Below are 72,089 nucleotides of genomic sequence, written 5' to 3' on the forward strand. Positions count from 1 at the left end.
CTTTTAGAGCCTCTTTAATGAGAATTGTTGATGAGATTTAGCTGGATGCGTTCTAAGACTGACATCTTTTGTTTGTGTGCGAAAACGTGCGCCATTGCCGTCTTACTAATCGCGCGTTTTCTAAACTACGTAAGTGCCATTCCCTTCACCATGCGGTACCATGAGTGCGAGCACAGGTATACCGAGGAGATAAGTAGATGCTGGAAATATAATCGTTGAGGTGAAAGTACTGTCAGAGGCTAAAAAAGTAAAGAGGCAGGTGAAGGGATATGCAGTGACATAGCACCAACCTAAAAAGGCGTAAAGGCTGAGAGGAAGGGGTCAGCAGCATTGCCGCAGAACGTCACGTGGGAGACTTTAGAGCTCACAGGCGTCGAATGCTTCACTTTTTCCTCTCTTTCCTTACTTTGAGATTTCTTTCATGTCGTCATTAGGCCTCTTCTTGCCCTATTCTTTTTCTTTTTCCTCCTCTGTATTTGTCACCAAGTGCGATACTGCCAAACCAACAGGCCTGCCGAAAGACGCCCAGTCGTTTGCGCATGAAGGCCTTTGGCCTAGCATTAGTTGTGACGAGCAAAAATATAAAAATGGCGAAGACGGCAGGGTGATGAAAGTAGAGAAAAAGGAGAGAAATATAAGAGAAATATGAAAAGAATGGTAGATGACAAAAAAAAATCAGTGTTGCGTTCCATATATACCTGGGCCGCTTTAATTGACGGAGGCCCATGCAGGATTTCCTAATTCATTCTCTGTACGCGCTGGTAGTCATTGTAGCCAACTCCCAAGCGCTATTTCACTAGTCCAGACTTGTTTTTCGTTGTCTTGTTTCGTGCTTTGAAATGTTTAAGGTTTAACGTACCGAACGGATAGCGTTAGGACCCGTTTTAGGGGAGCTGATTATTATAAATAGTGTGTGTGCGTGTGTATTGTTGCATGAAAAAAGGAAGCAGGGCGCCGGTATTTGTAATTCTCAACAGATTACACTGTTCAGCACCAAAAAGGTCTGGAACATGTGCGGTCACAAAATTTTACGAAGTACGAAAAACCTGTGCGAGAAAAACGATGTGCAAAAAACTGGGCTAAGGAAGCCACGATTTTGTGGCTTGATACGCCCCACTTCCGATAAAACACAAATATCTACAGTGGCCTCAAGAAAGGAGAAATATCACAACTAAATATTGTCACCAGAAACAATACCACCAAGAGAATCTTATGTAGGTGAGAAAACACAAAAGAAAATGAAAAACAAACAAACATTTTCAGACGGTTAGAAAAATGACACACTCCGAAACATCAATAAAAGTTGCATGTCGCGATCATTCTAATGACGTGTTTTGTTTGTAATGCGCGGAAACGTGCGGCAGTGAGCAGTAATTTATTTACTGCTTGTGGGAGACCGAAATCCCTGCCTTTCGTCGGAAACAAGATTAGGACACCCTTGAGGTCATCCTTCGCAAAATTGTTAAACGTGCCCTTAACCTCCCCATCACTACATCAAACAGCCGGCTTAAGGCTCTTGGGGTGGTAAAGGATAAAAAAAATGATTTATTGATATTTTCTTACTATGTTTGCCTATTACGTTCCCGTGTTCGCCTTAATCACGTTATATTACTCATTGTTACATTGTTCCGCCAGTACATTATCCTTTATTGTTGTGCTTAATTTGTGTCGCGTGTTTTTTTTTGCTGTTGTTGTTTCCGCCTTGTTTTTACTTCTCTGATTTTTTGACATATTGTTTATCATGACTGTATGTTTACCTTTTGTTTCATTGTTATTAAGCAATCGTATTGTTGATTTATTTGGTCATGATCCTATGTTTCCCCTTTTGTTTCCTATGGCTATTAATGTACGGTATAGAATATTTCGACCCCCCCCCCCCCCTTGCACAATGCCCAATGGGCCTGTAAGATATTTCAAATAAATAAATAAATGCTTTCCGGGAGCTCCGGGAGGCGCACCTTAAAAACCAGTACACGCGCTTGTCGCTAACGGAGTCGGGTCGCCGCCTTGCTCGACTCCGTATCCAACACACCCCTCCAGTGGAAGACAGATTTCGCATCCCTGAACTGTGGAGACGTGACGTGCGGCCTCTTGCAGCAAACATGTCACATGAAGACCATAATGGTCGGCGGCCATTCCCCCCATCCCTAACCCAACCCGGGAGGACTGGGAGGCGACCCTGCTCGGCTGCCGCGACTTAAAGGCCCAACAAGCCAAAGTAGGGCGCGCCCGGGAGGCGGCCACCGCCACTGGGGTCCCATACTAGGGACCTCCACCTAGTGTTTGTAATGATCAGTTCCTTAAGGGCTGATCCAAACATACCTCCTGTCCCTTTTTAATGAATGTTTTCACCACGACCACCACCTGCGATTTGTCTCTGTCTCTCTAGGAGACCGAAAGAAGTCATCGGCATGCCGTAATTTGTGCGTGGTCTCAGTAGGAACCAAATTTCTAGATAGCCAGCGGGGAGAGACGATTTCTGCTCTCTTGGTTTTGCTAATTCTGCTGCTGTTTTGTGCTTTTTATGCATTTCGATTGTGTTTCTGAGAGAAGATTGTACGCATAGAACGTATTGACTTGAATCTTGATATTTTGTTAAAAGCGAATGAATGTAGCGTGAATAGGTTGACTTGCAATTGCGCGTACGAGATTTTTCTGCACAATCACCAGCTTTTGGCAACTGCTCTTTCTGTGCTGTTGCGACAGACCAGTGTGATCACACTTCATGCTGTTACCTCATGGGCGTTGTATAGTGTGCTCATGAGATGTGGTGCCAGCATATGTTGACATTTTGTCTGCATAACTAAAACCCGAGTTTAATCAGTATGGTGGTCCCATTCTATGAACTTATGAAAGAAAAGCCCAATTGAGAAAGTTATCAGCAGAATAAAATTTGATTACCGAGTCCTTTGCACGCAGAACAGCGAATATATTGCACGACATTAAATTTGGACGGAAAACGCAGCGTTGGTTTAGTATAATTGCATGTTCAACATTCTTGAGTAAAGATTTTGAATATCGGAAAATTGTGAGGCACTGTTGCAGAAATATTCAAGGTAATAATTCATGCTTTATATTTATTGCAAAAATTTTCTTTTAAAGTTTTTGGTTTGGTTTGCTTTTGGTTTATGGGGTTTAACGTCCCAAAGTGACTCCGGTTATGGGAGACACCGTAGTGAAGGGCTCCGGAAATATCGACCACCTGGGGTGCATTAACGTGCACCCACATCGCACGGCGCACGGGCCTCTAGAATTTCGCCTCCATAGAAATTCAACCACCGCGGCCGGGATCAAGCCCGCGTCTTTCAGGTCAGAAGCCGAGCACCATAACCACTGAGCCACCACGGCGGCTCTTTAAAGTTTTTCGGTCACTTGCATCGAGCAGTTAAGGCTGCTATGGAAAAGTATTGGGGAGCGCTTTTGCCTATAGCAAAAACGTTAATTGGGAAAAAAAGGAAGCCTACCGACGGCGGTTATTCTGATATATTGATTGTTATAATGAAATCATCAAAAAAATAAAAAAATTTCGTTCACGAACTCTTCCCAGTTCAAAAATAATTTTGTCCAGAATTGCGGAGTATGGACTAGTAACATCGAGTTCCAAGGCGAATGCTTTTAGCACACGCGCGATGGCTTGCAGACTCCCAGTCATCTGCAAGGAGCAAGCACCACGCTGCGGCTGGAGAAGACTCACGAGGTTACGCATGAAGAATAGCAGAAGCGCAAGTGGATGTGGCGCGCGGACAGCGTGCTGTGGTGACTAAGAGGAATGTGGTCGGTTACGGACGTCTATCATATCAGGCTGGCCACCCGGGGCTCGAGGCTTTGGCCTCAGCCGTAGACCTCCGGGCTACCAGAAGTGGACGCCTGCCGTCGACAGCCTAAGCCACCAGACCCGGGCGCCGCTGTTCCCTTCCTACCTTTCCAGTGGCCGGCAGCCTCTGAGCATAGGCCGCGAAATGTCCACTGCTGCTTCCCCGGGCTACTTGACCTGGGGGCCATGCCCGGGTTTCGCAGGTGTGACGGGTCTATGCGGAAGTGTTGATGCCTGCCGTGGACAGCACCATAAACTTACGCCAACGCTGTGGCACTGACGCCTGCCGTGGACAAAGCCATCCACCCTACGTCTCCGTCAGAGCACCGATCGGAGCCTACAGACTGCACCCAAGCTCCGCCACACCACCTCGCCCGACACAGCTCCTACCAGACTAAGTGCTGCAACACTAAATCTTGACTCGAATTTCTTTTTCCTTTCTAAGCTCTCTCCTTAGAATTTCACGAATGCTCTTTTCTTCTGTTCTTGTGTCCTCATAGATAATTTTTTCTCGATTTAAATTGGAGTCCTTTTTTAAACATGGCGCCTCCTTTAATTCTTGTAGCGTCAAACGTGAGGCAATCCCACCGCAGTCGTGGCCTAGTGGTTTGAGCGCCCGTCTCGGCTGCGGGAGGTGGGTGGTTCGAAACCAGCCCACCGCCGGGCACCCACCGGTCAAAAGGGTACAAGCGTCCCCCGGCCTGGCGCTCGGCTTCCTTTAGGGGTGTACGTTTGGGAGAAGTGAAAAAAAAGGGCCACAAATTGGGCTTATGCCGCACGAGGCGGACTTATGGTTGCTTGGCGGGTGAACTTATCACTCATCCGTCAAGGCAACTGTTTGGTCTAAGACCCTTTTCCCAAGCATTTCACCCTAGAAGAGCCGAGCACCAGGCCAGGGGAAATCTTGTACCCATTAAAGAAACCGGTGGGTACCCGGCGGCACTGGGGATCGAACCCAGCACCTCCCGAATGCGAGGCGGATGCTCTACCACAAGGCCACGCTTCGGTGCCGCAGTCGTTTGGCACCGAAGTCGTTTGGTCGTGGCCTAGTGGTCTGGGCGTCCGCTTCGGCTGCGGGAGGTGGTTGGTTCGAAACCCACCGCCGGACACCCACCGGTAAAAAATGGGTACAAAGCCAGCCCCGGCCCGGCGCCCGGCTTCTTCAGGGGTGTGCATTGGAGGAGGCTCCGCTAACCCCGCTGCGCCCTTTCGGGGGCAAAACAAGTTTCGAACACACAGTGGAGAGTTGACAGGTTCAACGGAGTGTCGAGAGCTCGACGAAGTGAGTTCGCTCTAACGTGAGTTCAGTGGCACAGCTCCACAGCAAAAGCCGCGCCTGTACATGAAAAAAAAAGGGCCACAAATTGGGCTTATGCCGCACGAGGCGGACTTATGGTTGCTTGGCGGGGGAACTTATTACTCATCCGTCAAGGCAACTGTTTGATCTAAGACCCATTTCCCAAGCATTTAAACCTAGAAGAGCCGAGCACAAGGCCAGGGGAAATCTTGTACCCATTAAAGAAACCGGTGGGTACCCGGCGGCACTGGGGATCGAACCCAGCACTTCCCGAATGCGAGGCGGATGCTCTACCACAAGGCCACGCTTCGGTATTGGCACCGAAGCGTGGCCTTGTGGTAGAGCATCCGCCTCGCATTCGGGAGGTGCTGGGTTCGATCCCCAGTGCCGCCGGGTACCCACCGGTTTCTTTAATGGGTACAAGATTTCCCCTGGCCTTGTGCTCGGCTCTTCTAGGTTTAAATGCTTGGGAAATGGGTCTTAGATCAAACAGTTGCCTTGACGGATGAGTAATAAGTTCCCCCGCCAAGCAACCATAAGTCCGCCTCGTGCGGCATAAGCCCAATTTGTGGCCCTTTTTTTTTCATGTACAGGCGCGGCTTTTGCTGTGGAGCTGTGCCACTGAACTCACGTTAGAGGGAACTCACTTCGTCGAGCTCTCGACACTCCGTTGAACCTGTCAACTCTCCACTGTGTGTTCGAAACTTGTTTTGCCCCCGAAAGGGCGCAGCGGGGTTAGCGGAGCCTCCTCCAATGCACACCCCTGAAGAAGCCGGGCGCCGGGCCGGGGCTGGCTTTGTACCCATTTTTTACCGGTGGGTGTCCGGCGATTGGCACCGAAGCGTGGCCTTGTGGTAGAGCATCCGCCTGGCATTCGGGAGGTGCTGGGTTCGATCCCCAGTGCCGCCGGGTACCCACCGGTTTCTTTAATGGGTACAAGATTTCCCCTGGCCTGGTGCTCGGCTCTTCTAGGGTGAAATGCTTGGGAAAAGGGTCTTAGACCAAACAGTTGCCTTGGCGGATGAGTGATAAGTTCCCCTGCCAAGCAACCATAAGTCCGCCTCGTGCGGACTTATGGTAGAGCAAAAAAAAGGGCCACAACCACAAGGCTCTACCACAAGGCCACGCTTCGGCCTGCAGTCTGTCCCCTCTCAAACTCTTGGCGTCCACTACGACACGGCGATGCCGACTGTTATCGCTTTGATACCAGTCCTTTTAGACAGAATGAGCGCGTCCGAGCTTGTGGCGGAAAAAGAGCGCATGAGGCTTCAAGGTGAAGAGTTACGCGCTTTGGTAGAGGAAGAACTTAAGAGATCGAGGGGTGAGGGGGTCGCTTAGCTGCAAGCAACCAGAGAACGTTTGGAGTAGGAGGCGCTGCATTTGGAGCCATCCAGACAATGTTTGGAGAAAGAAGCACAGAATGTACAACTACGAGAAATGCACCAAGCACCAAGGACACATTCCCCATCAACCGGACGATGCCACCTAGGCATCTAACTGTGACGAATGGAATGGCAGAGACTAAAGGCTCTCCCATGATGCAGACATGATGGAGAGATGGCGTGCAGGGAAGCGTCTGTCAACAAGTTGGAGGTGTCTAGACCCACGTTCTGAAGGAAACAAGACTGAGACGCAACATTGGTTGGGTGCCGTAACAAAGTCGGCGAGACTTATCCTGGGAAGAACAACACCGCCTATACATTTCACTCGGAAAACGATTTCGTTCGAACCGTAACAGTCGTGTCGAGGACAAACGATACAGTAGGCTGCAGCACCGAAAAGTCTGCGCGATCAAGTGCTTACACTTGCTCATGAAAGTGCCCTATGTGGTCATCATGGCATCCACAAAACCACTGAAAGGGTGCTCAGTGTGTTTTATTGGGCAGGCTTTTAGGCGGATATCAACAGACTCGTGAAGTGTTGTGTCGTATTCCAGCCGTCTTTACCCAAAGGGAAGGTTGCAAGAGTCGCACTGGGCCGTCTCCGCTCATTGATACACCATTTGTGCGAATGGCTGTAGATCGTATCCGACAGCTGCACTTCGTGAAAGGGAAAGCGCTGTATTCTCAGGTTGGTAGACTTTGCAACGCGATATCCCGACGCCATACCTTTACCTGCGATCGACCAAACCACGGTCGCTGAAGGGATTCTTCAAATGCTTTCATGGGTTTGATTTCCAAGGGAGTTAGTGAGTGATCCAGCCTTAAGCGTTTCATCGGCGTTAATGAGGGAAGTTAATGAAATGCTCCAATATCTGTCTTCTGCACCATACCATCATACGTGCAATGACCTAATGGAGTTATGTAACTTGACGTTGAAGGTTGACTCATGAACAGCCCAAAGTTTGGGACCGACACCTCGCGCCTGTGCTATTCGCCTACTGGGGGGCACCGCAGGCTAACTTTGGCATATCTCCGTTCGAACTAATATACGGTCGACAGCTTGGGCTTTTCTCCGTATGAACTAATCTACGGTACACAAGCTGAAAGAGCGTTGACGATCCTCAAAGAGCTGTGGACCTCAGGTCAACTCAGTGAATCCGCTAGAACCACCTAAGGCTATGGGTCACCTATGTTGCGACTCGCGCGTGACAGCTTCCAAAGGCACAAAAGTCGCAAAAGTATACTATGACAGGTGTACCACTAGCAGGCAGTTGCGCTGGTCCTGTTGCCTAAGTGGCATAACAAATTGTTATGCATTGGAAATGCCCCTATATCGTAACGAGCATGAACAATGATGTCGATCATTAGCTGGAGGTCGGCCATGCGAAGAAGCTGTTTCATATCAATATGCTAAAAAGGCATCAATAGCGCCAGCCTGTAACTGCTCTCGAAGCGTCATCATTTGTCGTCATGGACGCGGGTGTCAGAACAACGTATACCTGTCTTCGCGCGAAGCCAAGTATCGGCGTTAAAGCCGCCGAGAGGTTCAGTGCATCAGATAGTTCCCAGGCGGCCCAACCTGACAGGCTGTTGGTTTCGTACAACGACATATTCTGGCAAGCTTCAGTTCGCGCCGGTATTCTTCAATGTCGCTTGGACCTGACGAAAAAGAAAGCCATCAACACCCTTCAGTACCCATTAGAGTTTGTGATGAGAGGTAGTTGATAAGCAATTTACTGAAATGTTGGCGCTAGGGGTTATTGAACACTCCCACTCTAGATACAACTCGCATTTGGTCCTCGCTAAAAAGCCGGATAACACATACCTCATGTGCCAATTTCTGGCGTATCAACAGTGTGCTAGTAGCCAGCACCGGATCCATCCCGAGGAGGGACATGTTCCTGGAGGTCGGCACTAAGACCTGCTTCTAGAAGCTAGACCTTAAAAAAGGCTGCTGGCAGGTTCTTCTCTACGAACCATTGCGACCTCTCACTGCTTTTTCGGCTCACTCAGGACACTACCAATTCCTGCATATGTTTTTTGGGATCAAGACCGCACCTTCCATTTTTACCCGCCTTATGAGATAGCTCCTAGCAGGTCTCTCCAATGTAGTTCAATACATAGATAGCCTCTTTTTCGCAACCTCCACTTGGGAGCAACACTTGCTCACCTTGATGGAGTTGCATTGCCGCCATTGTGCGGCTGATCTTATTGCCAAGCACCAGAAATGCGAGATCGTCGTGATCCGCGTCATTTCCCTTTAGGTCATGCCTTGGGTGATGGTGCGATCTGACCAGAGATCGGGCCCAACTGCAGCATGCCGCGAGATTCGAAACTAAGAAGCAAGCTTGGACTGGCCGGCTACTGTCACAGCCTCATTCCCCGTTATGCTGAATTGTCTTAGCCTTTAGTTCAAATAAGGCGAAAGACGGAAGGCAACCGTGTACGATGGACACCAGATCGCAATCCGGCTTTTGACAACCTTAAACGGGCTTTGACATTCAAACTCATTACCAGGGTGCCTGACCTCGCGAAGGATTTCATTCTCGGCATGAATACTTCTGGCACTAGTCTCGGGGCAGGCCTTCTGCAGGAATACGTCGGCACCCATCACCCCTTATCATATGATAGTCGAGAGCTCCTTCCCTGTGAGACGCGCTATTCAGCTATAGAGCGGGATTGTCTTTAACTTGTGTAGACGGTGGAAAAGTTTGACATCTTCCTTCATGGTCGCTCGTTTATCCTTCAAACTGACCGTCAGCCCTTCGCATACTCGTCACAGGCCAAGCACCTCAACAGCTGCGTGTTGCAATAAAGCCTTGTACACCAAGAGTATACATTCCAAATTGAACATATGAAAAGGTGCTTGAACGACGTTGCCGATTATTTGAGCCGGGCCTGAAGTTCTGAAGTGTACCCATGCTGTAAACATTGCACATAGTTGCCAAAGCACTTATGCTTTCTAAGTGCGTTCTTGTGTTTTTCCCTGCTGCGTGGTTCATTCTAGTGTGTTCAATGCTTTACGGGTTCGAACTGGGCCTGTGAGAACCGGTCCTACCGTTCATTGTGCGTGTGTGTCGTGATATGCTGCGTGCACAACGGCGTCCAGCGAGTCGTCTAGATGTCTTCAGCTTCTGTCTTATGTGCCGCTGACCCACTCAGAATTTTTTATGGTGGAAAAAACTTTTTGAAAGCGGGCATAGGTAAGGAGCCCGCACCAAACTGCGGCTGGAGAAGACTCACGAGGTAACGAATGAAGAGAAGTGTAACTGGAGCTCGGCTTGTGGAGAGCGTGCCGGGGAGATGTGTCATTAAGCCTGAGGACATCATCATCATCACTCCGCTATGCATCCTGGCCAATCCCCCGGCGTGGGCATGTGCGATTAAGCCTGAAGACATTATCGTCATCATTAACAGGAAGAACGCAGTCGGCGACGGACGTCTGCTATATCTGCTGGCCCCACATGTTCCCAGGCTTCGGCCTCAGCCGTAGACGTACAGGCTGCCAGACCTGGACGGCCCACGGTCGACCGCCTGAGCCACCAGACCCAGGCGCCGCTGTTCCCTTCCTGCATTTCTCGTGGCCGGCAGCCTCTGAACACTGGCCGCCTCCATCTACACCACCGCTTTGCTAGACTACCTGACCTGGGGGCCACACCCGGGTCCCACTTGTGTGACAAGTCCATGCGGCAGCATTGATACCTGCCGTAGACACCACCGTCCACCCTATGTCTCTGTGAGACTTCGCCGATGGCCCGGCACACCTTCTCGCCCTTCGAAGCACCTACCAGGCTGAACACTGGAACACTACCTTGAGTACAGCCTTTTATTGCGAAAGCAATACTGCTCGCAGTTTGAGCCCGTCACCGTCGTCCCGGCGGTGTAACCACGTTTGACCTTTAGCATGACCTGCACTGTGACGTCACGCCAGACGGGGAGAGACAGAGCCCCAACTCGTCTCGTCGCGGTCGTCCCAGCGTAACCATGGTGCGCCGAGGAGCAGCTGCGCGCCGCTGCCGCGAGGAGGCGCTCGCTGTGATGACGTCACGCCAGACGGAGATATATCGGGCTCCCACGCGGCTCGTCGCAGCGTGGTTAATGCCGTCGTCCATGTCGTCCGACATGCACAAGGCAAGGCTGCAACGATTCGCTGAAGCTAGGAAATGACGGCTGTCTGAAGAAACGGATGAAGTTACTTTCGCAATTTTCCGGCTTAACCAAGCTGAGCATCTGGCAATTTTTTCCCCATTTTAAGCACTATGCTTCGACTGTCGCAAGTGTTTTTTTTCCTGTTCCTGTGGCTTAGATTTTTTTTTCTCAACACTTAAATTGGAATTTTTCCCCCCAGATGGCCTCTAGTATATTTCTTTAACCGTTTAATGTAAGGTAATAAATAGCCTGAAGTCTTTGCCCTTACACCATCCTGGGGACGAAGGGAAAGGTCGATCCAAAAGCAAGCTGACAGGAGCTGTGGGGAAATAATTTGAAACTTGGTTTTTCTTCTGGATTGCATCAGTGTGCAGCCGTCATTTAACTCAGCAGGTAGCATCGATTACAAAACTGCATTGAAATAATATCTAGAAAAGGAAGCCAAGGAGGCTTTTCAAACTCTCAATCCATGACGAGATTCAAAAGTAAGCAATGTGGCGTGGGTGTGTTTGTGCGTGTCATTAAATAAATTTTATTTGACTGTATATAACTGCTGTGTATTCAAACTGTGTATTCTAAGATCATCCCATTACCCGGAGAGTAACGCTGTTCACTTCGGGTGATGTGATGTGCTTAGAATACACATCCATTCTTGTTTTTGTTTTGGTGCGCCAAGAGAGCGTGTTCTTCTAGCTCCTGCATGATTATGTCGGAACTTTTCAGCTTACAACGAGTTTTGAAATTTTAAGTGGAGGGTACACGGTATACTTGGGCTAGATGGCGGCAAAGCGGCTGTAGTTATGAAGTCATTTTCTTTTTGGTTACCTTGTTATGCAACTGCTTGATAAGTGCCTTGAAAAGAGATTGCCAGCACTATATACAGACCGGACAGAAAGGCGGGGGGGGGGGGGGGGGGGGGCGGTTATGCCTCTCGGAAAGGGGTAGGAGAAGGGGGGAGGTGGGGATTTTGATTACATGCCCACACCATGTGGAAGATATCACAGGTCTCCCCACAGTGCAGGCATCGCCCATTCGTGTTAAGATCATAGTGTTTGATGATTGCAGGACAGAGTAGAGTACCTCTCTGCAGGCGCCTTAATGTTCGCTGCTCAGTCTTACTCAGCCCCTTTGCAGGGGCCGGGAAAATGGGTGGTTGTCGCTATAATGCATTATTATTTCTCTGAACCGCAGCAGCGGCTTGTTAGTCTCCGAGCCAGAACAGCTGGGATGAGGAGCCCGGTGAGTAAGCGCTCGGGCAGCCGCGTCAGCGGCCTCATTACCTCGTAAGCCGTGGTGGCCAGGAGCCCAAATGATTCTTTTCGGTGTTGAAGCAGTGACAGTCCGTCCTAGAATACAAGCAGCTAAGGGGGAGATCTCCCCTGCCAAGTAATGATCGCATGCTTTTCGGGAGTCCGTGATAATCATTCTCAAATTGGCGTGGGCGGCAGCAAGCGCTATATCTCTACTTCCTCGCCTCGCACTGAATTCGAGGCTCAAAGGAGAGTCCATGAACGTGCATTTCCTGGTGAACGAGAACGACAGCGGCCGTATAAAATCCTGTGGGCGATGGCCCTGCTGCGTCTACATAGTATACACCAGGTCGGGGGCCGTGTTGTCGCTCAAGAGTAAGCCCGCGCTTGTCGTATGTCTTCGTGCATGCCGATGTCTATGTTACGGGGGAGCGGGGAGACCCAGAGCGTATAGCGCCACAGTTCTGGGATACGTTCCCTCCTCTGGAGTGCAGTCGTGTTGGTTGTGTAAGTGGTTTAGCAGGCGGCGCCCGGCGGCCGTCTGTATGAGCCGCGTGTATTGGTTCACGAGGTGGGCCTCCCGCAGCTCCTGGCAGGAGTTTAGCACCCTCAGTGCCGTGAGTTTGGCATTAGAGGTAGACACCGGGAGATCCAGGGCTCGCTTAGTTGCCTTGCGGATGATGGCGTCTATTCGCGCCTTGTCTTGCTTAGTAGTGCGTAGATATGACACGGCGTATACGATTCGGCTAGTCACGAAGGCATAGACGAGCCGAAGAGCGTCCCTGCCCTGCAGACCACCCAGCTTGTAGGAAACACGGCGGATCTTGCGGATTGTACGTCTGCGGGAGAGCCCACACGATCGATCGTGCTGCAGTAAACAGCAGCAACTGTTCTACAGAGAAGGAAGTGTTTCCTTCAGACATTCAAATTCCTTCAGTCATCACAGCAATGGTATACGAAGCAGTACATTTCGCCTGGTTGCCAGGGTATTCCTCGGTAGGCCTCTTTAAAGCTGACACGTGCGACTTCGTTCAAGGAGGATCATGCACTTTATTGCTCAAATATTGCCCAGCAGGCATCTATAGCTTAAAAAGATATATTTCAGAGTTCGAAGCCTGTGACTCTGGATACCGCACTTGACTCGTGCATTAATTTACTGTTTTTAAGTTTAAAGGTGGTGCATTTCGCCCAGGTGGTCTGGCATAGATTATTAACTGTCTGCAGAGGGTAGCAGAATCTCTCTTTTGAGGGCGTCCCGACAAGAAAGAGGCATGGTTGCCAACATAGCTCGCGCACTTGGGTTGCAGAAATGATATTGTGACGAAGGGAATGGGTTTATTTACAGTATGAACGGGGATATGGGGGCAAACATTGAAACGGTGAACGGCCAGCGTCGAGCCAGTCCCAGTCTCGAGTACGCGCCCCTTCGTCGTCCTCTTCTCTTCCGCTGCGCCCTTCGTCTTCTTCACTTGCTCCGCAGCGCGGCCCGGCGTAAGTTGCATAGCAACCCGGCATAAGTTCCGTAACACTTCTCGCCGGGCAGACGAAGCTCGGCCCCGAGCGAGTTAGGACCTAGGATGGCAGCGCTTCAGTCGAGCCACGTGAGCGACCTCTGTCTTTCGTGAGCGGCGATTCCCCGAGGTCACTTTCGCGATAACATAGGTGACTTCACTCAGCCGGCTTACTTCCAAAGGAATTTCTGGTACAGGCCCCGACGGCGTAATGGTGTCCAAAGCCAAACAAGATCTCCGGGTGCGTAGGTCACTGCCATGTGATGGTTCGCAGACGAGCAAGTCGACGGGCTTCCTCAGCGCGGCAGAGGTGTTGCGAGAGGGTGATGTCCTCATGTCCGGAGAATGGCAGAATAGTGTCCAAGAAGGTCCGCGGGAGGCGTGCGTAGAGCAGGAAGGAAGGGGAGAATCTCTTGACCTCGTGTTTCGCTGTGTTATAGGCGTACGTAACAAATCGCAGCACGGCATCCCAATTCTGGTGGTATGATGCTACGTACATGGACATCATGTTGACCAGAGTCCGGTTGACGCGCTCTGTCAACCCATTCGTCTGGGGATGGTAGGGCGTAGAATGGCGGTATTCGGAGCCCCACAGCCGGAGTAGTGCTTCTACAACGTCGGCAGTGAACTGCCGGCCGCGGTCATTGATGACTACACGAGGCGCACCGTGGCGAAGAACGACGTGGGAAAGCAAAAATTCCGACACGTCTGCTGCTTTGGCGGAAACAAGTGCAGCTGTTTCCACATAGTGGGTCAAGTAATCCACAGCTACGATAATCCAGCGGTGGCCTGCAGATGACTTCGGAAACGGGCCGACCAAGTCAATTCCGATTTTCTCAAAAGGTAAGCTCGGTGGCCTTACCGGTTGCAGAAGACCGGCCGATGGTGTGTTGCACCGCTTCAGCCGTTGGCAGGGAGTACAGCTTGCTATGCAGTGCTGTGTCGTTGTGTACATTTTGGCCAGTAAAAACGTTGTCGGGTTCGAGCAAGGGTGCGAGCAAACCCCAGGTGACCGGAGATGATGTCATCATGCATTGCATGTAAGACGGCACCACGAAGAGAAGCCGGGACAACAAGCAGCAGACGGACGCCGTCAGATGAGTAGCTCTTTTTATAAAGTAGGCCGTCCCGGATAACGAAGGGTGTAGTAGTTACAGTCATGTGAGCCTTGGCAAAGAGCGCACTCAAAGCTGGATCTTGGCGGTGTTCTTGTTGGAACGTGACATGGTCCGGAAATGTCTCGGTCAAAGAGGCTAGGCAGTCATCCAGGTCGTCCTCACCGACTGCCGTTGAAGGAAGAGGGAAACGCGATAGTCAGCGTCAGCGTGGCGACGGCCGCTTTTATAGGACACCGAAAAGTCATATTCTTGAAGACGTAAGGCCCAGCGAGCTAACCGACCTGAAGGGTCGCGTAGGCCAACGAGCCAACATAGGGAGTGATGGTCGGTGATCACGTTGAAGTGGCGTCCATAGAGGTAGGGTCGAAACTTGGCGACAGCGAAAACGACGGCGAGACATTCCATTTCTGTGACGGTATAATTGCGTTCGACTTTCGTTGAAGTGCGGCTGGCGTAGGCAACAACGTGTTGGGCGTCATTCTGAAGCTGGACGAGTACCGCGCCGACGCCAACGCCGCTAGCGTCGGTGTGGACTTCCGTAGGAGCCGCGGGATCGAAAGGACGCAAAACAGTGCCAGAAGTTAGCACCAACTTCAGTTGTTGGAATGATGACGCACATTCTGGAGACCACACAAACTGAGCGTCTTTGTGCAGGAGGCAAGTCAACGGATGGGCAATTTGGGCAAATCCTTCGATAAATCGACGAAAATACGAGCACAGGCCCAAAAAGCTCCTCAAATGCTTTACATTTTGAGGTTCCGGAAAGTCGCGCACAGCAGCAATCTTTTGCGGGTCCGGCCGAATCCCGTTCTGGTCGACGAAAAATCCCAGCACTAGGGTTTGTCGATCGCCGAAGTGACACTTTTTAGAATTTAAAATTAGTCCAGCTGGTTGAATGCAGTCTAGCACGAGTCCAAGACGTTCGTTATGCTCACGAAATGTCGTCCCATAAATGATGACGTCGTCCAGGTAACACATGCATACCTCCCAATTTAGGCCCCGCAAGATTGTGTCCATAAATATTTCGAGTTTCGCTGGGGCATTGCACAATCCAAAGGGCATCACATTGAATTCGTAGAGTCCGCCAGGAGTCACAAATGCTGTCTTTTCCCGGCCCGCCGGATGCATCGGTATCTGCCAATAGCCAGATCGCAAATCCACCGACGAGAAATAGGATGCGGATTGTAGGCAGTCCACGGCGTCATCGATGCGCGGCAGAGGGTAGACGTCCTTCTTTGTGATGGCATTTAGACGCCGATAATCAACACAAAACCTCCATGAGTTGTCTTTTTTTCGTACCAAGATGACAGGGGCAGCCCAAGGGCTTGCTGACTCCTGGATAACACCTTTCTCCAGCATGTCTCGGACTTGCTCGTTGATTACCCGCCGCTCCGCTGGGGGCACACGATATGGCTTCTGCCTGATAGGGGCTGCGTCACCGGTGTTTATCTGATGGTGCATACGTGATGCCGGCGGAGCAGGCAAATCAGCTTTGTGAGCAAAATCGAACACGGATGCGTAGTGAGTCAGGACTTCATGTAAGGCACGCTGCTCGGACGTAGGGAGAGATTTGTTGATCATGCGGTTAATATCGGCGTGATAGTCGGGTTGTCCTGCCCTCTGGTGCGGGAGAGGAGACACCGACCGAATATCCAGGGTTTCATAGTCGCCAAATGTCGCCAACTTGAGGCCGGAAGCTATACAAAGGGGCTCCGAAGAAATATTCACCGTCCACACGTTGGCGCAACAATCGACGGCCTCAACAATCGCACGGGGCACAAGGAGATGTTTCTTGACGGCGTTGTTATGGTTGGGTTCAACGAGCAAACGACGGATGCCTGATCGGTCGGCGGAGCAGCGTACAGGCACAAACATTGCCGCCTGAGCTGGTAACAGTACATCTTTGGCGACACACAATACGCCGTTAACAGGGGCGGCTGAATCTTCAACTAAAGCAGACAGAATATTCCGCCGAAGGATAATTTCGCCAGCGGCACAGTCGAGCGTCGCTCCACACTCACGCAGAAAGTCAATACCGAGAATAACGTCATGCGTGGCTCGTTCCAAAACCCTGAACTCGACCCTAAACGTTTCCCCAACGATCTCGACCGGCACACAGCAGAGTCCCACAGGTCGCAAATGTTCGCCCCCAACTCCGCGAAAACTGGCGCTGCGCTCCAAAGCAAACATAACCGTTGGCCCCAACCGATTTTTAAAACACAAACTCATTACAGACAGTGCGGCACCGGTGTCCACCAAAGCGAGTGTATTTACACCACTTACACTAACTGGCACTTTGTTTTTCGACATCACAGCAGGCGGAGGAATTGGCGAAGCTGAACGTTCTGCGACCTCACCTCCATCGGCCGCTCCCGCTAGTTTCCCGGCGGGGGCGAAGAAGAGCGCTGGCGTGGAGATGGAGACCGGCCCCGTAGCTGCGGTGGTGGAGTGAAGCTACGGTCAGAAGAGGGAGAGTCACACTGGAAGGCGCCAGAGCGAAGTGGCGGGGGAGGAGATTGAACCCATGGAGCATTTCCCCGGACACCGGCCGACTGATTCCACACAGTGTTCTCCCGGAAACTAGCTGGTTGATTCCACACAGTGTTGTCCCGGAAACTGGTCGAAGATCGGGTCCAGGAGCGTGAAGTCTGTGGTCGCCGGCGTTGGCAAAACCTCGCGATGTGTCCGCAGCGGCCTCAATGATAGCAAGTCGGCGACTCACGAAAACCGTAGGTATCGACGGGAGCGGGCGGTGCTCGGGAGTCGGAAGCAGCTGCAGGACGCACGTTGGGTGCACGGGGTACGGGTGTACCCCGGGTGTACGGGGGCTCGGAGACACGATCGTAACTGTGGGAGTACCGCTGATGGTCAGGAGGCCAGGTCCACGAGGCTTGTGGATCGGAAGGCGGTGGTTGGACTGCGCATTCGTGATAGACAGGCGGTGGTGGTACGCCGACGCCTTGCAACTGCTTGCTGAACTCGTCGGCGACAACCCTGCGGACGAGCATGGCAAGATCGTCATGGGCAGAATAGTAGACGCTAGCAACAGTGGTAACAATAGCAAGGCGTCCAAACTTCGGTGCAATTCGCCGCATTTTCAACGCCTCGAACGTGCGGCAATGCTGAGTAACGTCAGGCGTGCTGGTGAGGGTGTCCTTGGTGATCAGAAAATTATACACGTCTTCAGCAATTCCTTTCAAAATGTGGCCAACCTTGTCCTCCTCGGTCATGCTTCTGTTCACAATTCAACAGAGCCGCAAGACTTCATCGATGTATGTCGTACAGGTTTCTCCAGGCAACTGTGCTCGTTGAGATAGGGTGTTCTCTGCCTTGCGTTTCTTTGTAAGGGAGTCGCCGAAGCACTTTGCAATCTCCTCCACGAACTTAGTCCAGGTGGAGAAGGATTCTTCGTGGTTCTCGAACCACAGTAGTGCGGTACCGGTGAGATAAAAAACCACGTTGACGAGCTGCATGGTTGGGTCCCAGCAGTTGTATTCGCTGACCCGTTGGTAGTGTTTGAGCCAACCTTCAACGTCCTCGTCCACGCCGCCGGAAAACGTTCTACGCTCACGCTGAGGAGGCCAGGAATTGGTCGATGCTTGGTGTTCACGGCCTGCGTTCGAAACAGTACCAGCCGTAGCCGAAGAAGGACCGCTTCCGTCTTGGCTCGCCATGTCGGGTAGGTCAGGGGGTAGCCCAGCCAAGCGTTTGCTCCGTCGAGGTTCTGCAGGGTCCAGAACGACTTACCCGGTCCCTCCACCAAGTTGTGACGAAGGGAATGGTTTTATTTACAGAATGAACGGGGATATGGGAGCAAACAGTGAAACGGTGAACGGCCAGCGTCGAGCCAGTCCCAGTCTCCAGTACGCGCCCCTTCGTCGTCCTCTTCTCTTCTTCTTCTTCTTCTTCACCATAAGAAAATGGCACATACCCACGCGGGGGGATTGGCCAAGGTGCGGTGGTGAATGCCAAGGAGGTATGAGTGCGGGAAAAAAGCTAAGTAAAATAGTAGAATATTTGAAATCAGAAAATATGTATGAATTGTTGGAAATGTTAATAATAAGCAAATTAGATACATCAGGAAACAAACTCCGCTGCGCCCTTCGTCTTCTTCAGTTGCTCCGCAGCGCGGCCCGGCGTAAGTTGCGTAGCAACCCGGCATAAGTTCCGTAGCAATATATACTTAGGTGCTTTAGGCATGTGGGTTTGTTGTTTACGAAGAGAGCGTCCTGCATCACCTTTTACTCCGGTACTCTATGACCGTTCGTACCATATGAGACCTGTGCGAGGGCGCAGTATCGCCAGAACTGAGGAATGGCGAAGGTAAACCACGAATTTAAGGCGACGTCAAGGAAAGATGGCTAAGTGTGTCTAGAGTGAAGGTATACTCCTGAGCTCTGTCAATATTGGACGAGATATATGGAGATGTGGGGCGCATGAATCATGTATTAAGGATAGTACCTAGGCCTAAGGACGGTGCCTCCATCTATTTTCTTATTTACGTGAGCTTTTTTAGCTATCTTAGCTGTCAGTACGCATTGTCCTCTCGATCTCTTGTCGAACTCCCCGTTACACCATCATGCGCTTTGTTTCTCAATCATCGATATTGCTTGCCAGCCTGGTCACAACTGCACGTCAGTGTGACGTGACCTAAAAACTGCTTCGCTCCATAATGCAGCATTTGCTGAAATATCGCGGCCTTTCAGACGGCCGTCTGTCGTCCGCCATGGGTGCTTCGTGATATAGTATGTGTGATGCAAGAAATCGTTAATGAGACGTCTTATGTGCAGCCTGCCGGGTTTCTGGATTTCATAATTTATGGCGAAAGTAGAGGCGACAGCGACGCGAGAGGCTCTAGTTTTGGGCCTGCCATCTCGCCCCACTGCCCCGTTTCATCCAATCTTCTCGCATTCTTCACCTACCAAAAAGACAGCGCAAGCGCAGCTACCCAGTTGTATGCTAGGTGAGGAAACGTTTCTATGATGGTGCATTCTCAAAGAATACAGACAACAGTTCCGTGCTTTTTGAAGTGCGGCGTCTTTGAGCAATGGCCGAATTCTCGGAAGAGCCGTTTCAAGGACAGAGAATGTGGCAGTTTAGAAAGCACTTAACGAATCGGACTGCTGGCTACCCTTTGTTGCCCGCGCGTAGTCCAAAGGCGAGAAACATCTCCACTGCAGACGCAGCGACTGCGCACACTATAAACTAATACACCCTTCGCACCGGGAGCTCTGGATATGCTATACTTCTTTGTGGGCTGGCGCGTTATATGCAGTCAAACTCAAAATAAAGATTGTTCATGAAAGAGAAACATTGAATGTATGGATGCTATAAAATGACGCATGTAACGAAAAGCAAAGTAGGATAACATAGGACAACGCATCTCAAGTTGGGTCCAAGGAAACTGAAGTTCTTGAAGGCGTTCTCAGGAAATCCGAATCTCCAGGTTCCTAATATATTTTCTGGATTTCTAGGCTACATGACAAGACAAGACGAACGAGCACTACTTTTTCCGAGATTTTACTGAATTGAGGTACAAAACCTGAATTAAACAGCAAAATATGCGATACGAGAGGTTTCCATATAGAAACTCTTGCCTGACACTGAGCCTAAAAATTTTGGTTCTGGTCAAGGAACAGGTTGTGTAATTCATTACTGTGGGCTTTTTGCACGCAATTTTTGCACGGTATTAGGAATTAATCGAACTTGATTTTATGCCATCACTCGGCTTTTTCTGCGTCTGTAGCCTGCGTTTTTTACCTCCAGATCCTTTTTTATATGAGGCGGTGTGCAGACATAGGTAAGCCACAAAGTTCGCGTACACGCAGCATGATATATAAATTATGAATGGATATTTCATGAGAGCCTCAAAAATTTCTTGCGGATTATGTCATTTGTAGTCTTAAGGCGAAGAAGTCAGTAACTTTTGATCACGCATCAAAAACATTTCTGTGTTGACTTTGCCTTAATATCGCTCTATTTGTCTCTTGCTGCGAACACTCCATTGCTTGCTTGTTTTGAATTACCGGTTCATAAAATTCTGCTGACATGCGTGCGAGGTGGCTGGACTGGTAAAACGATCGCTATTTAAACTGACAATGTCTGCCGCTCGTAAAGTTCAGGGGGCACTTTGGCTCTCTAAAGTGCTGTAAGGCGAAAGCCTTTCCTTGCGTACTGGTTTGCACTGATTTGTTGTTTATTTTCTTGTTTGTTTATAATTTTTTTATTTACGAATAGCTTTTCTTTTATTTCTTTGTTTTTATTCATTTTTATTTCCATTTTTTTAGTTTTTTGTCAGGCAAGGGAGGAAGATGAGAGTGAGCGAAGACACCATATTCACTAGACGCGCCTTTGTTCATTCCAAATCATAGAGCGTCACGTGGCTGCCAAGCGAATTTCTGAGCTCTATTGTGGTGGTGCCCTGGTCACAAGTACAGATGTCATAGTTACCGAGTTTGAAAACCACTATAGCTCTCTGCTTGCTGCCACGTCTAGCACTGCTGATGATGATCATATAGCGCGATTGGTGTCCATGATTAACCCACTCAATGAGGATGAGTGCAAGGCAATAAGTGGTTCTTTAAGCTTGGGTGAATTGCAAGATGCAATTGATCCATTGCCGCTTTCGAAAACCCCGGGGCCTGACGGCCTCTCAGGAGAGTTTTATAAGGCATTTAAATCTGTTCTAGCCCCGGTCCTGCTCCAAATTTTTGAGACATGTATTGATGTTGAATTTCTGCCTCAGTCATTTACTAAAAGTCATATTGTCTTTATACCAAAGACCGAGGATAAGGAAAAACTACGATTTGTAGATGGCTACAGACAAATCACGCTTTCTAATGTAGATTATAAGATTTTTGCTAAAGTACTGTCAAATCGGCTGCAGCTTGCAATGTCTACTTTAATTGGGCCTCATCAAACATGTGGCTTGCGGGGACGATCAAATACAATCTAACCTACATGTAGCGCGTACGGTGTTGCAGTATTGCAGTGACGCTCAAGAACAAGTAGCAATGCTGCAAATTGACCTGGCAAAGGCATTTTATCGAGTGTGCCAATCATTTCTTTTTGCACTTTTAAATCACGTCAATCTAGGTTCAATACTTTCTACTGGCATACGCCTTTGTTACAAATCCTGTACCACGCGCTTGATTGTTAATGGCTTGTCTCTCGCAACCAGTCCCAATTCAGTCTTCGGTGAAACAAGGGTGCCCACTGTCTCCGCTCCTGTTCGCATTATACTTGGAGCCACTTCGCATAAGTGTTATAAACAGTAGAGCTGTCAATGGTTTCCGAATAATGGGCCACGAACTGAAGGTATTGGCTTATGCAGATGACCTTGCGTTTTTTTGTACTGATAAGCCAAGCATCGCGATGAGGTTATTCGTTTAACGGAGGACTTTGGTTCGGTGTCAGGAAGTCGGATTAATCGCTCTCAGAGGATTAACCGTCTTTGGTTTGGTAGCTGGGGGTCGAGACCTGGTGAATATGCTGGTATAACATGGACATGCAGGCCACCAAAGTACCTAGGCGTCCCTTTGAGTGCCTATAAGCATAGCGCACATTATTGGAAAGACCGCGTGTCAACTCTTCAGCGTGTTACGTTTCGCCTTCATCGCGAGAAGAAAATCGGCGCGGTTGCAGCGGAATGCCGATGAGTCACGAAAGGCATGCGGGGTCAACGCCTGAATTAGCCACGGAAGCGGCGTCAGTCATCCACCCCGCATTTGGCCAGCCAGCTCTGCAGTACAGAAAGAAGTTAGCTGCCACGGTTCGCATTACTAGACATTCCAAGGGGCACATCAAGTTGACAGCAGCAGCCGTCTTCCAGGGAGAAGTGGTCATCGACCGTTTCCCCTACCCCGAGCACGTGCGACCACATGAAAGGCGCAGGAATGCTGTTCGAGAGCATTCCAGAATCTGCGCGACGCAGAGTGCATCCTTCTCTCCCAACACGTGACGGGGACGTGTTCCCTATTGAGTGTGTGTGTGTGTGGGTGCCACAGTGAACTTTCAGGACCCTCCTTTCCCGACAAGCCCGCCCCCATCTAGGGAGCCCAGGGACAAGGAAGGATATAAAACTCGGCGCCTTGGACGGCCGAGTAGCTCCTGACCATCTGAGCTCATCGTCTTGTAGCTTTGCTCCTTGTTTTGAGACTCTCTTACTGACACGTTCTCTCAGTTGCTGTTTGTATATATGTAAATTCCCATGTATAAAGTTCTTCTTCTTGTTTTTCCCTTAAACCTCGTCTCCGACCTTCCTCAACCCCTCTCCGGCACGACCATGCTACCTGATCTTTAATAACTGGTTGCCAGCGGTGGAATCGAGTCAACGGACGCCAGCGGAGAGACGTGGTCAACGGTTTGCTGAGCAGCAGTTCGGCGAGTCGGGAGCAGTGCAACAGCCCTGTGTGATGACTGGTTGCCTGCAGCGGAACGACTGCGCTGGGTTCTTGGCTGCGAGGTTTGGTGAGTGCGGGACTTTCCTCTACTAAGTTTTGCCAGGCTTTTGTTAAGTGTCAGAAACAGAGCTGGTAATTGGGATTGTCGTTGCTGCCGGGTTAGCGCGGCAAGACAATAGGGGCAGTAGAGAAAGCAGCACTCTGAGCGGCCATGGATCTGAAATCGTTACGCAAACCGAAGTTACTGGAACTTGCAAGAGAGTTGGGTCTGGATGTCTCAGACAAACTCAGAAAACCAGAGCTGCTGAAGGCTATTCTTGCGTTGGAGGCTGAAGATGATGAGCTCGCGGAATGCCTTGAGACCATTGAGGAAAAGGAACGTAAAGAACAAAGAGAACAGGAGGAACTTGAACGTAAACAGAAACAAGAGAAAGGAACTTGAACGTAAACAAAAACAAGAGAAAGAGGAACGGGAGCGTCAACACGCTTTGGAAATGAAGCGTCTCGAAATAGAGATGGAACGCGCTCGTAGTGGAGGTCAGGCACACAGTGCAGGAGAGCGGGTATTGTACAAAATGACTGACTTGATGCGGTCGTTTAAGACTGGAGAGGACATTGGTTTGTTCCTTGTTCACTTCGAGCGAACGTGCGAGCAGCAGGGGTTTTCTCGGGAAACATGGCCACGGCGCTTGCTCACTTTGTTGCCCGCTGAGGCGGCCGACGTAATCGCTCGCCTGAAGAAAGAGGAGGCAGAGGATTTTGATCATGTGAAGTCGAGTCTGCTAAAAAAGTACAGGCTGTCAGCGGAAGCGTTCCGCGGAACTTTCGCGAAACTGAGAAAGACAAAAATGAGTCGTATCCGGATTTCGCCTACAAACTTATGTCAAACATGCAGGAATGGCTCAAAGAGGAGAAGGCCTTTGGTAATCACGAGAAGGTTCTGCAGTGTTTCGGGCTGGAACAGTTTTATAGACGGTTACCGGAGAACGTTCGGTACTGGGTCTTGGACAGGCCAGACGTCAGTACGGTGACGAGAGCCGCCGAGCTAGCAGAGGAGTTTGTGACTCGTCGGGCTCGCGGAGCTAAGGACGGTCAAAAGAGTGAATTCGGCTCGAAGTTCGAGAGGCCGAAGTTCACGCCCATTAGAATAAAGGAGGGCAAACGTGGTGCGGACCAGAGTGAAAACAGTCCGTCCGAGCGCAAAGAGACGGCGGAAGCCGAACGCAGAAAGAGGTTCGAGGCAAGGCGGCCGCGCGCGTGTTATACTTGCCAGAAGCCGGGACACTTTTCGGCGCAGTGTCCCGAAGCGAAAACAAAGCTCGTGCTTTTGTCAGTATGCAGTGGCGACGAAAACATGAAGCTTCTCGAGCCGTACATACGAGACCTCGTTGTGAACGGGAAAGAGTGCCGAGTTCTTCGGGATTCTGCGGCGACGATGGATGTGGTTCACCCCTCGTACGTAGAACCCGATATGTTCACGGGCGAGTGCGCGTGGATCAAACAAGCCGTAGAAGCACACAGCGTGTGTTTGCCCGTAGCAAAAGTGCGTATTGAAGGACCTTTCGGCGCACTTGAGACAGAGGCCGCGGTGTCATCTATGCTCCCCCCTCAGTACCCGTACCTATTCTCAAACAGGTCCGATCAACTCTTGCGCGAAAAGGGACTTTTGTTTGGTGAGGCTAGTGTTCAGGCCTTAACTAGATCGAGAGCTCTGGAGCTAGCTGCAAAGGCGGTAGTTGCGGAGGCGACGCTGCCGAACAGTGAAAAAGGGTCGGAGATACAGCACACTGAGATTGAGAGCATATCTGCACTGTGTAGAAAGGAGCCTGAAACGTTGAAGGCATCGGATGTGCCAGAGAGAATGCCGGACACCGAAAAATTAGAGGAACTACCTGCAGACCTGCTCATCGCGCCTACGTCAGAGGGACTTAATAGGTTACTAGAAGTCCGCAGTTGTGATCTGATAGCAGAGCAAAAAAAGGACCGCAGCCTAGAGAATATCCGCTGCAATGTGAGAGAAGAGATCGCCCAGAAAAATGTCCGTTTTGTACAAAGAAGGGGGATCCTGTACCGCAAGTATCTCGACCGCAGGGGAGTTGAGTTCGATCAGCTCGTCGTGCCTCAGCGCTATCGTCAGGATTTGTTGCGCATGTCTCATGGAGGTTCGTGGTCCGGGCACCTAGGAGTTAAAAAGACTAAGGACCGCCTTTTGCAAGAATATTATTGGCCGGGGTGTTTCCGTGACGCAGAACTGTTCGTAAGGACATGTGACACCTGTCAGCGTGTGGGCAAACCTGGGGACAAAGCGCGAGCGCCGTTGAAGTTGGTGCCTATCATTACGGAGCCCTTTAGACGACTCGTTATTGACACGGTAGGACCACTGCCGGTAACGACCTCTGGCTACAAACACATTTTGACTGTGATCTGCCCAGCAACAAAGTTCCCCGAGGCCGTACCGCTTAAAGAGCTCAGCTCGGTTGAGATTGTTAATGCACTACTGTCCATATTCGCTCGGGTTGGTTTTCCTGCGGAAATCCAGTCAGACCAGGGCACGGTGTTTACAAGCGCTTTGACCACGGCCTTTCTAAAAAGGTGTGGAATAAAGCTTTTACATAGCTCCGTGTACCATCCCCAATCGAACTCCGTTGAGAAGCTCCACTCCGTCATGAAGCGGGTATTGAGAGCGTTGTGTTTTGAAAAGAAAACAGACTGGGAGCTATGCTTGCCTGCAGCGATGTTTGCATTGAGAACCGCGCCCCATGAGGCTACGGGGTTTTCGCCAGCTGAGCTTGTGTATGGTCGCACGCTGCGGTCTCCGCTACGCATGCTTCGAGAATCGTGGGAAGGCCGGGGCGACGACCCAGTCGTGGTGGAGTACGTACTGGGGCTGCTCGAACATTTAAAAAGGGCACAGGAGTTGTCAGGTGAAGCACTGAGAAAAGCCCAGCAGAGGGCCAAAGTTTATTATGATCGGACAGCAAGGGCCCGTCGTTTTGAGGTGGGCGACGACGTAATGATTTTACGGACATCGCTGAAAAACAGGCTCGATGTGCAGTGGGAGGGTCCGGCACGGATTGTGCAAAAACTGTCGGACGTTAACTACGTAGTGAACCTACCAGGAAAACGTAAAGTACAGCAGGTTTACCACTGTAATCTGCTCAAACCATATAGACAACGGGAAGCAGTGGTGTGTATGATGGTAAACGCTCCCGAAGAGCTTCCGGTCGAGCTTCCGGGATTGGGTTCAGTGACGAACAGGGAAGGCACTGAACAAGTAATTAGTGACTTGGTATTGAAAGCACCGCTATCGCCTGAGCAGAAAACCGAGCTGCACGAGCTCTTGCAAGAGTTTCGAGGTCAGTTCTCTGATAGGCCAGGTAGGACTTCCGTGCTTACTCATGACATAGAACTTAACTCGGCAGAGCCGGTACGGTCCAAGGCGTACCGGGTGCCGCCGCGCCAGCGCGATATTATGGAAGCTGAGGTAAAGAAAATGCTTGAGCTGGATGTTATTGAGGCTTGTGAGAGTGATTATACCTCCCCTTTGATTTTAGTGGAGGTACCGGGCAAGGACCCTCGTCCTTGCGTCGATTACCGCAAGCTTAATTCCATCACTAAGGATCAAATTTATCCGATTCCGAACATCGAGGAGCGCATCGAGAAAGTTAGTAACGCTCAGTTTATCTCCACACTAGACCTAGTCAGGGGTTACTGGCAGGTTCCCCTTACAGAGCAGGCTAGTAGATATGCGGCGTTCATTTCACCAATGGGAACATTCCGTCCTAAAGTTTTGAGTTTTGGTTTAAAGAATGCGCCGTACTGCTTTTCTAGCCTCATGGACAAAGTGTTGCGGGGACAGGAAGAGTTCGCTTTGCCGTATTTAGACGATGTAGCAATATTTTCCGCATCGTGGCCTGAGCATAAGGCACACTTGCGGGCAGTTTTAACCCGCCTGCGCGACGCGGGCTTGACGGTCAAGGCTCCTAAGTGCCAGTTGGCACAGGCCGAGGTTGTCTACCTCGGTCACGTGATTGGCCAGGGCCGTCGCCGCCCTTCGGAACTAAAGGTAACCGCGATACGAGACTTCCCGCAGCCGCGCACAAAGACTGATATCCGGTCTTTCTTGGGTGTCGCCGGCTACTATCAGAGGTACATCTCCAGGTATTCTGATATCGCGAGTCCCTTGACGGATGCTCTCAGGAAAACAGAGCCACAAACAGTCGCCTGGGACGAAAAAATGGAAACAGCCTTTAGCACCCTAAAGAGCGCTCTAACGAGTCAGCCTGTGCTACGATCGCCTGACTACTCTAAAGGTTTCGTGGTTCAGTGCGATGCTAGTGAGCGGGGCATGGGCGTTGTGTTGTGCCAGAAGGAAAATGGAGAAGAGGAGCACCCTGTCCTGTATGCTATTCGTAAGCTGACCAGCCGTGAGCAGGCGTACAGCGCCACCGAGAAAGAATGCGCGTGTCTCGTATGGGCCGTTCAGAAATTGTCGTGCTACCTTGCCGGCTCGAGGTTTATCATAGAGACGGATCATTGCCCTCTCCAATGGCTGCAGATAATCTCTTCCAAAAATGGCCGCCTCCTCCGCTGGAGCCTCGTATTGCAACAATATTCTTTTGAGGTGCGTTACAAAAAGGGGAGTCTCAACGGTAACGCCGATGGCTTGAGTCGAAGTCCCTAGCGCAAGAATCAGCCTCGAAGTTGCTGCTTACTGGTGTTTTTTTTCCTGATATAGGCTTTTGAACATATTGTTTTGCTTTTTTGTTTCAAAGTGAGACGGGTTTTGCAGTGTAATGTTCGGATTTGTGGACAATGAGTGCTGCTGGACTACTCCCAGGGATTAAAGGATTAAATGACTGAATAAGAGGGAAAGAGCCTGGCATTGCTTAGTGTGGATTGTGTCGTGCTTGCTGACTGACCGGTTGGGTTTTCGGCGTAGTTCTAACGCTAGCAGGGAACCGCTCATTTTGAAGTCACGTTGCAGTGCCCTTTGTGAACCTGAACGTGCGAAGGAAGACTTCGAGGTGCGCTGGGCTCAAGAAGCAACGAGAGATGACCGACTCCAGTTAAAAGCAGCCTCGAGCGACATCCCTCCAGACAGCGGATGCAGTCCCCTGTCCATCGGGATCTCCTTCTCCCGGCGGGGCAGTCTGTTACGTTTCGCCTTCATCGCGAGAAGAAAATCGGCGCGGTTGCAGCGGAATGCCGATGAGTCACGAAAGGCATGCGGGGTCAACGCCTGAATTAGCCACGGAAGCGGCGTCAGTCATCCACCCCGCATTTGGCCAGCCAGCTCTGCAGTACAGAAAGAAGTTAGCTGCCACGGTTCGCATTACTAGACATTCCAAGGGGCACATCAAGTTGACAGCAGCAGCCGTCTTCCAGGGAGAAGTGGTCATCGACCGTTTCCCCTACCCCGAGCACGTGCGACCACATGAAAGGCGCAGGAATGCTGTTCGAGAGCATTCCAGAATCTGCGCGACGCAGAGTGCATCCTTCTCTCCCAACACGTGACGGGGACGTGTTCCCTATTGAGTGTGTGTGTGTGTGGGTGCCACAGTGAACTTTCAGGACCCTCCTTTCCCGACAAGCCCGCCCCCATCTAGGGAGCCCAGGGACAAGGAAGGATATAAAACTCGGCGCCTTGGACGGCCGAGTAGCTCCTGACCATCTGAGCTCATCGTCTTGTAGCTTTGCTCCTTGTTTTGAGACTCTCTTACTGACACGTTCTCTCAGTTGCTGTTTGTATATATGTAAATTCCCATGTATAAAGTTCTTCTTCTTGTTTTTCCCTTAAACCTCGTCTCCGACCTTCCTCAACCCCTCTCCGGCACGACCATGCTACCTGATCTTTAATAAGCGCTATGCTCAAACGTTTGGCCCCCATGGCCTCTCAATTTTTGGCAGGGCGACCGCCTGTAATCTGTTTCTCGCCACTAAAATATAGTATGTACTGCAAATTATTCATTGCGCAAGACTTCCTTTCCAGCGTTTTCACAGGGTTTTTGCTACTTTTTTGTGGGATTCGTCTTTTGAATCCATGAGGCGTGATAACCTTTTTCGGCCTGTAAGCGCTGGCGGCCTTGTTCTAGTTCACCTGTACGTCCGACAGATAGTGTCACGTTTCATGTTTTTCCGTGACACTACACAGCCAATAGTACGTTCATTCCTGCAAACAAATTTAGTTCATGTTTTACCCAACCTCATTGTGTCTTCCAATGTTTGTGACCGTCAGTGTTTGTGGGGCATAATGCAAGAGGTGTATTTGGCTGTCCGTTTCTTACTTGTTCGTTTTTCTCCTGAGTTCCTCTTTTTAGTGTCGAGGAAAAAAGTTGTATAAGGATTTGATTAGTATGCTCTTCCCTCAGCCCGTGTACCGCTCTCTGTATTTTGGTTTACCGGGGCATGACGTCCTCAAAAGAGTTCGTAAGATGCCAGTCTCGCCGTGTACAAAGACCTCTTTCTTTAAGTTACACACCGGTACCTTGCCCGTTAGAACATGGTTAGAGAAAAAGGGCATTTTTGGGTCTACCGTTAATTTCCGCCTTTGTGATGAACCAGAAACAATTGAGCATTGTTTCATCAGTTGAAAAGATGCAGTACTCTTCTGGGATATCCTGCAACGCACATTTAAAAAAAGAATTCATCTGACTCCACATTCTGTTCGCTATCTCACTGCGCTGCCATTTGTTGATGAACCCCTGGACATGTACTTTCTGATTGAAGTGCACAGCCTCTGGAAAACCAGCATGATGGACAGACACTGTGAACCTGTTGTGTCTACAAAGGATCAATTCAGTCGAATGGTTGTTCATCTAAGAGACGTGCATGCCCAGACTGAGTACGAACTGGAGTGGCACTCACTATTAGTGATGTGCTCTGCATGGCCCCTTTTCTAGTGCATGGTCTTTTCAATATGTATTGTTTACCACTGTTTTCGTAATGGCTTGTATATAGTTCATGTACATAGAACATTACATCACTGTAATAAATACCATGTTGAAGAAAAAAAAAAAGATGGCATGGCGGAGTGGTTAGCGTACCGTATTTTCCGGTGTATAAGACGCACCCCCCCATATATGCAGGCTGTCATTGAAAAAGTTAGTATATAAGACGCACCCGTGTATAAGACGCATCCCAACTTACCCAGTTAGGCTCGTGAGGCTTAATTAAACATGCTTGTGCGACCATTCCAAAATGCACCTTACCTGTGAGAAGTTCTTAAGCACCGCTGAGTGATCGAAAAAGGCAACACTCACGCCATACCCGCGCACGTTTTAGCAAAAAAAGAAAAAAAGAACGAAGGAGCTCTCTTTATGTTCATAAGAACATTTTATATTAACTTAAAACCTTCGAAGTCTTGATCTTAAGATGTGCTATCAAAAAGCACGCCCATTTCTGGAGGCGACCCAGCTGAAACATTTTCTTCGCACTACGTACGCACTGCGTACGTGGAGCAAACAAAGTTGCAAAGGGTGGCTGAAAGAAACGCCGGCTTGTCTTGACAATGGCGAGAAACGCGATTGTCGCCATCTTTTGGCATTTCGCATTACTTTTGCTTGGGGCCTGCGAAACGGTCGCGGGTTTATGATTCCGGAAGTCGTCATCCCCACCGTTTAATAATAAAGTTGCTCTCGGTGGTCCCCGTATTGAAGTATTAACCGTGTTAAAACCGCGTCAATGGTAGTGATGTTTTTTCGGTGAAAAAAGCTTGAACATGGACCTCAGTAATTTCTGAACTCGCAAAAAAAAGCAGAAAAAGTCGCATATAAGACGCACCCTTGTATAGGACGCACCAGCAAGATTTTTGAAAAAAAAAAGCCGCGTCTTATATACCGGAAAATACGGTACTCTTCTCGCACTGCGGAGACCCCGGTTCGATTCCCCAACTCAACTAATTTCCCTCTCAGTTTTGTTTATTTAATTACGTCTTTTACTTGGAACATCACTATGCCAACCCTTTAATTGGCTGCATGGTTACTAGCAAAAGTACAATTGGCTTGGATTTAAATTCACGCACTCTGACGTCACGACCATTTCGACCAATTGAAGAGCGTGACATTTCTGTCGACAACTCCTGCTTACAACGATGAGGCATTAAAGGCTTCCGCCTTAATATATAAACCACACTTACGATCATTCGAAACTGGCGTTTGAAATGACAGCACAAGTCGAATTTTTGTCGGGCTTGGAGAATGCTCAAATAGGTCATGAAAGATTGAATGTAGCGTGTAGAACATTTTAAGATAACTTCCACACCGATGCAATGAAGTAAGGGCACACCTTCTAGCTCGACTACACTTTAGAAGCGGTAATAGCGTGACGCGCTGCGCCTTACGCATCTTTTTCGCATGTGTAAATTGTGGTTCCGCCTACAAAGCATGATTTGCTCGTGCTTGCATTTTCACGCGTGCCTCATACGGTAATCGTCATCGAAGATGCATTCAGAATCAACCAGGTGGCGCCTTTTGATCAAGCGCCACTATGGAAGGAAAGCATTCATTGATCCTCTGAACAGTTCGCCAGCGGGCACAGCGGAATGGGCAGCGCCTTATATATCTCTTTCGCCTGTTGAAATTGTGGTCTGGCATCCTCAAGCATCATCTGCGCGGGCTTGAATATTCGCCTGATTTTTACAAGAACTCCGCATCAGTAGCAACAAAAATTGAGAACTGCAGTAAACCATTGCAGATATTACGGAAAACAAATTATTCATTTCTCTTCGTTTTTTTTCTCAGAATACGCTATCACCGGCCTTAAAATTCGAAGGCTTAAATCAGGGCTCAAACATTTCATGATGTCAATGTGTAACATGAAGTAATTTTTCTTGAGCCTTTGTTCTGCTCCTTTTGTGTGTCTTAATGTCTTGCGTCTTTTTGCGTTTTCGCCCGTTTTTTTGATGAATTGTGACTTAGTCCGGTGCAATATTGTTTTCTTTCAGTGTTTGGTTTCTGTGTGTTTGTGTCGTTTCTCCGCTAAGCTCATGTCGTTCAACGGAGCCAAGGCGTAGGCAAGGTGCACTAACGATAAGTGGTGTGTTTGCGTAGCGGTCGAGTGTGCTAGCGAGGGAAAGGCTCTACTACACACGACAGGGCATACGCCCAGAACAGAACCTGGTTTGGGGGGCCTTCCTTAGAGAAGAAAAAAAATGACGAGGGAGCGCGCACGCAGATGGCTCTCTTATGGGGGGCTGGGGACCGATTCTCTCCGCTTTACGGTTCTTTACTTTTTATGACTACGGTTGAAGACTTTCACCGGACGCGCACTCCTCAGGTTTTTTTTTTTTTCATGCGGGCTTGTAGGCATGTGCCAAAACTGAAGGCGCTGCGGAAAGCGTGCGCCCAACAAGCAGACGACGCGACGCCCCGGCTACGCCCACCCTTCGTCCGTTAGTCAGAACGATGCACCAATGGAATGCCTTTAGCGAAAATTTTCCGCATGACGCCAAACCAAAGACTTGGGAGCCAGAGTAGAGGACGAGCATATTTGCTTGTGGAAGGAAAGAACGAGCGGGCATTGATTTGAATTTTATGCAGCTTTTCGGGGCCCGCATGGCTCCACTATTTTGCAGAGGTTATCTTCCATGCCTCATTGGGCTTGTTTTTTAAAAAACTCTGTTGCCCTTTAACACATAATTCTAGTTGATCCATAGACGCAGCAAAGCCTTCGGTTCCGACCGAGCGAATGGCATACTAGAGGGGCCAGACAAAGCCGTTATTAAGATGACGCGACACCCAAGAGAACGAAAAAAGTCGAAACCACAGAGGCGGCATGACAAGGGAAGCGGAGGGCTGGTCAGGGGATATACTCTAATTAAAATGCAAATTTTTAACGACATGCGATCTCTCGAGTCGACGAAGAAGAGCCCGAGCGCATCCTTGAACTCAGCGTCGGGGTTAGGGTGGGCCGTAATTTCCCTTACTCTCTCCGTCTGTCAATCCTATCCCAGTGTCTTCATCGTCCGACCAGTCTCTGGGGCGCTAATAGACTCGCCGAGCGATAATTTAGGCCGCAGGAAGGCGATGAAGATTGAGAGAAGGTGAGTGCATAGGAGAGCCGTCGTAGAGTGTCCGCAGCTATACAAGCTGCGGGAAACCATCTCTGCGCTACTGCGGCGGTCTCTTGTCGAAGCGGAACCCACAGAGTTGCCGCTTCTTCGCCGACGATGCGCGCTTCGTAATTCAATTAGGTGTGCTTCTAATGAGTCCCGAGTGGCAACGCCTGTTACGACCACCCTTTCATCCCCTCTCCTCTCCTTCATGACTGCTCAGGTTAGGCGATCGAAGAACCTCTTTTAAGGCGAGTTCTGCAGTGGAGGAAGGGTTGTTCCTTAAAAGCACCAACGACGGCTGCTCTCTGGGGTGCCAGTATATGCGGGGTGCGTACGCGTCGTTCATGGTGCCCCACTATGTATACACGCAAGCTTCGTTTCTCGCTCACCTTCCACAAAGAAAAGGCGCCAGCACGGAACCTCTCTTTGTTATTGAGCATCAGTGGCGTTGCTAGAGAAACGTATCGCAGATTGGGCCGGCGTTTATTGAGTCGAACGGATCAAATTCACTCCCTCTCATCGTGCGTATGGTGGGAGAGCTCAGATTGAGCTGGAATGCTTCTCGCTAACTGTCGGTGTGATGGTGGTTGGAGCGCTGTCGTCGCATTGTCGACGGCTCTTCATGGTTTACCGTAGTGACATCGTCGGCGGCACGCTCTCTTGATGTGGAACTATTTGGCTCTAGGGGAATGCCATTTAGTTAGCCACGTCACATCTTTCCGAGTTAGATGAGGTGACTTTATTTACAGCTCCTCAAAGAAGGCCTGGTCGATGCGTGTGCAATTCCCGCTGTAAAATCCCCCCCGCCACCAGATACGGGCCGGTGTAGTTTCGGCTACTAGGCTTTGTTCCGGTGCAACGCCAGCAGTGGGATGGGACGGCCGGGACTCATCCTCTGGGGATGCAAAACCCCATGGGAGTGGCAGCGACTCCCATGCGACTGTGAGGGGCAGTCACGCGCGTGAGGTTCGATGCCTGAGCGGAGGCAGGTCTGGTTTTATGCTCAGGTTGGACCCACGGAATCCGGCACGGAAGGCATGTCAAAACATCTTAAGATTTTCAGATACATGCTATCTCCCTCCGCACGCGGGGGCGTGCAAGTCTGGCTACCGACTGGTCGGTTTCTGGTTACGGAGAAACCAGGTCCGCGCGGGGATTCATAGTAGCCAGGTTCTGAAACTGCGCCTCGGGGAAGCGGCCTCACGGCCGGCCGCAGGGCTGTAATGGCCTTTGCGGGAAGCCGGGCGATGGGGGCGTATTACGACTTCGATTGCGTCTGGCAAAAACCGACGATGTTGTGGAGTACCGGTGGAGCAGGCCCGGGCCATCTCACCCTCAGCCACGTTCTTGATTTGTGGCCCGGTCACACAGCCTTGAACACTCCCTCCTCAGGAAGAGAAGAGCAAGGTAGGGGAGGAAATAAGTGCATGATTGGTTGGTTGGTAGCACTGATGGGTCTCCCGGAGGTGTTAGGTCATGATGCCGAGAGCCGGAGGGTCGTTAGGCTGACGATCTAAGCCTCTACTGGCTGGATCACATCACACATACTTCAGGTGTCTGAAAAACCGTGAAAAGCACTCGATGGTGAGTAGTCGGCTGGTTGGAAAAGCCCCCTAGGGTCTTGGAGGGGCCCCAGGTAGCTGCTGACCCGGTGTTAGGCTTTCCTGTCTCCGGCGGTCGGAGCCCGCTGCATATGGTGGGTGGTCGGGCATCCCGTGAGTGGGGCCGCACCATTGGGCAATCTCCATGCTCTCCTTGCCTTGGCCAGGCAGGCCAGAAATGGAGTCGAGATAATGAAGGATCTGAGCAAAAGCCTCGCTGTCCCCATTCCCATTCACAATTCCATAACCCACTCCTGATAACCATTTATCCCATCCCTTTTATCCATCCTTCCCGCTACTTCCCAGGGCAGATCAGGGGAGTCTTCCTGGGCCCGCTTCCCCGGCGGTGGGTCGCTATAGTAGCTTTTCCCTTTTCTTTTTACTTTTCCACCTACGGCTGGTAAAATTACCATTTGCCTAAGGGCCTATTCTTTTATTTTCGAATTGGGTTATGCCTTTTGTATGTATGTGGTGCAGGCAGGGGCGCATTATTTTTATTTCATTTTCGGTTGCCCCAACCTATTCTTTGTAAGTAATAATGTCGTAACAAAGGAAAAATCACAGGCTTTGAACTACCTCTGCTAGGGTGTCGTTATCTGCTTCCCGTTGACGCACGGGATTTGCGGTGATACACCAACGTTTTCAGTCATTACGTCGTACCTTTGAGTCGAAGTTTTGGCGATCAAAAGAATTCCCCGAGCTCGAGCCTTCCAGTCCAGCAATGAACTGAGAAAAGCCTATTGATGCACTCTAATGCTCCTCGCATAAAAAGCCCAAATTGAAATCCTACGCACGGAATGCCCACATGAGTCACGTGACCACAGCGGGCGCCTGCCGACGTGACCCGCTCACTGGTCTTGAAAATACTGGAATCGGTAATTTGACATGCAAGTGGACGAAAAAGATTTCGAATTTTGCGAAATTGCATATAATTGCAGCCGTTTTAATAGCATAATTGTGGACGGGACCAAAGCCTCAGTTTGAAAAAAAGTGAAAGTTAGATTGAGGTAAATTCGCTTTATTGAGAGCCATGAACTGCTTCGTTTAAATCGGACTCATCGCGTAAGAAACGGGCCTTAGCGTAGCAAGCGTTGTTTTTCGTGGGGTCGTAGTACCGGCCCCAAAACAGCCTGTTGTCCAGTACGTGAACGCAGTAATTTTCTCTGAAACACCGTGCGAAACATACCCTTATGGAGATGTAGTTCACTCATAGAAGAGAACTCTGCTAAACTGTTGAAGCAAGTCTGATAAAAGGAAGTATAAATTTACTCAGTCAGTTACCGGTAACTCGGTCAATTACTGCAGCGAAATTTGCCTAACGAGAAGAATTACTTTCATTTCCTTCTGCGAATGCGGCTTGTTGGAAAAAATTACCCTATTAAGTTTTTGCTGAAAAAGTTCTATGAGTGGAAGCATGAACTTCAGTTCCTTATGCTAATGCTGTTGGCTCGTAATATTGCCGTATTGCTACAGCTTCAGGCTTTGCAAAAGAGGCACTAATATTTTCACTCCTTTATGCCAATGGTTCTTGCCTGTTCTTAGGCGTATGGTTTCAAAACGATATGTCCTGGAACACGCATGTGAATAAATTAGCTGCAGAGTTAGGAAAAACCGTGGGCTGTATGTATAAAATTGGTAAGCTCATTCCTTTGTGGTTGAAGAAAACATTGTATTCCTCTCTTTTCCTCTCCAAGTTATCATATTGTAGTCTAGTGTGGGGTACTACTACAGCTCATAATTATAACAAACTAACGATCCTCCAAAAAAAGGTGTTGCGAATATTTGAAAATTATCAAGGAATACCATCTGATCTTCCAACAGACAAGCTATTTATTAAACATGAAATGCTTCCAGCTGCGCAAATATATTATTTCAAGTTATTACAATACATAAAAAACAATAAATTGTACCTCTCTGAAGCAAACCTCCAAGAACCAAAATACACCTTACGTAAACACACAAGAAGAATACCGCTGACTAGGACCAATTATGGCAGACAGATCTTCCATTTCCAAGTTCCTTATTTGCTGAATTACATAGGAGAAGAAATTAAATTCGAAAAACCGGAGTTTAAGAAATATGTCAAATCGTATTGGTTAAAAAAAAACATTTCTTTTCTTCAATAAGACATTGTTGCATTCATTAATTTTCGGTGTAATAAAGGTGTATATATATTATCAGAGTACGGTATGCTATGTGTCTGTAATCTGTGTGTGTGTGTGTTTGCAATTACATGAGTTTTGCAGAGTGCCGAGATGTGCATTTAGCGCTTTCTTCCCTTAAATTCTACTAAGTGTTGTCTAATCCCGTATATATATGTTCACTTTTATATGTTGAAATATTTATATGTTCAAATGTGTTTTTTGTAATTGAGAGCTGTTTCCCTGTCTATCTTTTCTTTTTATTAAGTGTGCACTGAAATGCCGAATTGTGCTACCTGGGGCAGGAGCCTCTGTCAGGCTATGAGCCTTTAGCTCCTGCTCCTTTTTTCTCTGTTGTGAGAAATGAAATGAAATAAAGAAAAAATTATCGAGACAGTCTATAGACTTCTACAGACTCTGTCCTTTACGTCGTTTACCGGCTTGTCTCATACCAAGAATGTTTTTTATTTTGAAAGCACTTATAGCCGCAATTCGCAGGTTTCATGGGTGTCCATCTGTGTGATGTCCGGCCAAGTGAAACCGAGGGAGAACGCCCGAACAGGTAGCAAGTAAACCGAGAACGGCAGCGTGTGAGACACGCTGAAGAAACGGACGAAGAATGCCTGCAGCAGGTGACCCACCGCGGTGGATCTGTGGTTAAGGCACTCGTCCACTGAATCGGAGTACCGTGGTTTGAATCCGACTGCGGCGGCCGCGTTTCGATTGAGGCGAAATCCAAAAGCGTCCTTGTGCTGAGCGATGTTAGTGCACGTTAAAGATCCCCAGGTGGTCGAAATTATTTCTCGGAGACCTCAACTACGGCACCTCTACCTTCCTTTCTTCTTCCACTTCCTCTTTTATCCGTTTCTCTAGAGCGCGGTTAGAGCGTCCACCGCGACATGTGAGGCAGTTAGTGCGTCATTTCCTTTCCTGAAAACCAATTTTCAACGCAAGCACTTCACACTTTAATCGCGCTGCGAGCAGGCGGTGGCGTCCACCTGCAAATTTAGGCAATTATGCGTCTTTCTTTTTCTGCAACCAGCTGGGAAGTTTAGACTCCGTTGCTTATGGGAAAAGGAAGGGCGCATAACTGGCTCCCTCTGTCAGTGGACGCCTGTCAGTGGAAAGCCGAATTGAGTTCCACTGAAATAAACAACGACAACAACAGGCTGTCCTTGTAGCACCTTGAACGAACGTTAGCAAGCAGAATCAACAAGCCTGGCCGCATGCTACAACATCCCGACCGCACGCTACAGTATGTCTTCTAGAACGCTCTGACATAAAACACGGAGTGATGAAATAAACAGAAGCAAAGCGAGGTGCTGCTTGAAGCTATTCATCAAATGAAAACAGAATTTGAAGAGCTAGCTGTAAGATTGTCTGGGAAACCAAAACGTCGCAAAGAAGGAGCATTTGACTCCTGTAACTAGCTTCTTTTATGAACTCCTAGCTGGAAAGATGTATGGGGCTACGTTCTACAGGTGCTCTTTGTCCGCTTGAGAAAACAAAAAGGAGAGACAATTCTGCATGTGAACAAACAAACAATCGCCAAGATAACTGAAAAATCATGCAGAAACATTGCCGTGTCTACTCCCCTAGCAGTGGCGAAACTTCAGTGTTCCGACGCTTTAGATCACTGACCTTGGCGAGTGCTTCTTTCTTAATATGCACAATGAAATCACCTCGCCAGAAGGGTTTCCATTAAAGCTTGATGCAAGAAAAAGAAGTGTATTGAGCTCTTTTTTCTATATGCCTTCGGGCTAACAGATAAGGTTAGACTGCGTATGCTGGCAATAGGAGCATTTGCACGAAAATGCTCTGACAGAAAAACCATGCAGAAACGTAGCAATGTTTGCTGACGTGGATCGAGATCCTAGTGGCTGTTTGGAGTAAGGTACCGACGGTGCGTAAAGTGGAGAGGTATCGGAGCGAGGGGAAAAAATTAAAACTTGCTGAAGCAGCAGATGTGTTCTGCTTCTAATTCACTTTCAGAAAACATGGCAGAATGTAGTGATAGTACACAGTGCTGGTAGCACGGTGTCATGCCATCAGATTCTTAGATTTTATATTTGATGTTGAAAAAAAGTCTTCCCCTCACTCCTTACACTGAATTTATTTGGCTTTTCGGCTTTCTCTGCCTGCCAGCTTCAGTTGCTCAGTGTCTACGACGTCCTGAATCTCTTTCTATTTATCTCGCCTCTCTGCAACATTTCGCCTTAACAAGCCAGCCCTCCTGCCGCAGGTTAATTTGAGAGGATCTGTATGCCGATAACCTACTCCTAGTTTCTACACGCTTCCTTTGGCACTAGCTACTTCGGAGGATGGCCTAAAACGCTGCCTGTGGCAAGTATCGGCGCTATTTGACACATCCAATGCTATTGTTACGTGGCGGCCAGCCGAAAAATGAGACGTGGTGAACCATGGCTATGAGATGATTTAATGGCCGCTGGCCTAGCGCGGGCGCTCCGTCCCGCGCCACTGCCAGCTTCGTCTTCGTCACACTACCCGGGGCCTCCGAGCGATCGTCCCGATCGGTGACGAACAGACGGCGAAATGGCGATGGTCTTGAGCGAAGGATCGAACAATATGTAGAAGATGGTGCAGTGCTGGCCGCCACGATGAGCTGGGGTGGGTTGGGGTGAGCGTCGAGGTCGGTTCAGGTCGGGAGGGCTGGGGCACGGCCGTGCGGCGCTGACCAGGTACTCACGGCCGACGTCCACGGCAGGCCCAGGACGCCGAAGCTCCGTGACCAGGATGGCGATGAAGGGATCCCAGCACCTCCACCAAATGTTACGTGGCGGCCAGCCGAAGAATGAGACGTGGTGAACCATGGCTATAAGATGATTTAATGGCCGCTGGCCTAGCGCGGGCGCTCCGTCCCGCGCCACTGCCAGCTTCGTCTTCGTCACACTATTATGCATATTTACAAACAAAAATGCCTACTTAAGAGAAATTAGTGGCAAACAGCCTTCTAGCTTTGCCGATCAAGGTCAATTTGATGAGAAGGAATGTTGTTTTTGCCAAAAAACAGTGGAAATGCATCTAATATGAAAATAATAATGAAAATAATATTTATAATCTGTGTTTTCTATGACCAGCGCTGCACGTGCGTTGTGGAACTACAACTGGACAAAACTACAGATGATTTGCTCCAGAACATAAATTTCTCACAAGAAAGCCATAATTTTTTTGTCGCAAACTGAGGCCTGCTAGCGCTGGCGCCGACGCTGGGCGAATTAGTTTTGGCCTTAGCGCGCCGGCTAAGGCCAACCATTTTTGAGAACTTCGGGAACCATTTTCAAAAACAATCTTCGAGGATCATCTTCAAGAACCATCTTCGGGATACTGCTGAAAACAAGGTTTTGATCGTTACCACAATGCATTAGAAATGACTATTCAAGTCCTCCGGGTCCCTTCACACAAGCAGCTGTCAATAAGTGTAAATAAATACGCATGCTTCCGCGCAACAAACCCACGACGTTCAACGCGGCAGCACCATACGATTGTCCTTCATCTTCTCCTCGTCGTAGTTCTTATCGTTATCCACTTGTCAAGAGCAAGAACGCGGACGGGGGGGGGGGGGGGGGGGCTGGTCGCCGGCCGCTGCATAACAAAGCAGAAAAATCAGCGATTGCAATCCACAGCGAACAGTACAATTAAGTAGTTCTTTCTCGTGACAGTGCAGCATGCGACATCAGGTTGCAGGTGATATGGATTGAAGAACAGAATACGAAACCATGATGTTTCAGCGGGGGAGTATGCAAGACGTGAACCTTGGCCTAGCTGAAGTATGCCACACGCCACCAGCCAAACGCAGCTGTCTCGCTCTTTTACTGCTATAGTTTTTCTCTTCGCAAATTTATAGCGTCCCTAGCACTCCTGCAAAGGGGATAAAGTATTATAGCAATTCTACATATGGCTGGCGTGATGAAAAATGTAACGATGGAGGGGGAAAACGCGATAAAGAAACGAAGAAAAGAGAGGCAGGCAGAGCAAAAGGAGTGGGAAAATTAAAAGCCAACAGTGTGCGCCCGTGTTTAGTGCTAGAGAGCAATGGGAAGGGAGGGGGGAGGTGGTATTGATGGGAAGGGAGTCGTCGAAGGAATGGGGAAACCAAAACAAAAATTAGCTGTGGCTTAGCTCTGGTTAATCCTGAGTGATTGCGAAAGCAATAGCTCCCTGGCTGCGCTTGGCTCCGCTGGTGGTTTGGCATGGCTTCGCCTTTTGTGCAACTAAAGGATTTACTCTGGACACAACATGGTTTCTACTGTTTGTTTATTCCAATGAACACGCAATGAACGCCGCCGGGCTCGCCAATCTGCAGCAGAGGCGCGTTGCTTAGCCAACCGCTCTTGCCTTTCTTCATCTGTCTCCTCGGCACGGCGCCGGCGCTCCACCGACGCCTTGTACAACTCCTCAGGCTTGACTAAGCGGTTGTTGTTGTTGTTGTGACTGAGAGAAGTATGAAAAGGAAATTGCACGGGCCTGCTACTGGCTCTAGCCAAGCCACCACCGCTGCCAACGTGCAGATAGAAGAGAGGTAAGAGATCAGAGGAAAGAGAAAAAGGCAAGAAAAGACGCGCGTCGCAGCAACAACTGCGTCCGCCGGAGCGGACGCTGCTGAAAAAATCAGACAAGCGGCCGAAGCCGCGCTCGCCGAAGCGAGATCAGATACTCCATTCTTCTTACTAAGCGGAGCGCGCCTGCGGCGCCCCGTTTATCCTCTCCTAGCGAGCGCCCTCACGCGGCGGGCCGATGACGCCGTCACGTGGTAGCCGCCGCGCCGAGCGAAGGAACGACTACGGCCGAAGAGACGAGTTGGGGCCTCTGCTCTCCTCTGGTCGTGACGTCACGCTGTCACGTGGTCGTGCGCCGCAGCTGCGACGGAGCGAAGGAACGACCTCCACCGACGGCAGAAAAGTGTTAGCAGTATTGTTTTCGCGATAAAAAGAAATGTGCTGAGAAGGCTATCAAGGGCCTAACCTTGCGAACACAGGGTCGTAGAGTACCGGCAATTCCACTCCTGGTTGGTTCGACAGATTAAGGTGTGAGGCGTTGGAAAAACGAGGCGTTTGGTTTATCAGGACGGCGATAGCAGGACGGCGACCGCTCGTAAGCGCCGAGACCCCTATACCCATTGGAGGTGAGCCCATCGACCCCCCATTTGCGCTCTTCCCCATTGCTTCTCCGCCACGAGGAAATCGGCTGGGGTAAAAGCGTGGGGACGTTGCGGTCCGCTTTCGAAGTGTTGGACAAAGGCTCTATGCAGGAGCGGGGAGCGCTACATCGTCTTGTTTTCCTTGTGTCCCTTTCTTCAGAGGAGGAAGCCAGGAAATCTCGGACCACACTTAGAGAGGCTAATTAGTTTCAAGAGTAAAAATCGAGTTACTTTGCAAGAGGAAACAAAAGAAGATGTCTTCGACTATAACAGGAGGAGAGAATAGCCAGGAAAGAATGGTGGGCAGGAAACAAACATGATTCATTACAAAAGGAGGAAAGGGTCTATGAGGGGGTTAAGGTAGATAGGGCGGGCTACTCGAAACACAAGAACACTCCGTGCACTCCGCGCATCTTCCTGAGTTCCCTGTCGTTACCCTCCCAATTCCGTACTTTCTCATTTACACCGATGCCGGGAGTCGCTTAGAGAGATCACGCCTGACACCATGATGGCAAGAAGCGAGGAGCGGGTTGTACATTCATCAAACTTTAACTAAGTGCCTCCGTTCGAAATGAACGGTTCCTTCGCGAAGGTGGAAGTGTTCTGCACAAAATTTGTTTAGGCTGATTCTGTCTTTTGCTTTCTCGCCTTCTCCCTGATATTTATTTATTTATTTATTTATTCAGGAACCTACAGCGCCTGTTGAGGGCATTTTTGTAGGGGGGATACAGTTGCAAACCATACATTGTCATGCAGATGACACTGTGCAGAAAACAAACAAACAAACAATAAAGATACAACGCGTTCCAATACTGACCAAACTTATAACAAAAGAATCATGAAAGCAAGAAAGACGCAAAAAAGGTTAATTCAAAAAAAGTCGCGAAGGAGCATTTTAAAAAGAAGATTGCGGGGCTAAGACCACTTCTTCCGGCAATTTATTCCAGTCATGCACTGTTCGGGAAAAACTGAGTTTTTAAAGACATTTTTACGGCGCTGGTATTCTTGAACCTTTAAAGAATGATCTAAAGGGGAAAATATATCGCTGGGAGCTTTCAAGTATGAATCTTTAGACGAACTTGTTGCGCCTATAAAAATATTGTAAAATAGCTTAAGTCTAAGGTATTTGCGTCGGTCTTGCTGTAAAGGCCAGCCCAAATTTTTGCACATCTGAGAGGAGCTTTTGGTGCAATCATAGTTCGCGGACACAAACCTTGCTGCTCGTTTCTGAATTCGTTCGAGTTCGCTGATAAGTGTTTTTGTTGCAGGATCCCAAGTCGCACAACCATACTCTAAGATGCGAAGCACGTTTGTCAAGTAGAGTGTCTCCTTCAAATCAGCAGGTGCCTGCTTGAAATTGCGTTTTAAAAAGTTTAACACACGGCTACCTTTGGCAGCAATATGGTTTACATGATCGTTACAAGAAAGGTTGTTTGCGAAGATAACACCAAAGTACTTGTAATTTTTAACAAATGATAGGTTTCTTTCGCCTAAAGAGTACTGGGTAGGTACTGGTTGCTTTTTATTTGTGAACAGCAGACCCTCCGCCCTTCTCGCCTTTCTCCCGGCCACCACAGCCGCCGTCGGGAGCAGCGCGTGCTCTCTGCTTTGTTGAGATAAATACCTTCCGCAACTCGCGCCTCGGCGCACGAAAAGAAACCATATCCGTGGGGCGCTGCTCAGGAAATACCAGTGACGCTTTCATTCCAACGAACGCTTTAGTACCTGTTTTTCGGGTTTCGCTCCAGAAGTGCTCCGGTTATCAGCGGTGTCATTTTGGAACTGAGCCTCGACTCCCTACGTTAAATGTGTTCATTTTTTTTTTCTGTGTGCTTTAAGTATGCGGCGTTTTCATCATCTTCATCACCACCTGCCTGACTACGCCCACTGCAGGGCAAAGGCCTCTCCCATGTCTCTCCAATTAACCCTGTCCTTCGCCAGCCGCGGCCACCATATTCCCGCAAATTTCTTAATCTCATCTGCCCACCTAATTTTGTGCCGTCCCCTGCTACGTTTGCTTTCTCTTGGAATCCACTCCGTTACCCTTAAGGACCAGCGGTTATCTTGGCTTCGCATTACATGCCCTGCCCAAGCCCACTTCTTCATCTTGATTTCAGCTAGGATATCATTAACGCGTGTTTGTTCTCTCACCCACTCCGCCCGCTTCCGATCTCTTAACGTTACACCTATCACTTTTCTTTCCATAGCTCGCTGCGTTGCCCTTAACCTAAGCTGAACCCTTTTTGTTAGCCTCCACGTTTCTGCCCCATAGGTTTTCCAGCTTAGTGCACAATGTTGAAGAAGAATACCGAGTTATACGGGCATCAGTCACCTCCACAGTCTTAAAAACCTTCGTCCAAAATCGGATAGAAACAGCATCAATGTTTCATCATTCCTTGACAGAAAAACTAAGGATGTGGAAAACTGATTGCTATGAGGAAATAATTTTTCTACGGCCTGCTATTGCATCGCACTGCGGCGTTTTATTGACCGAAAATCCATTTTTTATCTGGAAAAGTGCATCCTCCTTTCCAGTTATGGGTCATGCTTCCGCGTGCCTCCGCTTGGTTTTCGAAGCATGTACTTCCTGATACCGGCGCAATAAATTTAGGCTCCTGCGAAAAATCTTGGATTATGATTCTTTTCTGTTGCGCTGTTCTGGGCATTTATACTCGGGGCATACACTTTACCAGTACCGTACCTTTTACTAGGCGCAACGTGCCCAAGACATCAACAGTGAGAGGCAATAGGAGGCCGTATAAGAATTATTTCTTCCTAGCAATAAATTTTACACATGCTTAGTTCTTTCTGTGAAGGAATGATGAAACTTTGATACTGTTTCTATTCGATTTTGGACGAAGGTTTTTAAGGCTGTGGAGGCGATTGACGCCCGTATAACTCGGTATTCTTCTTCAACATTGAGCACTAAGCTGGAAAACCTAAATGCCGTACTCTATAACACCCGCTTGCTGTATTTTTTCCTTCTAATTAAGAAACCTACTTTCAAACCACGTGTAACACATATTTTCTGGTTTCTCATGTTTATTTCACTACAAAATTCAATGACTGTATTTCTTGTGCGGGGCTGTAGGCTGAGCACATGTAATAGGCATATTGACTCAGCCAGTTGATTACTTATTATGTATGACCTGACTTGTGAACTAGCTAATGAGGTTTCTTAATGGGCACTGCCTTGACAGGCAGGAAAATAATTTTCGAGAGATTGTTGGTCAACGCAATGTAGCTACTCAAATCAACAAATTTATTAGCGGCAATCAGCATCACCATCAGCGCAAACAACATTAAACATTGTTGAACACAGCATAAAAATTTTCTCAACTTTTTTTGCAGCGCTGGCTGCTAAGGAAAATGCTTGACACAAAGAAGTGTCTGTAGTGTTTATCACCCTGAGGCTCTCGTGATCTTGTGAACACTTGCTCTACACCGCGCTTGCCTCGCGCTAGCTTTTTCGTCAAAGGTGGGGGCAAGAATCTCAGCATTGGGCCGATAAACTACTTGAGAGAGCTGTCAAAAACATTCTAAAATGACTGAACGGTGCGGCATCCTATGCGCCGGCGTAGCATAGGCGCCGCTCTTACGATAAGGTCGCCAGCTCCGTCGTGCCACATGTCTTCACTGCTAGCGACATCGCCAGTCGCCAGCGGCTTCGTAACGTCGCGGTCGGGTCATGGACATAGCCAAGACAGAGTGCCATGTTTTGAACGCTGCGTGTATGTGAAACAAAGGGTCACAAACGCACCAGGAGTTCAGCATAGCAAGAATGCGCACCGAGCGCTGACAGCGAACACGCTGCCTGATACGTTATTAAAGTTCGTGAGAACACATACCCTGCCAAAACAAACATGATAGTGGCGAACTCCTGGATGGCAGCAGCATACAAATCGAACGCAATCTCGAAAACCTAGCACTAATTATCACAGTTACTCTGTTTGCAATCACTATTTGCTTTTGAATGAGAAGCCTTTCTATGGAAGGCTTCACACGAGCATCAGCGTGATGTCGTCGCACGTTTCACGGCGCAGCTCGGGATCGATGTCGCTGCGGGGCATTCAGATATATTCGGAGATTGCGCGAACGCAGCGACCTTTACGGATGCGGATTTCATCGGCAGAGGTGAAGCGGCTGACGCTGGCTTAAGCCACTTGCTTACAGACAAGCATATTATTTCTAATCAAAGGAGGCGCTGCGGTCGGCATGAAGGCATGGCGTAGGCAAAACGTCATGCTTCCTTCATAGTGCAACGATGTGTTGTATTCGAAATCAACTCTTGGGTGCTAATGCTCCAAAGCCTTTCAAAGCCTGCAAGTCGCCCTTGCTGAACAGTGTTTTTGCTTACGATAGGGAAATAGTTCGGCGTATTTTTCAACCAACTCGCCGGACAAATTTCTATGTGAAATAATGTGGCTAGTTTCATTTTCCGCTTCTCGTTGGAAGCAAGCAATACAGCACTGTACGGCAACGTTAAGAAACTACGTTTACTGATGAAGTGAAAGTTAAGCTTATAGGGAAATTAGTTGTCGCAGGTTATTAGCTGCTAATATCATGCAGCATGCCCAGTTGACCGTGCATGAAACGAGGCGATGCGAAGCGGCTGTGCCTATACGTGCGCAGAAGAAAAATGTTGTGTATCTGCCGCTTTCTCTGAACCATTCCAAATTTGGAGAACGCCTTGAATTACTGGACCCACGAGTGAAAACAACGCCAGCTTTGGAACAGAAAAGAAATAAAAAAGAAATGTTTTCCGTATGATCTTAAATTTATTCCGCTAATATATTAACTACGTTCTTCAGAAACCAAGCGCAACCATGTCAAGGCCGCACGCGTAAATAAATAAACTAATGTTTTCTACAAGGATCCCGCAGCCCAATTTAATGACACCGAAATATTAAAGGCGTTGCTACCACTTTTATTGCCAGGAGGCTAGGTGTATTGCGTCAAAAACTGCGCTGCTGACAGCCAAAGCACATCAGGCTAGAAACAAAAAAAAGGCACAAAAACGTTTGAACTTTCTCTGGGAACTAAGAGGCGATGGTCTCTAGCGATCGTGTTGCCATGGAGATGTTGTCCTAGAGTGCGGAATACGGTCGAATTTCCAGGTACATGTTTCTCAACGAAGTAAAAAACAAAGGCTGCGACCGAAAATTGCATAGGTTAGATAATTCAGTGAGGGGGGGTGGGGGGAGGGTTCTACGTGAAGTTTGAAATCCATGCGAACGAGCAAGGCGGAGCAAAGAAAAAGTGTTGTTTTCGCGCGAGCGCGAGAGACAGCACTTTCGTGACGGAACCAGTATAACTGATAGCGGTTCTTAGTTACCGTTTGACCTCCTTTTCAACCTGTTCCTCGCCTCTGAGTAAAGCCGTGTCACGAACCATTATCTCTGATAGCGGGTCTTAGTTACGGTTTGATCCTATTTTCAACCCGTTCCTCGCCTCTCAGTATCGCCATGCCTGCCGCGATCACTCTAATAGGCTCGCGGCATTATTTGAGGTATAAAGGCGGGAAGGGGGAGAGGGGGGGGGGGTGTATTTAGCGCTAGTATGCTGACAGACAATCGAGGCAGTAGCGCATAAGAGCCATTGAACGCTGCGGCGTCTTGGTCAAAATCCTGTGATGTTTCAAGAAGACCACATTCTCTCTGTCCATGACCCTGTCCCCTTCTTGTTCTCCTCTCCGAATCAGCCGTGTTCTTTTCCTATTCTCTTTGTACTCCATTGCCCTCTTTCAATTAACTCTTCGGGCTCTACTCTAGGACCTCTTCCTCAGTCTTCTCATGCTATGTAACTTGATTTTTCCTCCTAAAACTAATTAAGGTCCTCCCTGAGTGCGCTCTGAGATTTCGTTGCTTGAACGCCGAAAAGTAAAAGCTTATGAGAAGATTTTGTTGCTTGAACGCCGAAAAGTAAAAGCGTATGGGAGGGAAGAGGAACCGGAAGCAATACTCCCCGCTCGTGCGTGGTGCCGTCGTCGAAGCCTTAGAGAGCGGGCGGCCAGCCTCTGCATGCTTCTTTACCGATCCCATTTCCGAGTTCCGAAGAACCAGCGGGGAAGAGCGTTAACGGAGTCTTAAGGGCGCCAAGGAAAAAAAGGGCTTGTCTCCGATGAGTACAGGATCGGGTTCGCACTTTCGTGCGGCGGCGGTGCTGTAAAAACGAACGCCTGGTTGTACCATCGCTTCACACCCTGCTCCTTGCCTCCCGGCCAACCCAAGAGAAGAATTACCGCCGCTCCACCAGTGTATCAGCGCCATGTGCGAAGCCCTTCCGACCATCCTCTGCACTTATTTCTTCTTCCCCCTCTTACCTGTCAGTCTTCCTCTGTAACTCGCCCTCCTGTCGCAGCTGAAACACGATCGAATAACCAATAATGCCTCCTGGCTTCCCCACTCCTTTTATGTTTCAATTCTTTTTTTTGTGCCTCTTTTCTACTGTTCTTCTCAACCATCACTGCGTCTCTCATGCAGGAGGAGCTTTGCTTCTGCATCAACTTACTTTTTTCCGCTACGGCTCCACAAGGCATGTATTACGATTTGTACGAGCAAGTATGCAGCACAAGATGAATCTCTGAAAGTAGATCCCGTTAACCAGAGTTTGCAGGAATAAAATGTGAATGCCCCCCAAAATTACATTCGCAGTCGGCAGTTCTGATGCAAGAGGAATGCATTCATACGAATTCTTTTTCATCGTAGCAGAGATTATTCTATCCCGTTTGCCTAATAACTTGAACATAGGTTCAACATAAAAATAAGAATTGGTTACGGGAATGCTCAAATGAAGTATGGTGCCCAAATTTCTTTTTAAATCCAAAGCTACCTAAACACATCGCCAACACAAGAACTTCATGGTTGCAATTCAAGACTGCCTGACCAGAGGAACTCCAACATGAATTAAACAACTCAACAAGATATTTCATAAGGAAAGTGGGTAGAGCAAAAGTTAGGAGGTGGACGGTTGGGCATTTCGCTAGCTAGAAAGAATTTTGATGGGGAGGTGGCTGGGGGGCGGAGGCCTCACTCAACAAGGATTCACAAAGATAACGATGGCATATTCGCCAAGTGCCACTAGTGCCGCCGTCGTAGTAAAAGAAATAATAATAATAACAGTATTACTATATGATTCTTTTCTATCTCCCAGGTGGCCTTCCATTGAAATTTGACTCTAGTCAGAGATCTGCCATCACGATACGCTTCTTTTTTTCGTAATCACTATTTTTTAAAATACTTATTCATTCCATCAGGTGGTGACAAAACTTAGCTTGTCTTGCATGATGGATATTTATTTGATAACCGTTATTTCGAACTGGTTTCTTTTACAGCCTTTCATGCGCATGGCTAAGAATCTTCGTGAACGAAGCTACATATCTGATTAAAACAGAAAATATATGGTTCCGCCGGTTGACTTATATCAACTGTATTGTTTGCGTGTGCGGCGGAGAATTGTAACATTTCATATCGTCCTTTCTTCCCATAAATACAATCCTGTTATTTTTAGTAATAAAAACTCAGAGCGAAAATAGTCGATTAGAAGAGAGCAGAAGAACTGGTAAGAAGATTTTTGAAGATTTCAGGTTTCCCGGCTTCTGCTATATTCTGCAAACAGTGTCTAGTTTAGGCGAAAAAATATAAGTTATGAATATTACTGGTAGCTAACGGTGCACGAAGAAACGCTCAAGGCTCATCTTTAATGAACGCCAGACGCGTTCTGTTTCTTGAGAAGCCAGAACCTTTATAAGTGCAAAACTAGGGGCTCTAAAACTCTCGGGCTTCTGGTCCTATATAGGACACAGAGAGATGCACAGCTCGTAGCAGCAGCATCTAAGCAATCACACATGGCCTCGCAGCAAAGGCCAGGTTTTGGCGGGCAGGATGAGGAAAACAAAGGAATGTGATAAGGCGACCGGCGGGCTTTAAAGGGAATCCATTATTTGCTTCTGGCTCAAAATCATAACACCGCTGGAAACACTGACGCACTGATTTTTATTTTCTTCCTCTCTATGCCGTTTCCTAATATTTAAATGCCCCTCTCCCCCTCACGCGCGACCCCCTTCCGGCCGCTTCGAACAAAAAGGGAGCGCCCATGCGGCAAACGAAGTACACTCTCTGCTTTAGAGTGATCAAGTATCGAGCGAAAAGAAAATCCGAAGACGTTTAGTAGCGCACAAGAAACGGCAGATGATGACGGCTAATACAGTCCCATTGAAACGTAAAAAAGTAAAACAACCGACGCTCTATGGTAAATGACCCCGTTCCTCCTTTGTTTCTGAGCCACTTCATGTGTCAAAAAACAAAAATCAATACTGACTCGGTTCTTTCTTCTGACTTGAATCTCTCACTTACTGAGCAACGCAAACGCACCTCCACAATCCGACGGAGGAACTGCGGGAAACGCGGCCGAATCTATGTGGTAGCAATTCGCTTTCAAAGCATGGGACGATGCCATGAGCCGAAAGCTAGGCCTCTTGAGTGCAACACTAAATAGCGGGATCAGTGTGCAAGCCTATTTTGAGCGAGAGGAGAATAGAAACTGTTTATTCTGTAGAAAAGATAAATCGAGTTTTGTCTGCGCAGATCGCTAGTCTGTTTAATGTTAATTGTATCTGTCCATCACATCTTGATAAGCTGGAGAATATGCGTGCAATTCGAAGGTAATCGACATAGAAAGACCACATAATGGACCATAGAATTGTTTTAGATGTGGAATTAATTTTTACAGAAAAGAGCTTGGTACTTGGAATACAGCCCGTCGATACCCCATTTTCCTGAATGAATATTCTCCAAAGGGTGAAACTCAGTCGGACATGAAATGAAGGGTTAGACAGAAATATCTTGTGGAGTTAGACATCCTGCCGCGAATAGGTAGGTCTGCTAGGTCGCGTAGGAAGCCGAACCTCCACGTTGTGTAATAGGCTTTTTCCAGATACAAAAAGACCGCGGGTAGTGTTATGTGTGTATGAATGCTTCTCTGACAGTATTTTCAAGGCGGACAACATGGTCGTTGTTGTATAAACTTTAAAACTGGCTGTCAAGGAGTCCGCGAGATTCGGAAACGAGCATCAGCCTAATGTTCGCAACCTTTTCAAAAGATTTAGCGAGAGAGCTTTTAAGGTGTACGTGCTTGTAACTGATGGGGAAAGCTGGAGGTTTTCCAAGTTTTCCAACAACGAAATTTAAAAAATGCTTTTGCAGAGGGCTAAGGTAGATGTGCCAGTATTTCTTAACGTATTTAATCTGCGTAGTATGTCTGCCGCCGAATAAAACTCTTTACGGTAGGAACACCTCCACAGAGCCTGCTGGTTTGCTCTCTGTCACAATGAAAGACTTGTGCATTTATTAAAGAGTTCTTGTGCTTAGGACCTAGGTTCATTCCTGTAGGCATACAGCCATTTGTGAAGAACGTCTAAAAGATCTACATTTCAGATATTCAAAAATTCATGGCAGTTCCACTATGTAAGGAACGCATTGAAAGCGGCTTTTTTTTAGATGGGAGAAGTGGAACCTCGGTACGTGTTTTGAGGGGACCGGTCTTTCGTGTTCTTTTTTGTTTTGACTTTCGTACAGTGACTCGTAGGCAAGTCCTGCCCGCTTAAGCTGTACACTCCAACTAAAACCAAATACGAAGTGTTCAGAGAACAGTGTATTTGAGCTCAAAATGTATATGCTCTGGAAATTCAGACTCCGAACGGGTGGCCCTTTCTTGACGCACGTGTATTCCAGAATTCTTATATGCGGGTAGAGTCAGGCGGAGATTGTGGCGTGAGGCCTGAATTCATCGCTGAATTCGACCCACTCAATTCGACGAGCGCGTGCTCCGGTGCAAGTGCACGTCTACACACGTGCACAATCTGATGGGCCCATATCTGAACAATATCATGGTTGAAAAAGAGCGCACAAAAGACTAGAGACAAGAGTAAAGGCAACGATATGACAAGCGCTGAACTCACAACTAGGGCTTTATTGCGAAAACCTGGGTATATAAGGAAGGCATAATACATGAAAACCAAAATGAAACAAACAAAACTAGGGCAATGATAAAACTAGCGTGCGCCCGAAGCCCAAAATTTGCCAAGAAGCGTGATGTCGTTATCACTTAAAGCAACCGAAGGTTCGCTAACGCAGCCCCGTTGCTCAGTTGCGATTAAGTATGCTTCTTCTACTTCCCGAGTGGTTTGGTCTCGGTGAGTATACAACACCTTTGCTTGACTTAACAAAGCAGTGTGCACTTCATGGCTGTTTTTCAACCATTAACCTATACCAACTCGCCCAACTTAACGTTCTAATGAACAATATCTCGTAAAACATTCACACGCAGTGGCGATTGTCTATAATGAGAACACTTTGAGCGCAGATCTTTACACGCTACTTGTGGTGGCGCATGTGTGCGTGCAAAAAACGCAGCATGGCAGGTGGAATGATGTGCTGGTTCCCACCTTCCAGGATCTTCACATGGCAGCCACTTTCAAGACAGCGTTTAATCCTTTCCGCTCATTGGAAAGCCGGTTACGCCAATAACACAGACTGCGACGCGGTACGCAGCCACTGGTGCATAACAGCTGCGCTCTAAAATGCATCTTCACTCAGCATCACCTCCACCGCCCCTTGCTTCGATCCACCTGCAGCCGATGTAGCCGAGGTGGATTGCTGTGAATGCGTCACGTAAGTCAACGCCAAAGCGTTTTACGAAAGAACGCCAACAAGCACAAGCTTCTCGTCTCAGACACAAACATCCCGACGTGAGGGTCACCCTTAGCTTCGGTCTTCCCCGTTCGATTCGGTTTCTACGTGGCACTGGCAGCAAAACAGTAGGTACTACGTCGACCGCAATGGATGAAGGTGGCGCTGGTGAACACTGCCAAGTTCAGGTTCCACTACAGAAAAGTACCCACGAAAGCAGAAGATTGGACAGCCGTCCCCTAAGCCGAATGAGTAGAGCACCAGGCGCGGAATTCGGAATTCGCGGATTCATATCGCAGTTGAGGCACGTGGATGTCTTTTTCTTCTTTCCAATCAATTGTTGTTAAGAATAATTACCCAATTAGGCTCTTTTTGATGAGCACAAAAATTTAATTTTAATAAGTACAGCCCCTATACTCCTTGGTTTCGGTGACTGTTGGCTTCCGGCATGTGCGGAAGCGAGAGGCAGATATAAGACGCCTATCAGAGAATTAAAGAGATATAAAGATCAAGCATTTCGAGAATATTCTGACGAAGATGCCCGCTAGTGATTAGCTCTTATTTTTATCATGGAAGCAGAGCACTTACAGCGAATCGGCATAACGCAAAATTACTTCATCGCAGAAACATTTTATTGCAATAGCATCTCTCTGGGCGTAATAATTAATGCATTCTAGTGAGCGCCTGTATTTCAGCATTGTAATCGCTATCTATTCCAGACAATTACAGAAGCAACAATTATCTTTCGTCCTAGGCACCACACTTCCTTCAATTTTACTGTCGGACAGATTGGGTGCCATTTTTGCACTGTCTAGTGCAGACACCTTTCCGTTAAGCAAATCTGCGCGCTGGCATATGTAATTCTGTGTGAAAAAAGTTCAGTATTGCAAACAATATGTGCCTTAGCCGAGCCCAGAACCACTTCGGAACGGTTACTTTCAATCGTTCTGGTTCGGGTTCGGAACCAAGACGGCGAAATATGTTTGGGTTTGACCCTGTTCCGGTTGAGGGCAAAAGTACAGGTTCGGTTCCGGTTTTGGGTTCACTTTCGATTCTAGTTCGACACTCTGTTTAAGGTCCATATATGCCAAATTGGTCATTTCCCATACCACTTGTGGCGCAGTGTTGCCGCGGTTAATCGACGGCCTTACAATAGCAAATGCTTCCAGCGGTGATACTTGTGTGGCACAGCTTGCTTTTCGTAGGCAACCAATCAATCCCTTAACTGCCATCTGCCATGGTGGGCAGTTTCCTCACTATCTGCTGGGCACGTCGCCAGGTCGGTGCAAGGTCAGGAGAAATAGGTAGCGTTACTGCAAATGGAAATGCGAATGGGAATGTGACGTTAATCACCTTTTATTACTGTAGCGTTATTACGTGCATTTTTCAATTACGGGCAAACATACGTACACTCGTGCCCTAAGCTTGTTGTTTGTAAAAGGACCACCTGGCGACCAGGTTGTTGACAACGTGCCCGGAGTGTGAACCGGGTGGCCCTTAACTTTGTAAAGGGCTGGTCGATTGGTGCACCTGCGCGAGAGCATTCAAGGTTCAAGCTTCAGGTCAAGTACCTTTACATCAAATGCAATTAAGTAAAAGACATTTAGGTTTAAGATACGATGGTAAAGGCCTTCTGGATGCAGACCTTGTTGTGACGCACCCTACTCGTTCCCGGTGGCTGGCTTCCCCTCGATGCGCCCTCCGTAGCCTCGTTAGTTGCCTTAACTAACAACAAAGGGTGCCGGCAACGCAGTGATGCGAGCGCCAAAGTCGGCACGGTTGCTGCGAACGCGCGGGGGAGACGGCTTCGATCTTTGGACTCCAGAGCTTGGACGCGCTCACGTTCAGGCAACACCCTCTGCTCTCAACCAGCCGGGCGAGGCCTCGTGGTGAGCAACTTTCTCTCCCATCTAGTCCCTTCCTTCCGTGCAGAATCCACTGCTTTAGCGTTGGCGAACATTCACTCGTAACCTTGGTGGTCAGTCGGGCGGCCTCGATACGTTAGCGTAATTTGTTGCTAACTGGCGCTACTGTTGCTGTAGCAATAAATACCTGTTAGCGTCAACCTGAGTATCATTGCTTTGTTCTCTGAGAACAAGACCCGCTGTAGTCGCCGTGCGTTAGGTAGCGAGTGCGATCACGGTGTGGGGTCCCGGCGGTTTTTAATACTGACAGTCACGGTTAAACGGGGCGAACGCATTTATCCATCCCCAATCACAACCACAAATCTGCCAGCCCAACGTGGGGCTTGCTCTTCGAGCAACGGGCGACTGTCTGTTCAGCTCAACGAACGCTGTTTGCACGAACTTGACAAGTGGTAGGCCTAGCTTGTATTTTGAACGCTTGGATCGGCGGCATACGTTCTTGAGTGCGACGTGTACTGCGCTGCAGCATTTTTGTACTTTTCGACATGCTCAGCACGTCAAGTTTCAAGTTTCGTCAAGTTTCCCTGGAGTTTCTTCAGCACGCACAACCACTTCGTGTACGTGCCAGGTGTACACATCTGGCAGATTGCCAACAATCCGGTCGGCAGGAGGTTCTTTTGCAAACGACTGGCTTCGGGGATGTATCGGGGACAAAAGTGGTATACTCCACGCGGCGGGAGCCGGAGCAACTGAAAACAGGCATTTTGGCGAGCTAAAGCATGAAACATTGAAACTAGCCAAGCGACATGCCTGCTGATAATAAAGGTGGCGCACTGGCTGTCTCGATCCCAGATGCTGCCTGTAGATGGCGTAGCAACGCAGTTTTCCGTTGCTCCAGCTCCCGCCGCTTGGGGTGTACCACTTTTGTCCCCGATAGTACGTTTGACAGAAATTGGAAAATGCGCCGGGAAACGCTACCGTACTTAAAGGTGATTAACGTTTAAATAGGAATGAGATGTGCCTTTTCCTGGAAGAGGCACTTCAGTCCACCTTCACAGTTCGAAGAGTATTTGCACATATATGTACCCGAAGTAACACATAAGCCATCGGCCCGATCCACGGCCGGGTGCGTAAAGCATTCGGAGGCCAACAGTGCACGACCCTGTGGAAGGCGTGCATCTGAAACGGTGGATCACTAATGGGGAGCCGGTGATGGCGACCCAGGTTGGCGGAGGTTAGGGTAGGGTGGGTGTACCTCTGACCCGATAGCGGTGTACGCATGTATATATTACATGCGTCAGTGTGGTGCTCTAGTGTATGTAACATGCTTATGTGTTCCATCCATATTCGTCGGTGTGTGTACACAATGTATGTGCAAAAATTAATTGCTCCGGTGGCATTATATACTGCGTATATAAAAAAATGCCCCTAGTTGCGCTAGTGATGCCGAAAAAAAATGCGGCACCTGGCGGATGTTAAGCACATGTCTAAATTCTCATCCAAGCATGTTCATGGACTTATGTAATTTGTGCATTGTGTTTAGTTGTTCATAGTGTTTGTTGTGTATTCACCTCCCCAAGGTAAATCGTATATACATTCGGTACAAAAGCAGAAATTGCCAATAAAGTTGGTCGTGTATTGTTTGTTAAATTACTACGTAATTGATCCTAAATTGTAAAAAAATGCACTGCTATCGGCTCAGAGGTACGTGGGCCCTGAAAAAAATTTTTGGCTTCCTTCTTCTTTCCACCATACCATTTTGATGTGTGCTGCTGCTTATTCCGTATAGTCTTTTTAACTATGTTTTTTATCTTAAGCTGTTTTGTCTCTGTACTCTTCTGACACGGGCTATTTTGTCATGTGATATCAATGGGATTGCGTTAAAGCACCTGCTAGGGAGAAAGTTCGACTTGAGCGTTGTGGGTTATTGTGAACCAAAAATGAACCCGACACTTGCAGGTGCTCCCCAGAGAGCAACCCAGGAGGCAGGTAGGCCACCTATGTCAGCTGACCTTGCGGCGTCCTGACGGCGTGCCCACCGGAGTGAGCCAACTGCCCACCGTGGCAGATGGCAGTAAAGTTATTGATTGGTTGCTTACGATGTGCAAGCTATGTCGCACAACGCCCACCGCTGCAAGCATCTGCTATTGCAAGGCCATCGGTTAACCGCTACACCACTGCGCCAGGAGTCGTATGAGAAAATACCAATTCTGAATATATGGAAGATAACCAGGGTGTCGAACCGGAATCGAAGTTGAACCCAAAACCTGAACAGACCCTACATTTTCGCCCTGAGCAGGAACCGAACCGAACCCAAATATATTTCTTCAGCATGGAAGTGAACCGAAACCGGAACGGTTCAAACGAACACTTCCGAACCGGTTCGCAGATTGGCTGAGCCCCACTTTGTTTGCAACACGGCACCTATGTTTAGACCAAATGTCATTTTGCATCGAGTAGACTTACCGAACCGAAAGCTTTCCGGGCTAGGCAGAGCGAAAACGCACCCAGTTTGCGGGACAGTAAAACTGAATGAATTGTGGTGCCTAAGAACAAAGCTAATTTGAACTTCTGTACTGTGTTTTCGGTAAGTCTAAAGGCTTATACGCCATATTTATGAGAAATATTGGGTATAATAGTAACCGCCTTGCACATGCTTACGTACAGCTTTAATCGAATCGTTGGCACGACTTTAACTATTAAGCACCTATGGAGAATGGCTTATATTTATTAAGGCGGAAGCCTTTAATGCCTCATCGTTGTAAGCAGGAGCTGTCGACAGAAATGTCACGCTTTTCAATTTGTCGAAACAGTCGTGACGTCACAGTGCGCGAATTTCAAACGAGGCCAATTGTACTTTCGTTACTAACCATGCAACCAATTAAAGGGATCGTATAGTGATGCTCCAAGTAAGTTTGACTGAGTTTAGTTAATTGCTTACTTAACGAATTGGTCTAATTAACCTCTCTAGTCAGACCAGATAAATAAATAAAACCGAGTAAGAAACTGGCTGAGCTTGGGAATCGAACCCCTGTCTCCGGAGTGCGAGTCGAGCACGCGCTACCACTCCGCCATGCCAGCTCGATGGTTTGGAATGAACAAAGGTGCGTCTAGTGAATACGGTGTCTTCGTTCACTACCATCTTCCTCCCTTCCCGTTACGGAGAGGTTTAGGTGTCCACCGAGATATGAGAGACAGATACATTTCCTTTCCTCAAAAACCAATTTACCGACGAGCAAGGCGTATTTATTTGTCCGTGTTTCAGATTTTGGCCGGTGTCCACCGCAAATTTTGACGGGTGTCCACCGAAGTATGCCAGACAGTTACTGCGCAACTTCCTTTCCTCAAATACAATTTCCGACTATTGTCTACTGAGATATGTGAGACAGTAATTAATACCTAATTTCCTTTCCTCAAATACAATTTTCATTTTCTTCATTACGGCCCCTCTTTCTTCTTTCACTCACACTTCCTCCCTTCCTGTACGGTGCGGCTCAGGTGTCCACCGAGATGACAAAGACAGCCCCATTTCCTTTCCTCGAAAAAGCGTTGCGTTCAAAGGGCAACGCATTGCGCCGAACGGGTGGTGGCGTTCCTTGGACTCCGTGGCAGCGCTACAACACGCTGGCGCGTTCCACTCCTAAACGCGAACCTTAAGCGTCATTAATTGGCAGTTAATTAATGCACCAATAGGGCTAGTAACCAGAGTGGGCCAACGGAGGCGCATGTGCTTCGTATGGGCTCCGCGTTCGAGCACCTTCTGCAAGGAAAAACTCAGGATACTTCGACTCCGACACACGGACAAGAAGCGTGAGTCCTTTCAAGACCTCCTCTAAGCAAATCGGAGCTCGGGCGATCGAGCTCCGACTGTCTAAAGCCAGCGTCGCTCCGGCGCCCTAGCTTACCCGAACGCCAGGCCTGGCGCGGCGCGAACGCCACGGCGCGAACGCCACGGCGGCAGTCATGGAGTACGCCGTAGCTGGGACGAACGCCTCCCCAGACGAATTCGAGACGCTCGATTGGAAAACGATTCTGTCTTACCGTAATCAGGACCCCAAAGTTGTATCATTAACCGCTCAGAAGCCAAATAAGCAGACCGAAAAGTCGAAGGCGCAACCTCTCCCTCCACTCCATCCTAAGAAACCGCTTCCACGACTACCGGAGGAAGACTACAAGATAATCTACAGACCAACGGGTGGCGTAGACATCACACGCTACACCGAGAAATCTATCAGGCAAGCTATTGCATCAGCTAGCGGCATTACCGCGACCGAGGCTCACAAAGACCAATCCAGAACGAACTGTACAAATAATGTGTTCACCATATCGGCGCCGGTGCAGGCAAACGCACTACGTTACGTCGCAGTCAGACAAATCAAGCTGGAAGGCAAAGACATCATCATGACGTCGTACATCGCTCCTCCGGACAAGGCCTTGCAGGGCATCATCTACAGTGCTTACGATGGCGAAACGCAGCAAGAAATGATGAAAGAACTTCGCAAAAGAAACCCTGAAATCGTCCAAGCACGAACCATGGGAAGAACATCAAAGTCCCTCCTGCTCCACTTCGACGCGGACGAATTGCCAGATAGCATTTCATTTATTTCATTTAAATAAATGAAATATACTTCGGCGTCCTGTATCCGGTCTACCCCTTCATTCCAAAAGTAGAGGCGTACACGAACTGTAGAAGAGTCGGACACAGAAGAGACGTATGTCCAGAGCCACCGCAACAACGGTGCCCGTACTGCGGAAACCAGCACCTCAAAGAAGAAATCTGCGACCCAGTCTGCATTGTCTGTGGAGAAGGGCACCGCACAGGCGATAACAGCTGCAAAAAAAGATTTCTACGACCCCACACTAAAACGTCGGAGCACCAATCAAGATCAAAATCCCGGACCAGCGACGACTCAACATCCACCCAATGAAAGGACTGCTCGAGCTCCTTCCCGCCCTTGGACAGCGGACGCAGCAGCAGCCGCAGTGGATGATGATGATGATGAAAAGCCTTTATTTAATAAAAGAGGTGAGGCTTTCTTAAAGAGCCCCGCAATGGGTGGAGTCCCTATTCCGGGACCCCATTGGTCGAAGCCGCCAGCTTAGCCCTCTTGACCAAAGCCTTTTGGGCCTGAAGGTCCGAGCAGCCAAGCAGGGCCGCCTCCCATTCCTCTCTGGTAGGGTTGGGGTGGGGGGAGAGAGCTGAGTTGCGCTGGCAAGCCCAAACCATGTGGTAGGTGTCAGCCACCTCGCCACAGTGTTTGCACCTGCCAGTGAACGCGGGATCGAAGTGTTTTAATACTGCCGGGCACAGCATTGTATTAGTGAATAGTCTAAGTAGAACGCGTTCGTTTGCTTTCCCCAGTCCCTTTGCAGGGGCTGGGTACACGCGGTGCCTATCGTTATAATAAGATGTTATCTCTTTGAACGAGAGTAAAGAGCCACCTTCAGGTTTCAGGTGCTCAGGAGCCAATGGGAACGCCCTGTGAATGAGTGCTCGGGCCGCCGCGTCTGCAGCTTCGTTTCCTGCTAGGCCCTGATGGCCCGGAGTCCAAACTATGCAGCGGGGAGTAGGATCGGTGTCTCGGCTGCAGTTCCTTAGTATTCGTTCAGCTAGTGGAGGTATCCAGCCAGCCTCATAATGTTTACACGCCGAACGCGAATCTGTTATGATGTGTTTTGATTTGGTATCAGAAGCAGCTAGGGCGATAGCAACCTCTTCAGCTTGTGTTGTGCCTGGGGCTTGAGAGGAGAGACCATCCACCTGTATTTCTTGATGTATGACCGCGGCAGTGTACCACCCCCCGTGGGTCGGCCCGGCTACATCTACGTAGTAGACACCTTGCTTGTTGCCATAGTGGCGCGCTAAGGCTTCCGCCCTAGCCTGGCGACGACCACTATGGTCTTCCTTATCCATCTTAGTGGGGAGGGGTCGAACTCTGACGGCGCGTCTCCAGAGTTCGGGCACTCGGACCCGCTCCTGAATGTGAAAATCGTGTTGGATGTGAAGCCGGGCTAGCAAGTCCCGGCCCGACTTCGTTTGGGCTAGCCTCGTGTATTGATTTGTGAGATGGGATTCCTTGAGCTCCTGAAAGGTGTTCACCACTCCCAATGCAAGAAGTCTCGCATTGCAGGTGGAGACAGGAAGGTCAAGTGCCCTCTTCATCATTTTACGGAGTATTACATCAACTTTGTCTTCGTCGTGCTTCCGCAAGTGTAGATAAGGGACCGAATAGAGAATTCGGCTGATTACGAAAGCATGGGCCAGCCGAACTGCATCCTTGCTTCGCAAACCCCCTCTCTTATTGGAGACGCGACGGACCGTACGGCCCACCTGGTCTCCAATTTTGCGGAGCTTGTGCAATGTTGTGTCTACTCTTCTTTGGCTATTGATGAAGAGTCCGAGTATTCGAATTTCTTTGGCCTCATGTATGGGGCCACTTGTTAAGGAGAGATGTATTTTGGTATTGTCCTTAGGTGATGCCCTAAGGTGTACAAATTCAGATTTGCTGGGTGCACATTGGAGACCACAGTGCCCTGCGTAGCGATCCACTACGTGAGCGGCTGTTTGCAGGCATTCCTCCATGCGCCCTAAGTTTCCCTCTGTGGCCCAGATCGTGATATCATCGGCATACAGCGCATGCCGTATGCCGTCAATACCCTGCAACTGGTCCGGGAGATGGAGCATCGCCAAATTAAAGAGTAGGGGGGATAGCACCGCGCCTTGTGGTGTCCCCCGCGTACCCATTTGATACGGACCGTATTCTGCCTCTTGGATTTTGATTAATGCTGTTCGATGGGTGAGAAAGTCTTTGATATAGTTGAAAGTGTTCCGGCCACAGTGGGTCTCACTGAGGTGTGTCAGTATGACGCTGTGTTTGATATTGTCGAAGGCTCCTTTCAAGTCTAAGGCAAGGACGACCTTGTCATTATGTGGATGTTCAACTGGTTGTATTATGTCTCTGTTGAGTTGGAGGAGTATGTCCTGTGCCGACTTATGTGGGCGAAAGCCGAACATAGTGTGTGGAAACGTATTCCGTTGTTCCAAGTATTCGGAGAGCCTATCCCGCACCATTGTCTCCATTAGCTTGCCCACACACGAGGTGAGCGAGATAGGCCTCAAGTTGTCTTTGCTGATTTCCTTTCCCGCCTTGGGGATGAAGGTTACTAGAGATGTTTTCCAGTCTAGAGGGAGCGGGGTTTCGCCCTTCCATATAGTGTTGATGTATTCCAGAAGGGCCTCATACGCCTAGTCAGGGAGATTGGCCAGAAGCTTGACTGTGACCTTGTCCCGTCCAGGCGCAGTGCCCCTTCTCATTTTAGCCAGGGCTGCCTTGAGGTGAAAGAGTTGGAACGGTTCGTCTAACTCAGGATTATCTTTGCCTGCGTAAAGATACTCCTGACCACAAGGGTCCTGTTTGCAGCAGAGATACTTGTCCCTGAGTGTGTCTGCGAGTTGTGTTGTGCTGCCCTTGAAATTATGAAGTGTTCGTTGTAAGTGGCGCTGTGTTTCGCCCCGGGTCTGCGCGGGGTCTATAAGGCTGCGGAAAAGCCTCCAAGTGTTCTTCCCGGACATCTTCCTGGCAGCCGTGTTACAGCAATCTATCCAGTTGGCGTCAGCAAGTTTTGAGGCATACTGAGCTGCTTTGTGAGTGAGATCTAGGATGCGCTTCTTGAGTGTTCTGTTATGTTTCTGTCTTTTCCAACGTTTCGTGAGACTGCGGCGGGCTTCCCAGATGTGGAGTAGATGGTTGTCCACCGCTGGGCAGTCCTCCATGGTTTGTATCTGTGTTTCGTGTTTCTTGAGTGTTGTCATAAGTGTTTGGGCCCACTGCTCGTATCCATCTTTAACCAGGCTGGTTGTGGGCAGGGACTTTGTGAAAGCCTGCCAGTCTGGGAGTCGAGCCTGTGTGAGTGGCCTTTTGAGAGGCCGCGTGTGAATTAGTGCGTTAATGATGCAGTGGTCACTGCCTAGCGTGTCTTCTGTATTGTTCCATTCCACGTGTTGGATGTGTTTGGAAAGTGTGAGATCAGGACACGTGTCCCGAGTCACAGAGTTTCCCATTCGTGTGGGATGTGCTGGGTCGGTCTGGAGGGTGATGCCTAGCGTAGAGATAAGCTCCGCTAGCTTTCTACCTCGCGCCTCCCCCTTTTTGTAGCCCCATAATTGGTTGGGGGCATTGAAATCGCCCACAATCAATAATGGGTCCCGACCCGCTATCTTCAGTGCCTGGCTGACGCAGCAGCAGCCGCAGTGGAGGTGACAGCGGCACCGGCAGCCGGACGCAGAGCCCCGGACCGAAACAGGTGAGCTGGGCGGGAGTGGCCTCTCACGGAAAGGAGACGGAGCTGCAGTTATTACAGTCTAAACTCGATCAGGCACTCCACCACATTCAAGTACTTACGGACCGCATCAAACACTTAGAACCGGAAAACAGTAAACTAAATGCACCCGCCAAATCTAAGGACCCTCCTCCAAAACCACTTGCCATGGAGGAAGTTACATAAATGGAAACTACTGTGTCCGCAACAGTCGAAACCCCAGTAAGCGTAGTATGCAAGGAAGAAACACCTCGCAAAAAACGAGCAGTAGCTGATGTTAGAAATCCCTCATTGGAGGATAGAGTCCCAAAACTCGAACAAAAAGTGGAAGAGCACAGTCAGAAACTCGATAACGTAACACAAACAGTTGACAATTTATCACAAAGACTCGAACAACACATACAGGATGTAAATCACAAGTTCGGGGTAATCGACACCATTTTGCAGGAAATTTTACGTCGGCTTCCCCCGTCAGCTCAAGGGGCGCCAATCGATCTATCCCAGCAAAATGGCCAATCCTAAAAGCATAACAATTTGGCAGTGGAACTGCAGATCTATGCGCAAGAAAAAAAGCAGATCTGCAGTTACATATTCAATCGCAATCCGAAAAACCTGACGTAATAGCGATCCAAGAACCCAGAATATCTCGACTAAAACTGCCAGGGTACCGGGCAGTTCTGCCATGTCACATCACAGAACAACCTTTAACCACTACGATGGTACATAGAAACCTTACCGTGGTTAACCACGAAATTGAAAACGTAGAGCTCGACTGTATATTAATCGAAATTTTACCCAGCAAAAGAAACTCCTCTTCTCTGTTCATACTGAACGCATACAGCCACCCCAGGGCGCAGGCTGGACCAGCAAAAGCCGCTATACTGAAAGCCCTACAAATTGCAGGCCAAAACCCAACCCTAATTGTGGGCGACTTCAACGCTCAACACGTGCAATGGGGACACGCAACTATATCTAAGAAAGGCACGGCCCTAATTGATTTTATCCAGCAAAGAGGGCTAACCCAATACACGGATCCCATGCAACCTACAAGGATAGGTAACAGCGTGAGCAGGAACACGTGCCCGGACCTCACGATAGGCAAAAATCTCCCAGACTTAAGCTGGAGCAACACCAGACAAAATCTGGGAAGTGACCATTATATCATAGCATTTAAAATCGCCATTGCCAATCTCAAACCCCAACCCAGAAAAAACAAGATCACCGACTGGGACAAACTTACGACGATCCGCGACCAAAATCAGGAACCGATCACAGACCTAGAACAGTGGACACAAACCCTCCTATCAGATGTGGGAAAGGCCATTAAAGAACTAGTACATGACCTAGACATAAATGCGATTGACAGCAGACTTACACACATGTGGGAGGCAAGGCAAAGCCTAGAAAAAAGATGGCTTAAACAAAAATACAACAAAAAGCTTAGAAACAAGATACTCACACTCACAAAAGAAATTCAACACCACTCCGCAGAAATCGCAAGGCAGCAATGGGACCATATCTGCGAAAATGTAAATGGCAATCTAGGCACGAGAGAGACGTGGAATCTTCTGCGGCATCTCCTTGATCCGGAATCAAATAAAGCTACGACTCAAAGGGAAATCACCAAAATTTTAAACATGGACCCAGGCACGGATCAAGACATTATCAACACGCTACAGCAGAAATACTTCTGCACAACCCGAGAGACGCAGTCACTACCAGATTATAAAGGACAACCTAACCCCCTCCTCGACGCTGACATAACAATAGCGGAAATAAGAGCAGCCCTCCATAAGATACGCACGACATCCGCCCCGGGAGAAGACGGCATTAACAATAAGACACTCAGAAACCTAGACGACGCTTCCATCACAGCCCTCACGGATTTAGCGAACGAGTGTTGGAGGGAGGGAAAACTCCCAGCGGCTTGGAAACATGCCATCGTTAAATTCATCCCAAAACCGGGCAAAAAGCTCGCGCTCGAAAACCTCAGACCTATTTCGCTTACATCTTGCATAGGAAAACTGATAGAGCACGTCATACTAGACAGACTGCAGTCTCACATGCACAAAGACAATTTATATCCACACACTATGATTGGCTTTAGACCACATTTATCAACACAGGACACGATGCTCAGACTAGCAAACGAAGTCCTATCTCAGGAGCAAGAAAGGAGCACCAGGGCAATCCTAGCTCTAGATTTAACAAAAGCTTTTGATAACGTCAAACACAAAGCAATCCTAGAATCTCTTTCACCGTTGAATGTGGGCGAAAGAGCGTTTAACTACATCAAGGACTTTCTCTCCGATAGAACGGCTAAAATTCAAATTGGCGCAATTCAATTTGACACCTTCAACTTAGGAGAGAGAGGAACGCCGCAAGGATCGGTCCTCTCCCCCTTCTTATTCAATATAACCCTCATCAAAATGGCACACGCACTCACAAAAATCCCAGACCTAGAACACTCTTTGTACGCGGACGATATCACCCTTTGGACCACCAAGGGGAGTATCGCCACAATACAAGATACACTACAACAAGCGGCAAATGTAGTAGTAGAGGAGGCACGAGCCGCGGGACTCGCGTGTTCCCCCCCAAAATTTGAAGTCCTCATCCTACACCCAAAGCGTCAAAGGAAAAATAAAGCGCCTGAGATCAAAATCTACGCGGAAGGGGCAGCCATCCCAGAAGTGGGAACACTAAGAATCTTAGGAATGCTGATACAGTCAAACCAAAAAAACGACACGTTACTTAAGAAACTGAGAAACACTGTCAACCAATTCTCCTTCCTCATCAGACGCATCGCGAATAGGCGAGGAGGAGTTAAAGAAGCCGAGACCAGGAGACTAATACAAGCCTTCGTTCTTAGCAGAGTCAACTACACTACACCATACGTCACCCTCACAGTAAGAGAAAGAGATGACCTGGATTCTCTAATTAGACAGTCCTACAAAATTGCGCTCAACCTCCCACGTCATACTCCAAATGAAAAACTATTACAGTTAGGAATTCATAACACCTTAGCGGAAATGATAGAAGCACACCTCATTGCACAATATGAAAGACTATCAGGCACTGAAACGGGACGTTTCATCCTAAAGAAAGCAGGAATACAATATGAAGGAATCCGTACACACACCTTGCCAATTCCAAGACACGTGCACGAACACTTAACAGTCCCTCTTCTGCCCAAAAACATGCATCCACACTACGATACGGACAGAAGAAAGGCTAGGGCACAAAAACTTCACGAAAGATTTTCAGTTCAGAAAGACACGGCGCACGTGGACGTGGCAGAACATGCGGACAGAGACGCCTTTTCTCTGGCAGTTGTCGATCATCGAGGTTCTCCCCTTGCATCGGCGACAATAGATAAAACAAAATTTCCGGAGGAGGCCGAAGAAGCTGCCATAGCTTTAGCCATTACCTCCACCACTGCCAAATACATCATAAGTGACTCCAAAACAGCAATTCGAAATTTTGCAAAAGGAAGGGCCCACTCAGCAGCCATCAAAATATTACAAAAATCTCCAATACCCGCCAGATAACATTGATCTGGGTCCCCGCCCATTCGGACCATCCTGGAAACGAGGCGGCGCACCAATTTTCCCGAGGATTCGTGGTTAACCGGGAGGTGCGCTACCCCGAGCTCAGGTCGGCCAAGGAGCGAATGACAACCTACAAAGAAATTACTACCCACTTCAAGAAAAAAAGACAGATCTTCCCAGAACCACATAAATCCCTCAGTAAAACACAACAAGTCAGTTGGCGGCAGCTCCAAACAGACACTTTCTTTAATCCATACATGTACTCCATATGGTTCCCGGAGCAGTACAGCCCCGTCTGTTCTCTCTGTGCGCACCAAAAGGCAGACACACCGCACATCCTATACTCATGTATTCAAGACAAGCCATCGCACAGTCTGCAGCTCTCTACCCAATCTCAGTGGGAGGCCGCGCTGCTCAGCTCGGACCCGGAGGTTCAACTTCGAGCCACAGAGCGAGCCGAAGAGGTCGCCGAACGACATCGTCGGTCGGCCACCTGGCGTCCGGCCTAGAAGAGGAGCCCACCGCGGGGAGGGGAACATCATCCCAATCCGCGCCTAAGACCTCTTCTTTAATAAAGTTTACCTCCTCCTTAATGCACCAACAAAATGTGCAATGAACAATCGCGTAGCGGTATGCAGCACTCGGGCTTTCGCCTCTCACCACTTTAGCCGCTAAAGTTGCTCGTAATTTTTTGTGTCCTTTATCATAAATATGTTAAACATAGGCACAATGAGCCAACCACGTTGTGCAACATTTTCTTTCGGAGGCATTCCTTGCCTTAGACAGCAGATACTGAATGAGATCCCTCACGATGGCTCAGTGTCTGTGATGCTCGGCTGCTGATCCCAATGGTCAAGGGTCCGGAAACGGGCGTGAGAGCGCATTTTGAGCGGTCGAAATGCAAAAACATGCGTGTGCTGTGCTTTGTTAGCGCAGTTTGAGAAACCCTAGCTAGCCTACCTTAACCTCCAGTCCTCGAATACAGCGTTCCTGTTAGACTATTGTAACAAAATAAAGGTTTTTTAATACCAATCCGAAGAATCTTTGCGGCAGGTGACAGAAATAAGTTAGGAAAGACGGGTCTGTAGCAGCAGTAGAGATGCTTGCTTAGAAAAAATAAATCAATTTACAGTGCAGAAATACATGCGCCCCCTAGCATGCAATAATTATTACGCCCAGAAAGGTGCTACTCCAATGAAATGTGATGTGACTGCGATGAAGTAAGTTTGTGTTGTGCCAATGCGCTAAAGGTGTTCTGGTTGTATAATAAAAATAAGTGCTAATCACTGGCGGGCAGCTTTGTCTCGCTGTTCTCGGACTGCTGAGTCTTGAAATTTCTGACGGGCGACTTATATCTTCCTCTCGCTGCCGCACATGACAGAAGAAAGCAGTCGCAGAAAGCATGGAGCTTATGGGCTGCGATTTTTAAAATTCAATTTTGGTGTTCATCAAAAGGAGCTTGATAGGGTAATTATTTTTAAAGATAATTGATTAGAAAGAAGAACAAACAACGACATGCCGCCGGTGGGATCTCAACCCGCGACTTCCGAATTCTGCGTCTGGTGCTCTACTAACTGAGCTACATTGTCGGCTGTCCAATCTTCTGCTTTCGGGGGAACTTAACTGGAGTGGAAACGACACTTGAGAGTATTCACCAGCGCCACCCTCGTCCATAGCGGTTGCCGTAGTATGTCCTCTTTTATCGCGAGTGCAACAGAGGAACGGTATCGAATGGTGAGGGCGGAAGCTGTGGCAGACCCTCACTTTGGGTTGTTTGTGTCCGAGACGAGAGGTTTATGCTTGTTGGAATTCGTTCGTAGGACGCTTTGGCGATGGTTTACATGTAGCATTCACAGCAACCAACCTCGGCTTTATTAGCTGCAGGTGGATCGGCGGTGGAGGTGAAGCTGAGCTAAGATGCATTTTAGAGCGCATCTCTTATGCACTTATTCCTTCATTCCGCGTCGTACTCAGTGTTGGCATAACCGGTTTTCCAAGTATCAGGGCGAATTAAACGCCACCTGGAAGGTGGCCGTCGCGGGAAGTTAGCAGAGGGTGGCTAGCAGCATAACAGTGCCGCTGCAGGTGGGGTAGGAAGAGTTGCGCTCAAACTTCGCATTGCCGACAATCGCAACCGTCTGTCAATTTTTTACCAGTCCAGTAAGTGCCCGGATGTGCACACACCAGATTGCGCAGGCGAGTGGGCATCCACAGGCGCACGCACGCACGCACACGCACACACGCACACACACGCACACACACACACACACACACACACACACACACGCACACACACTCACTCACTCACTCGTAATGTAGTTTTTGAATTTTTGAGAACGGACGCCTATACTGCTAACGCAGTAAAGAAAACAACAACCATGCTCTTACCCCGAGCGAAATTCTAGCCATTGGCGGTGCAACACAGAAGATGCATTTACTAATGCCTCACTCTCTTCGGCCCTCTTCGAAGATTCTTTTTATCGTTGTCGCATAGAATATCAGGAACATCTCTGACCCCTTCGTACATTACTCGACTGGGTCGAACTCAGCGACGAACTGAGGCCTCAGGCTACCGTCAATGGTTTGGTTTGGTGTATAGGGATTTAACGTCCCAAACGAACTCAAGACTATGAGGGACGCCGTAGTGGAGGGCTCCGGAAATTTCGACAACCTGGGGTTTTTAACGTGCACTGACATCGCACAGCGCGACCATCAATGGTTTACTCCGCCTGCATATAAGAATTCTGGAAGGCGCACACGTCAAGAAAGGGGTGCCAATCAGGAGGTTGAACTTGCGCAGTATATACGTTTTGAGCTGAAATACACTTCTGTGAACAATGCATGTCGGGTTATAGTATGGGTGCACTGCCTGCTTGACCTGCGAGTTACTGTCCTTTCCCATCGTTGGGCTCTGCAGTGGATGGCCGGCACTGTGATTGAACACGAGATATATTCTATGGATACACCTCCCACTCAGCATCATAGCGCTATTAAAAGAGTTCGGACGTTAGCCACAGCTGCATATTTCGAGAACCAAAAAGAAGGAAATCCCAAAGCACCATGTTCTCCACAATCAAGACAAAGAAAAACTGCTCCTATGTCCCCTTTCTTAGTCTCCAAATATCTACCTTAGAAAAAGAGAATACAGTTGCACTGATTGTCATGCCGAAAATTCATGTCGAAACGGCTCAGAAGTGTGAAATGACTCCGCTTACATTTCGCAACGAATATTTATCTGACGTAGCCGAAACAGGTCCTGGGCACGGAGTTTTTCTTCCAAGACCATTCTTTCGACGCCGATGAACGAATGAAACTCTTGAAGAGTGTTTTTTTAAAAGGATAACCTCCGTCTGTGATGTAGAAATAAGAACCCTTTCGCAAAACTGTAGAACTTGAACTGCTTTGTTAAAACTATGCCCCCAAGTGCGAGCCTTCGCCTAGGTTTCGCTTAGAGGAATAGGGTAGAGATACCTACTTCTCTACTGAACTCTACTGATTTTCACTTTCCTGCATGAAGAGAGCAATCGCACGCAATGTTTGTGTCCCTAGGTCATAAACATAGCTTGGTATAAGTACAGTAAGCTCGGGAAAGCTTTATTGGAATACATTAGCGCGTAGATTTTGCACGCTCTCGCACTTTGTGTAGGCATGAATGTCGCAATCCAATATGCCCGGAACGCGAATTCAATGATGCAAGCCTGGGGCGTAAATTCACAATCGATGGAAAGTATTCTCCTGTGCCCTCAGCCACATGCCACTTTATTGACGAGATAGTGGCGGTGTTTTTTGCTCAGGTAAGGAGGCCGTCACTTCATTGATAGCATCTTGTTTACAGTTGTAGGAAGTACTTTCATAAACGTTTCCATTTCATTGCAACTTGACACCTAATAGCAGGAAATTTGTTTTTCTACCGTGTTTGTTTCGAGACTCCAACTAACTTTGGTAGCACTTTCAATTTTTTTTTCGGAGTGTATATCTCATGCATTTATAAATTAGCTGCAGAGTAATTACTGCTGAAGCTGGTTAGAGAGCGAAAGCTATTGCGTACTGGGCAACTATACGTGGTACTGGATAGGTGCGCGCCCACCCTGCCACCCTGACAGTTGGCGGTTAATGGTTGATAGCGAGTCTGCTCACCCAATAAACGCTGCGGCCGATTGCTGCAGTGTCGCGTGTCTGCCATAGCGCTCTCAGCGCTAACGCATGCAGCACACATCTCTCTCTCTCATACCCCCCCCTCCCCCACGTGCAGGGTCAATCACACTTAGCGGGAACGCGGCGCCGTGTGGCAGCGCAAATGCGGAGCACCTTTACGACCAAGGCGGTAGTAAACCTGTGCAAAGGGGCACATGACACGAAGCACCGCTTCGAGGTCCCTGTTCTCGTGCGCCACTGTGCATTGATTCACGAACGGGTCGATACAATGGCACTCCGCAGGCACATGACCACGTGGAGCCGTGTCCCCTCTAAGTGTGATTGACCCTGTACCTCAAAGCACGATTCCGGCGTCCACTGAACCTGGTAGCCAATTATGCATGCTTCCTTTCCATAAAATCAACGGCGTCCAAACGTTATCAACTCCAACGCCAATGACCACAACGCCGATGGCCTATGCCTTCAGTGCCGCGTTTCTGGCACGACGTTGTCAACGCCAACGCAAGCAGTGAACATCTGTCACTTCCGCCACGTAGCTTAAAGCACGACTCAGGTATCAACTGTACCAGTGGGCCACTTATGAGTCTTTGCTGTCGAAGCTCCGCTCTTCATCGGTTTCATAGCTTAAAGCAGAACAAAGGAGTCCACTGTCCCAGGGGGACAGTTATACTCCTTTCCTTTGCTTTCGATGGATGGATGGAAAACTTTAGTATGCAAGCGAGTTTGTACCATTCAAGGTCGCAGGGCAATCGTACAGCCCTCGCATTACACGCATGCGTCCAGACCACTTAGGGCCATGGCACTGGCACCCCGGTTCACACAGCGAAGTTGTGTGTCCGAGTCCTGCGAAGCAAGGAGGGCCTTCCATCTTTCCTATGTTCCGATGCCGGGCTGTTCCTGCGGGGAAGGATCGGCAGGGCTGCCGACGATAATGGGGTCCAGGATGCCATGTGATTCTCCGTGGTGCACTCTGGGGAAACGGGGCGGAAGTAGGATAGAAGCTGCAGGGTAGGAAGGGTTCGTGTCTGGAGTGTGCCTCCAGAGAATTGGTTGGGAGTGGCATAGGCGGGCAGAGGAAGGGAGTGGAGTCGGCAGGTGTCGACCAACTAGCCCGAGGACTAACCAACCGGGCGGCCGGCCCCACGGACCCAGACGCTCTTGCCGAGGCTCCCCAGACCTTTGCCGAAATTACCAACCTCTACAGAGAGATGAGACGCCAGTTCCCGCCTCCACAACCCGACTCGAATCGTGCGCAAGCCGGCTTGCTCCGCAGGTTGCAGACGCACTCCATCCTTAGCCATTCTAGACTTTCACTCATCACAGATGGGGAATATGACCCCGTCTGCCAAAATTGTTACCGGGGAGAAATCGCCACCCAGGCACACATCCTCTGGGGTTTCGCGGGAAATCCGCCCCCTCGAACCTTACTGCCAGCTCCCCTCCGAAGAAGGATGGAACCAACTCCTCAAAAGGCCAGACAAGAGCATCCAACTGGCACTCATTTCGTGGGCCCAGGAAGTCGCCCCCACCTGGGGGCCACACCAAGCCCACCTGCCCTAAATCCCTCCAATCTATGGCAATAAAGTTGTTTCTCTCTCTCTCTCTCTCTCTCTCTCTCGGCAGGCAAGGCGTGC

General features: G+C 48.8%; 1 protein-coding gene across 1 annotated transcript; it reads left to right on the forward strand.

The window, feature by feature from the left end:
- Nucleotides 1-23,803: 23,803 nt before the first annotated feature.
- On the forward strand, nt 23,804-27,607 carry LOC149338779 (uncharacterized). Its single transcript, XM_089550798.1, has 3 exons — nt 23,804-25,085; nt 25,707-25,847; nt 26,865-27,607. Exons 1-3 carry the CDS (start codon nt 23,804-23,806, stop codon nt 27,605-27,607), a joined length of 2,166 nt encoding a protein of 721 aa, XP_089406924.1.
- The last annotated feature ends 44,482 nt before the right edge of the window (nt 27,608-72,089 follow it).

This window comes from Amblyomma mixtum, chromosome 6 (genome assembly GCF_055824585.1).
Source record: "Amblyomma mixtum isolate Tamu chromosome 6, ASM5582458v1, whole genome shotgun sequence".
NCBI classification, from domain to species: Eukaryota; Metazoa; Arthropoda; class Arachnida; order Ixodida; family Ixodidae; genus Amblyomma; species Amblyomma mixtum.

Coding starts and splice junctions, on each gene's coding strand:
- LOC149338779 (XM_089550798.1), top strand. CDS start 23,804: ATGTCAAACATGCAGGAATGGCTCAAAGAGGAGAAGGCCTTTGGTAAT. Junction 25,086..25,706: donor GTTGCGCATGTCTCATGGAG/GTTCGTGGTCCG, acceptor GGTTTTCGCCAG/CTGAGCTTGTGTATGGTCGC. Junction 25,848..26,864: donor AAGGGCACAGGAGTTGTCAG/GTGAAGCACTGA, acceptor ACTTGCGGGCAG/TTTTAACCCGCCTGCGCGAC.